This window comes from Cyclopterus lumpus, chromosome 11, assembly GCF_009769545.1.
Source record: "Cyclopterus lumpus isolate fCycLum1 chromosome 11, fCycLum1.pri, whole genome shotgun sequence".
NCBI classification, from domain to species: Eukaryota; Metazoa; Chordata; class Actinopteri; order Perciformes; family Cyclopteridae; genus Cyclopterus; species Cyclopterus lumpus.
In genome coordinates, this window is record NC_046976.1 from 6,792,435 (window position 1) to 6,853,970 (window position 61,536).

The 61,536-nt window shown below is 42.1% G+C and overlaps 8 protein-coding genes across 25 annotated transcripts in view; 4 read left to right on the plus strand and 4 right to left on the minus strand.

The window, feature by feature from the left end:
* The window catches only part of LOC117739539 (adhesion G protein-coupled receptor B1-like), a 22,568-nt gene extending 13,695 nt beyond the window's left edge, over window positions 1-8,873 (plus strand). The window contains exons 19-32 of the mRNA XM_034546002.1: window positions 3,090-3,193; window positions 3,323-3,425; window positions 3,570-3,720; window positions 3,842-3,911; window positions 4,026-4,092; window positions 4,205-4,290; window positions 4,480-4,651; window positions 4,790-4,885; window positions 5,002-5,041; window positions 5,235-5,857; window positions 5,979-6,014; window positions 6,125-6,229; window positions 6,463-6,513; window positions 6,740-8,873. Coding sequence (XP_034401893.1) covers window positions 3,090-3,193; window positions 3,323-3,425; window positions 3,570-3,720; window positions 3,842-3,911; window positions 4,026-4,092; window positions 4,205-4,290; window positions 4,480-4,651; window positions 4,790-4,885; window positions 5,002-5,041; window positions 5,235-5,857; window positions 5,979-6,014; window positions 6,125-6,229; window positions 6,463-6,513; window positions 6,740-6,937 — 1,902 coding nt within the window. The 3' untranslated portion in view covers window positions 6,938-8,873. The remainder of the gene's footprint in view (window positions 1-3,089; window positions 3,194-3,322; window positions 3,426-3,569; window positions 3,721-3,841; window positions 3,912-4,025; window positions 4,093-4,204; window positions 4,291-4,479; window positions 4,652-4,789; window positions 4,886-5,001; window positions 5,042-5,234; window positions 5,858-5,978; window positions 6,015-6,124; window positions 6,230-6,462; window positions 6,514-6,739) is intronic.
* Window positions 8,874-15,629: 6,756 nt separating this feature from the next.
* Window positions 15,630-18,185, plus strand: atp5if1a (ATP synthase inhibitory factor subunit 1a). Its single transcript, XM_034545232.1, has 3 exons — window positions 15,630-15,853; window positions 17,095-17,207; window positions 17,886-18,185. Exons 1-3 carry the CDS (start codon window positions 15,782-15,784, stop codon window positions 18,025-18,027), a joined length of 327 nt encoding a protein of 108 aa, XP_034401123.1. The 5' UTR covers window positions 15,630-15,781; the 3' UTR covers window positions 18,028-18,185.
* A 419-nt stretch (window positions 18,186-18,604) lies between these two features.
* On the plus strand, window positions 18,605-25,802 carry LOC117738999 (heterogeneous nuclear ribonucleoprotein R). 4 transcript variants are annotated; one of them, XR_004610149.1, is made up of 14 exons: window positions 18,605-18,795; window positions 19,328-19,488; window positions 19,576-19,694; window positions 19,796-19,903; window positions 20,014-20,127; window positions 20,310-20,486; window positions 20,710-20,845; window positions 20,963-21,168; window positions 21,298-21,447; window positions 21,531-21,652; window positions 21,740-22,278; window positions 24,256-24,316; window positions 25,276-25,336; window positions 25,639-25,772. XR_004610149.1 is itself a non-coding variant. In XM_034545230.1 (12 exons), exons 2-12 carry the CDS (start codon window positions 19,332-19,334, stop codon window positions 24,288-24,290), a joined length of 1,863 nt encoding a protein of 620 aa, XP_034401121.1. In that variant the 5' UTR covers window positions 18,605-18,795; window positions 19,328-19,331; the 3' UTR covers window positions 24,291-25,802. The 4 variants fall into 4 exon arrangements, 2 of the variants coding, with proteins under 2 accessions (XP_034401121.1, XP_034401120.1); XR_004610148.1 differs by having other exon boundaries at window positions 24,256-25,336; window positions 25,639-25,797; XM_034545230.1 differs by having other exon boundaries at window positions 24,256-25,802.
* A 768-nt stretch (window positions 25,803-26,570) lies between these two features.
* dnajc8 (DnaJ (Hsp40) homolog, subfamily C, member 8) lies at window positions 26,571-30,161 on the plus strand. Of its 2 annotated transcripts, none has more exons than XM_034545236.1 (9): window positions 26,571-26,692; window positions 27,248-27,349; window positions 27,863-27,919; window positions 28,072-28,138; window positions 28,352-28,446; window positions 28,559-28,630; window positions 28,825-28,916; window positions 29,539-29,614; window positions 29,710-30,161. In XM_034545236.1, the coding sequence occupies exons 1-9, from the start codon at window positions 26,621-26,623 to the stop codon at window positions 29,830-29,832; spliced, it is 756 nt and encodes a 251-aa protein (XP_034401127.1). In that variant the 5' UTR covers window positions 26,571-26,620; the 3' UTR covers window positions 29,833-30,161. The 2 variants fall into 2 exon arrangements, with proteins under 2 accessions (XP_034401127.1, XP_034401128.1); XM_034545237.1 differs by having other exon boundaries at window positions 26,602-26,708.
* Window positions 30,162-30,620: 459 nt separating this feature from the next.
* Window positions 30,621-33,605, minus strand: si:ch211-81a5.8 (uncharacterized protein LOC560648 homolog). 3 transcript variants are annotated; one of them, XM_034545239.1, is made up of 4 exons: window positions 31,955-33,605; window positions 31,404-31,686; window positions 31,087-31,171; window positions 30,621-30,999 (listed from the first exon to the last, which is right to left on the minus strand). In XM_034545239.1, exons 2-4 carry the CDS (start codon window positions 31,625-31,627, stop codon window positions 30,844-30,846), a joined length of 465 nt encoding a protein of 154 aa, XP_034401130.1. In that variant the 5' UTR covers window positions 31,628-31,686; window positions 31,955-33,605; the 3' UTR covers window positions 30,621-30,843. The 3 variants fall into 3 exon arrangements, with proteins under 3 accessions (XP_034401130.1, XP_034401131.1, XP_034401129.1); XM_034545240.1 differs by having other exon boundaries at window positions 30,621-30,996; window positions 31,404-33,605; XM_034545238.1 differs by having other exon boundaries at window positions 31,404-33,605.
* A 109-nt stretch (window positions 33,606-33,714) lies between these two features.
* clk2a (CDC-like kinase 2a) lies at window positions 33,715-43,727 on the minus strand. Of its 3 annotated transcripts, none has more exons than XM_034545233.1 (13): window positions 43,380-43,727; window positions 42,115-42,329; window positions 41,679-41,958; window positions 40,442-40,532; window positions 39,519-39,585; window positions 38,813-38,929; window positions 38,461-38,627; window positions 37,946-38,040; window positions 37,535-37,664; window positions 35,722-35,804; window positions 35,410-35,489; window positions 35,236-35,326; window positions 33,715-35,075 (listed from the first exon to the last, which is right to left on the minus strand). In XM_034545233.1, exons 2-13 carry the CDS (start codon window positions 42,324-42,326, stop codon window positions 34,887-34,889), a joined length of 1,602 nt encoding a protein of 533 aa, XP_034401124.1. In that variant the 5' UTR covers window positions 42,327-42,329; window positions 43,380-43,727; the 3' UTR covers window positions 33,715-34,886. The 3 variants fall into 3 exon arrangements, with proteins under 3 accessions (XP_034401124.1, XP_034401125.1, XP_034401126.1); XM_034545234.1 differs by having other exon boundaries at window positions 42,115-42,326; window positions 43,380-43,610; XM_034545235.1 differs by lacking the exon at window positions 40,442-40,532 and having other exon boundaries at window positions 43,380-43,609.
* A 220-nt stretch (window positions 43,728-43,947) lies between these two features.
* LOC117739486 (putative GPI-anchored protein pfl2) lies at window positions 43,948-49,894 on the minus strand. 8 transcript variants are annotated; one of them, XM_034545907.1, is made up of 12 exons: window positions 49,822-49,837; window positions 49,424-49,512; window positions 49,096-49,291; window positions 48,745-48,997; window positions 48,475-48,575; window positions 47,206-48,333; window positions 46,584-46,751; window positions 45,314-45,515; window positions 45,099-45,172; window positions 44,633-44,823; window positions 44,391-44,512; window positions 43,951-44,300 (listed from the first exon to the last, which is right to left on the minus strand). In XM_034545907.1, exons 4-11 carry the CDS (start codon window positions 48,936-48,938, stop codon window positions 44,393-44,395), a joined length of 2,178 nt encoding a protein of 725 aa, XP_034401798.1. In that variant the 5' UTR covers window positions 48,939-48,997; window positions 49,096-49,291; window positions 49,424-49,512; window positions 49,822-49,837; the 3' UTR covers window positions 43,951-44,300; window positions 44,391-44,392. The 8 variants fall into 8 exon arrangements, with proteins under 8 accessions (XP_034401800.1, XP_034401805.1, XP_034401804.1 ...); XM_034545909.1 differs by lacking the exons at window positions 49,096-49,291; window positions 49,424-49,512 and having other exon boundaries at window positions 43,948-44,300; window positions 47,206-47,910; window positions 47,965-48,333; window positions 49,822-49,892; XM_034545914.1 differs by lacking the exons at window positions 49,096-49,291; window positions 49,424-49,512 and having other exon boundaries at window positions 43,948-44,300; window positions 47,206-47,297; window positions 47,508-48,333; window positions 49,822-49,892.
* Window positions 49,895-53,030: 3,136 nt separating this feature from the next.
* LOC117738574 (histone-lysine N-methyltransferase SETDB1-B-like) lies at window positions 53,031-58,385 on the minus strand. 3 transcript variants are annotated; one of them, XM_034544456.1, is made up of 9 exons: window positions 58,342-58,383; window positions 58,040-58,203; window positions 57,241-57,315; window positions 56,571-56,915; window positions 56,213-56,380; window positions 55,596-55,797; window positions 55,423-55,496; window positions 54,225-54,415; window positions 53,031-54,135 (listed from the first exon to the last, which is right to left on the minus strand). In XM_034544456.1, exons 3-9 carry the CDS (start codon window positions 57,308-57,310, stop codon window positions 54,028-54,030), a joined length of 1,158 nt encoding a protein of 385 aa, XP_034400347.1. In that variant the 5' UTR covers window positions 57,311-57,315; window positions 58,040-58,203; window positions 58,342-58,383; the 3' UTR covers window positions 53,031-54,027. The 3 variants fall into 3 exon arrangements, with proteins under 3 accessions (XP_034400347.1, XP_034400345.1, XP_034400348.1); XM_034544454.1 differs by having other exon boundaries at window positions 58,040-58,385; XM_034544457.1 differs by having other exon boundaries at window positions 54,225-54,323; window positions 58,040-58,378.
* Window positions 58,386-61,536: the final 3,151 nt, after the last annotated feature.

Consider the following 61,536-nt stretch of genomic DNA (forward strand, 5'->3'; position numbering starts at 1 on the left):
AAAATCGAATTCGTATTCAATTCAATCACTCAAAATGACTTTTTGATTATTGTGTAATCTGATTTTGTATTTAATTTCCGATTATGCATGTTTTTTTGTATAATGCATGTCAGATTAAGTCAACAGTGTTAGTGCAGGGGGACTTGTTTGCTACGGATGCTTTGATTACCGACATTTGTCATTACGCATCGATGTATTTCATGCGCAAAGACAATGTGTAGTGTTCCCCGGTGTTGGCTCGAGAGCTGCTCGTTCTCCAGTTGCCGTGGCAACGGCTTCTGCAGCGCAAACTCGGCCTGTGTGGTTCTTGATAGCTGAGATTCTGATTAAAACACACACACGCATACACACACACACACACACACATGCACACACACACACACACACACACGCACGCATACAATCCCTGAACAGCCCCCCAGCACAGAAGAAATGGTCTGTCCATCTCCGCTGTGCATCTGACTCCTGCTGCACACACATAAAAACAATCAACAGCTGTCTATTAGTTTGATGAAATGTACATTTAGTCAATTTTCTCCTTTTATTTAGAGTGCTGTGAGTGGCCAAACAGCTCATGAATATGGACTGCAGTGTTTTTCTGCTGCTAAGCCCATTCTCCAGCTTTTCTTTCTCCCCAACCTGTTGTTTACATGTAAGATTTGATTTGTCTTGCTGTTGCCAGTCTGAACAGCGCCTCCCATAGTTGTCATAGACTGCACATTCCCCCTCCTTTCAACCTCCCACAACAGTAAAAAGGCAGCTGCGCCAATCACTCCAGTCTGCCAGTATCTCTGAATTCTCGATTACACCCCCACCCGCCCTTCCTCATCCCCCTGCTTCCTCTTCGGCCACAGCAGAGAGGCTGGAAATGCCAGAGGCGGACCAATGAGAGACAGACGTCTGGTAATGCATAGTTGGTAATTTCCACCTCTCCAGCCATCCTTTGATGTGTGCCATGGACATTTTCAATAACGTCTTTCTACAAGCCGTATAAAGAACACCATTGAGAGAGAGAGAGAGAGAGGGAGAGAGAGGAAGAGAGAGGGAGAGAGAGGTAGAGGGAGAGTGACAGTGAGGAGGTGTGAAAAACAGTCAGATACTGCAGTGTGTTAGCGCTCATTCGATATGGTCTGATAGCCTCATGTGTGTTGGAAGCATGATGGTCCAGTGGGAGCAGCCCACACAGTTACAACAGATGCCCTTGAACACTGGGTTAATCAATTAAATAAATAGAAACTGCACATTTGTTTAAAATGAGAACATGTGATTCGGTCAAGGACAGGCAGAAGACATGCTTCATATTTAGGTCAAACTGGCTGTCACTCAGAGGCCCATGGTGCAAGCATCAACCTAGATATAGAGATTGGGAAGAGAGGGAACAGAACATACTGTATCGTCCTTGTTATTTCTCTCCTCTCCCCAGACTCAGTAAAGGCTGAAGCAAAAAGACAGCTCACCACACTGCTATCTGCCATCTGTTTTGGGGCGCTTCTGATGTAGTTGGATAGATTTTTAAACAAATTTGCCACACTAAATTAGTCTTTGGCTGCCCGTCGGCCGGACTTCACCAGCTGTGCTTGGGTATCAGAAAAGCCTATTTGGAGCACGTATTGAGGTGGAGAGAAACAGTCATTTGAAGCTCAGTATTACGCCCTTTAAATCAACAATGGCAAATGCAGTTGAAGCCATGCTTCACATACGCTTGCAATATGAGAATCTATGGCCATCATAAATCAAACGAAGGCCAAAGCAGTGTCTGTTCCTTCCCCCTCTATCTGTGCTAATTGGATACCTGCAGATTTATTAGATTTATTATTATTAGACATTCTCACCTTCACCCTGAACGCATGATAAAAAATAATGACACATTTGTCAATTATCTAAAGCCTGAACCATTTTCATCCAGCTCGCACATTTTGCGGTGATGATAACTCAAAGGTGTTGGATTAACTCAAAATCGTAATGAAGCCACTAGAGTAGGTGTAAGACAGATAAGGATTACGGACGCAGTGAAACCACACAATTAGCTGCTGGGAGTTTGTAGGTGTGATAGCCAGGTAGCGAGGGCTTTGTGAAGTCTCAAGGAGCTGAGATTTGTGTGTGCAGCAGTGAAACCGTCGGCCCTCCAGGTGATCGAGCAGCGGGGAAGACAATCCCTCCGCGGTTTCCTCCACCAGAGATTCGGTGCAAGGGCTGTTTGAAAGATGGGACGGTCACCGCCGCTGGCAGTGGCAGGCGCTAAGCTGCTGTCAGAGATCAAAAGGCAAGGTGGTGGCAGATTAATGCTCAGGTGATAATGGTCCAGCTGTCCACTCCTGCAGAGACGGGCAAGGAGCTGCTGGTCGACCCAGAAACACCAGCCTAGTGGGAAAAGATTCTAAAACACAGCTAAAGGCGAGAGAAACCGAGTAGCTCAGGGTGTCCGTCAACCATCAGAAGGCTGCTGTAGCAGCTCATACTAATGACTAACCACAGCAACCCCCCTGAACTGCCCCCAGGGAATTGAACGACCCCCTTCTTTTCTTAGTGGAGAGAGATGTATGTGCAGTATCCTCCTCGCCTCATTTGCTGACTCAAAAGCTCACTGGAGAGACGCAGTGACCCTCACCATTTGTTTGGTTGGCCACTCCGTCTTTCTGACATGTTCACCTTGGGGTCACCTTGCCTCAGCCGTGGCCTGATTATGCCATTCAACTGCCTACAGGGAGCTGTCTGCTCTTCCAGATAGCCCACACCTAGAGGCTTTGAAAGTGCGTGCGTGCGTGCGTGCGTGCGTGCGTGCGTGCGTGCGTGCGTGCGTGCGTGCGTGCGTGCGTGCGTGCGTGCGTGCGTGCGTGCGTGCGTGCGTGCGTGCGTGCGTGCGTGCGTGCGTGCGTGCGTGCGTGCGTGCGTGCGTGCGTGCGTGCGTGCGTGCGTGCGTGCGTGCGTGCGTGCGTGCGTGCGTGTGTGTGTGTGTGTGTGTGTGTGTGTGTGTGTGTGTGTGTGTGTGTGTGTGTGTGTGTGTGTGTGTGGATCTCAGTGCTGGTTTCCCCTCTGTGTTTTTTAAATCAGCTCTAACAGGCATATTTGGTCTTGTCTCCTCTCTGCAGATCATGGACAAGTCACTGCTCCCGTCCGTGACTCTCATCGTTGGCTGTGGGGTCTCGTCTCTCACTCTGCTGCTCCTCATCATCATCTACGTCTCTGTGTGGAAGTAAGTAACCCCGCCAGCAAAGTCCGCCATGTTGGCCTCTAACGTTATATACTGCGCACTCTGGTTTCTCTCTCCACTCTGTGCTCATCCCTAAACTCGTTCTTTTCCTCTCCCTTTTAAAAACTCTAGGTACATCCGCTCCGAGCGCTCTGTTATCCTCATCAACTTCTGCCTCTCCATTATATGCTCCAATGCCCTCATTCTCATCGGACAAACTCAGGCTCGCAACAAGGTAAGGCGCTCTTCCAGCCAATCCTAACCTCTCTTATAAAACCTCTCTGAAACTCACTGCTTTGGGAATTTGGAAGCAGCAGCACCAATGACACAGATTTCTCATCTTTCCTCTCTATCCCTCGTTCACTCTGGGCTCTCACAGGTGGTGTGTACTCTCGTTGCTGCTCTCCTGCACTTCTTTTTCCTCTCCTCTTTCTGCTGGGTGCTGACAGAAGCTTGGCAGTCCTACATGGCTGTCACGGGTCGTCTGCGCAACCGCATCATCCGCAAGCGCTTCTTGTGCTTAGGCTGGGGTAAGAGCACCTGTCTTTCTGTTCAGCTCTCCTTTTTTTTCTCCACCTCTGTTGCATCATTTTTCTCGCAAGCTTTCTTCTCAGGCTCTAACTTGCCCTTTGCATCATTTCTATCTTTCAGGCCTTCCTGCACTGGTGGTGGCTGTGTCTGTGGGTTTCACCAAAGCCAAGGGATACGGCACTGTCAACTAGTGAGTTTACTCTCAACCTTTCCCTTTTTTTTGACTTTCTCTTTTCTCTGCATTTATTCTGAAAAGCTCTTCTTTTAGCTCAAGCATTAATATTCTTCTCCTTGTCTTTTGTAGCTGTTGGCTGTCTCTTGAGGGCGGACTCCTCTACTCCTTTGTTGGCCCTGCTGCAGCTGTTGTTTTGGTAAGTTTTCTGACTTTGGCGTCCCAATCCATCACAATACGTAGTCTGCTTGTATAAATGCATTACCTATTATTACATTGTCTCATCCAATTTGTTCCCCTTCCAATCACAGGTGAACATGGTCATTGGTATTCTGGTCTTCAACAAGCTGGTATCCAAGGACGGCATCACCGATGTGAAGCTGAAGGAGAGAGCAGGGTAGGTCTTATTGATCTGTTCACCAGAGTGTTGCGCTTATCACCCTCATCAGTGCCATTACAGGTATATTGATGATGTGCTTTGATATCAAGCCTCACAATCAAACAACAGGAGGGAATAGAACTCTGGCAGAGAAACAGAAGCCATTGCAGCATGTCTGATTCTAATCTGTTGTTTTTCTCCCTGCAGAGCATCACTGTGGAGCTCCTGCGTGGTTCTGCCCCTCTTGGCCCTCACCTGGATGTCTGCCGTCCTGGCCATCACCGACCGCCGCTCGGCCCTCTTCCAGATCCTCTTTGCCGTCTTCGACTCTCTGGAGGGTTTCATCATTGTCATGGTTCACTGCATCCTGCGTCGAGAGGTACGGAACAACATTTAGACAAAGATAAAGTAACAGAAATATAAAGGAATGTTGTTTCTAGTTGGTTGTTTTTCTTGATGAGGTCACATGAGCTGTGATCTGAATGCAATTTCCTGAAGTTTTCCCTTCATCCATTAGGTTCAAGAAGCTGTAAAGTGCAGAGTAGTCGACCGCAAGGACGACGGCAATGGAGATTCTGGCAGTTCCCATCACAATGGCCACACCCAGCATATGGTAAATTTCTTGGCTTATTGCCTTTTTAATGTCTTGAGTGCCTTTGCATTTTATCCCTAAACGAATATGTGCATACATTTCATGCACTGATAGAAAATGTGTTATTCTTTTATCAGCAGTCTGACAACGAAAAGGATGGAGATTCAAGCAGACAAGGTGAAGCCCCTTTTACATCAGTGTTTTTCTCATGCTCTTAACCATTTTTCCATTTGCATTTAAATTTCTGTGAGCCTTGCACTTAAAACATCTGATCATGCATAAAAAGAGAACATATTTATTTGACCAAATTTTCAAGCATGGCATGGTTCTTTATTGGTTTTTAACTCTCTTGTATCATTTCTCCCAAAAGGAATGAAGAGCTCCTCTGAAGAGAAAATGCCTCCTCCTCAGCTGCCTCTTCCCATGGGCTCCAACTTCCACACTCTGCCATCCAACCCGAGTAAAAGCCACATGCAGGCAGTTCCCGAATATTCCAGCCACACCCTCACCCTGAAGAGAGAGAAAAGCCGACTGGCGGGAGGAATCAACCCATCCTGCGGGAAACCCGTGTATGTCTGCGAGGGGGAGCTTTTCCAGCAGCTGGACGCCGATCTCGCTCGGGCTCAGGCCGAGGGAAGCATCTCCGATGGCAGCAGTTACGTCCTCATGCCCAACACCACCTCCACCCTGAGGTCCAAGCCCAAGGATGACCCCACGAAATATAACATCAGCGTGGAGCAGCTGCCACAGGCCAGACTGATGCACCTCAGCGGGCCCTTTGCCGAGCCCCAGGCTGCCTTCGGGATCAAGTCCATGCCCCATGACCAGGTTAGCGTGTCGTACTCCGAGAGAGACTCGCCCATCCAGAACATCCACAACATGTCCAGTGAGTCTCACATCACCCACAGCAGCCTGGAGAACACCTTTGAGTCCATGAACTCCATGATGTCCAAGAGTGAGACCATCTCCACACTGTCCATGAGCTCCCTGGAGGTAAGAGGAGATGGAATAGTGTGACCTCTTGCAGAATACTTGTTTTATGCATTATTGTGCAATGTATCTCACATCTATCTGAAACTAAACCAACTTTCTTTGTCTTTCCTTATCTTTGCAGAGACAGAAATCCCGTTATGCTGAGTTGGACTTTGAGGTAAATATTGTTTGGAATCTGGCTTTTAAAGACTTAATGAATGTATATTAAATGTTTTATAGTAAGCATTTATTTTGAGAGTAAACCTTTTTTTTCGTTGTCTTCCCCAGAAAATAATGCACACAAAGAAACGCCACCAGAACATGTTCCAGGACCTAAACAGGAAGCTCCATCATGCTGAGAAAGACAGGGAGTCACCTGCTTCTGACAGCAAGGTAACATATCATCATTATATGATGCTCATCATCCATGTGCATAGGCATTCATTTTCAGGAGATGCAGATCAAAATATGAGAGACATAACGGAGGCAATTCTAAAGTTAAACACGATTTCTTTAAATGTAATACTGACCTTATAAAACAACCAGTGATTTGTGTATTGAACTATGGTTGTCATTACTTTGAGGTCATTTGATTAAGGATGTATTCTCTTCCTTCCTCCTTGCAGTCTGTGAGATGGAGTGTGTCTTCAGGAGGAAGTGACAAAACGAACCACAGTGTGAGTGTTTATATACAAACTCACAATCTCAAATTTCACTGCCAGACAATCAGATATTACCCTTGCCTCAAGGAGGAATAATTTCCCCTAATGACAACATTACTTTCATTATTAGAAAAGCACCTCTGATGTCATGAAACCCATTTCATTTTGATTTAATCAGGAATTTGCTATGGGCTGATGGTTGACACCAGTGTTAATGTGCCTCCTCTTTGTACCTCAACAGGACAAACAGCAGGGTCCTCTGGAGAGGCCGTGGGAGGGAGTCCGGGTAATACAGCAGTCGCCTCCTGCATGGGTGCGTAAAGACTTGGAGCCCATTGCTGCCTCGCCTCTGGAGCTGCACTCTGTGGAGTGGGAGAAGGCCGGCACCACCATCCCTCTGGTGGGGCAGGACATCATCGACCTGCAGACAGAGGTCTGAGGGAGAGGAGGGGGGCTAGAGAAGCCACCTGATTTCACCTCGTTCACCTTTTTGGTTTAAATATCGGATCCTGTGTGAATAGAGTAATGGAAACCGAGGATGGGAGAAAGTAGGTCCCAGAATCAATGTCTTCAAACCCTCAACCAGAGCAGGAAGGAAGCGAGAGAAGGAGTGATGGAGGAGTGGATGTGGTGGTGGGATGTTTAATGCAGCTTCTCTATGAGGACTTAGAGCATCTTGTGTCAGAGTGCTCTGAATGCCAAAGGGTTAGTGGAGCGATCAGTGGTTTCCATTGACCAGGACTGGCTATGGTTCCATTAACGCTTCACTGGGAGTTTCCTGAACTCTTCAGCCTGGAAGATGTGGTCGACACGTCTGTGCTTCTTTTTTCCTTCAACTCAACTTTGGATGAAAACAAGTTGCTTCTCGGGAGGACAAACCGTAAACTCATGGCTGCTCCTCTTCCAACCAAGTTACCTTCCAAAATAGGACGAGGCAAGAGAGGATAAGGGACCCGTTTCATGCTTGGAGTCCAACACACTGCACTTTAGTAGAAGGGCACACATATTTAGTTTTTTGTGAGTTCTTTCATTTCTTCTATGGGTGTGTTTGTTTGTCCTTCTTCACACCTGGAACTGCTTCAAACAGCCTAAAATGAGCCTCTTTCATGAGACTCTCTGTACTGAGAAAATGACTCTTCTTCTAGAGAGCAGGCTTCATCATATTGGTGGAGCTTCTCATTGCTGTTTTCACCATGGTGGTTATTATTCCAATGATTATTTTCAGTGTTATGATTAGCATTGTTATTATCATTATTGAGTTTATAGCCTATATTTTTGATTTATCATCCCCCTCATGACTGTCGGACACAAATTATATTGTTTTTGTGCTACAGCATTAGGCTCTAAAATAAAAAAGAAATTCAACGCACCTTTTAATGTGCTGTGAGCCCATGTGGACTGCGTCGGGACAAACATGCAGAGTGTGATGGAGGTGACCCCAAATGTCTCCCAGCATTCTGCTTCAATACCAAAACACCAGCACCAGGACAAACACAGACTGTCACACAGGAAGAGCAGTGCACACTGGGGAAACGCTGGGTCAAAATGTGAGGAGGTGTGGGGGGGTGGGACACCCCCCCACACACACACCATCAGCTGGCACAAGATGCAGGCTCTTCCATGTCGTACATGTGGATTCAAGGGGTCAGCGAGACCTTTCATCAGTGCTCTTTTGTTTCTCAGCCTTGCAGGACTCCTGGAACCGAGCAGAGGCTCCTGGCGCTGATTTTGACTTCCAGTGCAGCGCCAGGTCCTCGAGACTTTAACACATTTGTGTTTTCAGCCATCAGTGTGAAATAGTGCAATATGATGGGCGCTTGATGATCAAGCAAGACTGATTTTGTGATTGAGGCAGAATTTTTTTCTTCACAATGTTTCCACACTTTTATACCATCTTCTCGTATTTACAGAGCATATAGATGCATTCTGAAAATATTGTATTACAAATCTGTATTAGTAATTCAAGGAATTTATTCACTAGAGATTTGTTAGCGCAAAACTCCATATTTGGAGTTCTTTGTGACAGGTAGATAATTGTACCTATATAGAATGAATGATAGCCTATGAATATAAACTGTGCTCCAGGATATTTGTTATTACTCTCCGCCTTGTAGCGATGGGTAATTTAACCTCATGTCTCTGTAACAGTATGTTTTTGATAACCTTGTCAGTAACTCGATATATGTATTACCAGTCAAATTCCCTTTCCAAAAAAGTCCTATGTCCTACCCTCGGCTCCAATCATACCTCGAGTTACTTCTACTGAATACCCATTTGTATGTTCTTGTTTGTATTATGTTTTACCTCCTGTTAATGCACAGTTTTCACAGCACAAAATGAATGTGACTTATTTCTAATAAAAACAAAACTATATTACATGAAGAATCAGATCCTTTATTATTGGCAGTCTGACACATTATAACGGTGAAATACAAGTTGCAGATGGAAAAGGAAAGAAAAACAGATCAGCACCTAAAAATGAAAGTAAAATCACTAACATACAAGCTGAAATTACTAGATGGACGATTTCTTTCATTCCGGTCCACCTCGCAAATAAACAGATTTTAATGGTGAAATACAACTCTTATGCAGAAAATGAACCCATGCCATTTTAAAGCCTCTGGCAAACATTTTACTGTCTAAATATAGTCGTGATTTGCAGGTACAAAAACAGCAATCTCTTAAGATGATAAAAGTGCAATTCTCCTCTGTTCTATTTTCATGCTTTGCAGGGAGGCGAATCATTAAAGAGGGAAAACACTGTGAAGTTGAGTAATGAGAAAACAAAGAAATTTGACAGGGGCCAGAATATGATTGTGGCCTCTTTAAAAATAGGACATGTTGTCGACAGTTTAAATTTAGTTTTGCCATCTTTGTCTGCAGTACTGCCACTCTGCTTTCTCTCTCCTCCATAGAATCAGCTCTTGTTCTTCATTTTAATTGAACCAGCTGTAATTCTGCTGCAAGGCATACGCAAAATGAGATTTACATTCTCCATTTGTTAAGCGCTGCTCATTTTGTGAAGTCAGCTGGAGAGCAGACTGGCTTGTGTGCAAATGATGCTTTACTGTAGATGCCATCTTTCCCTGCATTTCACTGCATACAGTATATAAAGTGCATTTAAAACAATCTTTATTCAGCCTTGCTCAATCATGACATACAACATCCCTTTAAGGTACAATTGGTTGCAACAGCTAATCATACTGTACGCCCACATAAACACACATATACAGTTTGTATGAAGCTTCAAAGAGGCCTAGACTATTGAATGTTTGATATCTACAAGGATGCAGTCTCTCTCTCCTCAACAGACATTAATAAATCAAATCCAATGCTAATAACATTCTAAAGCTGTTGATGACTAACCAACCCCCATTATCCGGCACACACACACGCACACACACGCACACACACACACACACACACACAACTCTTACTTCTCATCTCAACCCCCTACCCCTTCACAACGTGAAATCCAGTATCAATTAGCACCTTGCTGGCAGTAACAGCGAGGTCCTGGCTGTCTCTTAATTGAAGGCTGTTGCTATAGAAACAGCAGATGTTAATCCTAAAGACTGTCGAAGAAGAAAAGGTCTTTAAACTCCCAAAGAGAAGTGAGAATACAGACAGAGAAGGCGCCAATTCTTTCCACCAGCAGTAATGTCCTGATAATGATTGTCAGCAGTACATGACATTATTATAATCATCAAGTGTAGCAGCAAGGTTGAATTCTGAATTGTTTTCATCTCCTGTAGTTAAAATGATTATATATATACATATATTGAGGAAATGAAAAACAATGAAAAAGAGAAGGCTTAATTCACTTCATTATCGTTTTTGTTAACCCTGAATAACTATTTGAAATTGTATAGGTGGTAATTGAATGTATTTTTATTTCTAAAGAATGTATTTATTGTTGTTACAAGGAAAACAAGAAAAGGCTGAGGGAAAAATGAAAGTAAATATAGCTTTGGCTCTCTATGCATGAAACCATTAATACCTCTATTTGCATTTCACCTAAAAATTGTTTGACATTGTGAGTTTACATTTAATCTGTGACGTTGGACAGAAGCAATAATTAGAGAGACAATTAAGAATTGGTTTATGGATTATATCTCTGGAACCAGTCATGTCTTTTAGATTATCAATTGAAACTGTCGGCAAGCAAGTCACTAAAGTACCACCTGCTAACTCATGCCTTTATATGTTATGTAATTTACTATTATTTACATGGAGGTACCAACAAAACGTTACGCTGGAGGTGTGCACACAATAAAAGCATTACAAACCACAATTCCAGCAATAACACTATAATAATAATAATAATAATAATAATAATAATAATAATAATAATAATAATATTGTAAAACAGCAACAGGTTCTTGTCACAAGGTCCATTTAGGAGCTGTTTTGGAGCTGTCAATCACATGTCAGCAGATTGAGTTTGGCAGCATTGTCAATTGTATGTTCAGACATCATCAATTCTGATCCCTTATCATAAACACATTCGATTTTAAGATTTGTTTAGAGAGAAATAGAACGTTAAAATCCACAATAACTGAAGCTGAAGATGATCATGTGATATGAACTGCTACTAAATAGAAGAGTGAAATAGTTTTTTTTAACTCTTGTGTGGTTTGGTGTATTGAATTCTCTGATATTATAATAACTATCTTCTAATCCTACGAGTTTTTATATTCATATTATTAATATTGAAAGTATGAGTTTAAAATGTATAATATTCATAGTTAGACCCCAACAAAAACTGATTGCATTGTGTTCAGTCGAGGTACTGCATCGTGCTGGGTTTTGTTACATAACTGTGGGTTTCATATCCTTACTGGAAAACCAAACTCGAGCTCTGAAGATTAGCTACATGCATTGTTTTCAGCTGTGGCACAACATGTCCTTCAGCTCAAATGATACTCTTGTTTCCCAGAGCGTAACAGATCTGAAAGCTTGGCTTATCCGTTTCTCTTCACTGTCAATACATATTTAAAGCAATCACGGACACTCAGTAAATCAGCACAGGGAGGATGAATGATGAGGACTGTGGGATATTTTATGGTCGCTCACTAATCTGAAATAAGCACTTATACATATCTAACACTAGATTGGTGTGTCTCTCTCTATATTTCTCTCTTTCACACACACTCTCTTGTTCTCACACTTTCCGTCCTGCTGTGGCTCCTTTACCTCTGAATGACATGGTGTCCGTGCGTCATAGCTAAATGCCAGCAGTCTCTTGAGAGTGTTTTTTTCCTGGAGGGTATTGCCACCAGTCTTACCTTCAGACCATATGCTAGCCCCAGGGGTTGACTTGACTGGGGGCGGCTAATGACCAGCTTTGGTAGGCCTACTGGTGGAATGCAAACTGCTTTGATATTGAATTGTGGCCTTTTGTCCCATAAAATCTGCTGGAACAAAGAGGCGCAATGTGGTCACACGTCTGCAAAAGCAGTCTGCTGGTAATTACAGTTAATCCACACATAATTCATGCCCCCTTCAGGATGTTTGTAGGCCTATCACTTTTAGCACTGACTGTTGACATCAGCCCCAATTGCAGCCTGCTTTATGTTTAGTGCTATTTAGCAATTGAGTTAGCCGAGTGAGATTACCATTTAGCTCAAAATAGCATTGCTGTAGAATATTGTTCATATACATGTTTGTCTCAACTCTGTAATGTAATGAGACTCCAAGCTTTAACTGTATAATGCAGCTATTAGTGAATGCTACAAGCACCAGGTGAATTTGTGTTTAGTGCTAATCAGCCAATATTAGCATGCTGAGCTAACACGCACAATTAAGAGGGTGAAGACGGTATACATTATACCTGCTATAAGCATGTTAAACAGAGCAGCTTGTGTCTCACTATTACAGACAATTATGTGATTGTACAAGGTGGCCAATTATCAATGATATGGAATGCAAAGTTAAATCTGTTAGTGAATGCTACAGCAGCACTTTTAGAGAGCAGTCTGATTCTGTGTTGCCCGCTTGAGGAAAAGGTGATTAGACCACATTAACTCTTCCAAAAGAACTGATTGTCTTTTTGAGGACACACTCCCATTAAACACCTTGCAATCATCCATCCATCCATCCATTTTCAATACCGCTTATCCTCATTAGGGTCGCGGGGGCGCTGGAGCCTATCCCAGCTGACATAGGGCGAAGGCAGGGGACACCCTGGACAGGCCGCCAGACCTTGCAATCAGTTTGCTAAATTAGTAAATTCTCTGTTAATTATTGCAAGGCTGCCTGTGAATCCGCTAAATAGCCTAATGCCCGTCAATGCTCCTTGGCAAAAAGACCCTGTATGTACACAACACAAATAATCTGGACCCTATATCAAATCTGATAGTCGCCATGGCAACAGTAGCAACATCCAGGCTGCTCATGAAGGCTATTAGGAACAAGGAGTTTCAGCACTAGCAGGTTATAAGAATTAGATGAGCTGAATGCACATAGAGGAAACCAAGAAGTCTGAACACATTAAAATACCAATAAGGGTTTATGCTTACAAAATATCAGTTTCCTGCATTGCAATTCCAATTATTACATTTTTCATAAATGTGCTCCACAGGCTTCAAGGAAATTAATGTATTTGTCATTTCAGTACCTTTCTAAAGTGACTCAAAACTAACACAGTGCTATTACCTCAGAAATATGTAACCCTAACCCTAATCCTTACATCCCCAGGGGTATCAGCATGCTTTTATTCCAGAGGTATGAATGGATTTCAGATTTATTCAAATTATTGATAGTGCACTGGTAGAAGAAGGCACATTGTGAGCATTATGCATGACATCTAAACATGTGGATTTAACAAAAGACTGAACCAAAAAGTTTCTTAAATGGAGCATGCAAGAATAATGTGTGTTCACACTAAATGTCATACCGAATAATAATGCAAAATGGCTGAAAGCAAAGTTACAGTGAATTTCTTGCAAGCAGCGGTTATAAAATGAGTTGTTCATACAGGAACATCCAATTCTTGTTGTCTGCATGACCTTACTTTGTCTTTGCTCAGGTTAGTGCTGTTGCCAGGATACTATTTCCTATGGCAACACTTGAGCCTGCGAGGTGAGCAGCTCTGAAAGGATCCAGTAAACGGGCTGCTCTGTATCCAGTGGACCGGAAGTCCATACATGACCATAGAAAAACATGCACGGTTCGTGCACGGCCACACACACAAAAAGTCCCTTAAAAGTTTAGTTGTTCTTAATGTGTTCGCTGATATTTTCTCGCACACAACAAATTGACTTCCGGTTCTATTCAACAAGGATTCATTTCATACTCAGATGTAATTTTATATTAAAATGTATTCAAATGGAAATAAAATATGTGTCAATCGGTTTAGGATCAAAGATGCTGCCGTCATTACTCTGCTGTTATGCAACACAACCAGCAACCTCTGATACACACATATATATATATATATATATATATATATATATATATATATATATATATATTCAATGTTTTATATGAAACTCAATTTCTACGCTCATTTGAAGCTAAATGAGTGCAGCACATCCCTTACAAGCAAAGAGGGAATTGTTATACATGAATGCCATATGAAGCCATCACGTATTCACTGCAAAAGCGGAAGGTCTCAATCTGTACGAGAGTATACTGCCACCATTTGTTGCAACGGTGTCACTACCTCCCTGGTGCAGTATGCTCTTACTGAGGTAATGTCCAAAATGTATCTTTAAGTGTTCAAATCAAACCTGGAAAGGCAAAGGACCTCATTTATTTCAGAGAAACACTGTGCAAGAGTTTTCTCATTGACCCTGTTTTTACTCTGTTACAGTCTCCAAGTTGTGTTGACGCTTTTATACATCCCTCGTCTTTGTTTCCATTTTATAGACCAAGGATGTTGCATGGCAGAACACAGGGGCTCAACAAGTATGCTTCTCTTTTCAATAACGCTTCCGGATCATCAAGGTCATTGCTGAACTTGAACAGCTTTGACAGGATGCAACACGTCATCACAACAGCATCCCCCTCCTACATTTGAGCATCAACTCTGCAGGATTCAGACGATGAAAGGGGAGTGTCAGGCACTAAAGGTGAGCTCGTACCACATTGTGCTGGCCTGTGCTTTGTCGGGCAGGGAGGACTCTTTATCAGTGGGACTCCATTATGACTCATCTGTACTAAACAGTGCACCTCCTTTTACTGGGCAAAGCTTCCCTTTGTGCTGCTGAGTGTGTCTCATCCAGCACTTCACAAATGATGTCAGAGGTCTTCAGACAGTGCTTACAAAATATGAGCATGACATTAATTAGATTCTGTGCAGATTTTCAGAAGTGATCAATAGATAAAAATGACTGAAAACAAAAGAGGGGGAATCTGTGTATGTTGTATTGTTGAAGGCGTATCTTTATAGCCAATCAGTGAAATATAATGTGCTTGTTATCCTACTGTTTGCATGGCGCCACACTTATCTGTCTTGGACTTGAGACCTGTTTTGAGGATCTGTGTATGCTGCAAGGTTTTTAAACAGGAATCATTGGTTGAAAAGATGGGTGGATGAACAGTTCTTGAGCTTTACGTTGTGCTTCTTTAGTTCCGTACAAGTGCTGTGGGAGACACAATATAGGACCAAAATATTCATAAATCCCACCATGAAATATATGAAACATTCATACCATCAACAAAAAAATGAAGTTTCCTGGAAAGACCCATTTCCTTTATTGCTAATCACAGGGGAAATGGCAATGCTAAATGACCGATATATATTACAAATGAATAATTATAGCGAATTGCTTGTGATATCCAGAGAGCATTTCAGTCCGAGAAGAGCAGGTCAGTTACACATGTACAAATTTGATTTGTATTCTTTGGGCAAGCCTATTTAAAATAATAAATGTTCCAACAATAACTGAGTAAGTTGGGTATGAATGTTGCATTTCAAAGAAAATATATATATATAGTGACCTGTGACAACAGAACAAAGTAAATTACCAAACACAATTGTATCAAATCTTTATGCGCGCGTGGTTTAACATAACGGTCAACTGGTTTGTTGCGTGTTGACACACTTGAAGTGTACATTTCAAGCGGCCATTGCACATAACTCCTGCAGTTCTCACCCCTCGCCGCCTGGCGGCAGCAACGCATGCACGGAAGGACCGGGTTTCCACCAATACATCCATGGTTTCCACACCCACACGGGAGAGACATTTATTTAAGATTTCCGCATTTCGAGTTGGGCAGAAGAAACACCGAAGTGGCCTCTGCCCCGTTGCAGCTGCCCCCTAATAATACCAGCGTCATGGCACGGCTTCTTCTTAGAGCAGATTTAAGGAGATGCGTCGCCTCTCAGATTAGAATGGCGTCTGATCAGGTAACGCAACGTCCGAAATGCGGTAGACTGATGACTTCTTGAACGTTAGCATTAGCTTGCTAATATCAGTAAAGTTGTTGATATGGCGGATTATCCCGGGTAGCTAGTCGTTAGCTCGTGCGGTCAGGGCTCCACTTTTTGTGCGCGTGCACTGATGACCTTTCTGCGTGTCGCGTGTCACAACTGTAGCGTGAGGCTTATGGCTCCGATGTTGCGTCAGAAATGTTGCTAATCATCCTTTGTTGAACGCAAAAACGTCTGTGTTACTGGTAACTTTGTGTTTTTAAAGTTACTCGAGTAGTTAACGCAGGAGTCTGCGATAATACTTAAATGCCCTCTTGTGAAACGCTCGCTGTGTTCATACGCAGCCATATAGGAAGCAAACGAAGTGGCTGCGACCAACCGGTGTTGCGGTTTAACAGGCGACCCTGTTAACTGGCGACTTACAGCCGAACGCGTCCGTTGTTGTCGTAGTTACGCCAGCGGTTTGGAAAAAGGGACGAGAACACTATTTATTTTGTATATGACATTTATATATACGTTTTATATGAGAGGGTTTGACACTGTATTGAAAAATGTAACAATGCGGCATTCACGAGAACAGCTAAGTTACGTGTTCTCATCCTATTTTCAATAGCTGTATTAACTACGTCGCGAGTTAACACGGTCGCTTGTTAAACCGTAACACATTTTAATGGGTTAAGGAACAGTTGGAGAGTGCAGACTAACAATGACGTAAATAAATAAGACATTAAATGCGCTTCACCATGTCGTCCCAGAAGAGCGATGGAGTTGTTTTTCTGTTGCTGTTGCCGAGCTTGTTTCAAAGATTGCATAATAAAGAGTTAACGCTTAGGACGACGTTGTGGTGTTTTTGATTCGTAGATGTATTTCCCTAAAGAAGTTCAAAGACATTTGTTATATTGGAAACAATACCATGTGTCCAGCTTGATGAATTAGTTTACTGGCGCCACTAACAAAGAGTCTGTGCAACATTCGTTTGAGTACCAACAATAAATGCATTGATTTTATTTTAGGTTTGCTCAATGAGCAAAAAAGGAGAAGTAACTTTTTACGTGTCCTAATTTGTTAAATAATTATGGTTAATGCACTGCATTTATGTGACACCGTTGCACGTTATTCGACAAAGTGCTTCACCTATTCAATCGCGCACTCATACATACACCTGCTAGCGGGCGGTGACTTGTGAGAATTGTGAGGCTTCATTCTGCTTATTCCAGCTTGGCGAGTTGGGCAAGGGCGCAGGCAAAGGTGGAGGCGGAGGAGGCTCTGTGAGGGCGGCAGGGGGCGCATTTGGAAAACGAGAAGTGGCAGAGGAGGAGCGGTACTTCAGGTGAGAAAACGGGCGCACAGTCAGGCAAGGCAAACCACGGTAAATGACCCTGTGGAAAGGGTCCCCGATGGCCACTCATTGGCATGTTTCTTTAATGACAATTATGAACCTCCTTAAACCTCTCAAAGGCACTACTCAATGCTCCAGCACCCCCCCCCCCCCCCCCTAAAAAAACTGCACCTGTACTGTGTATGACAGCTAGATGTATACCTTTTAAGTCTGATAGCTACTTGTAACTGTCATACATACAACCTCCTCATATATGTTCATGGCTGTGGCTCAGCAAGTCGATTAGGTTGTTTACTAATCTTCAAATCGGCAGTTCAATCCCTGGCTCCTCCAGTCCCCATGTGGAAGTGTACTTGGGCCAGACACTGAACTCCCAATTGCTCCAAGTGTTGTTCTGCGCCATCGGTGTGTTGATGATGATGAGATTATAATCTGATGTGCAGGTGGCCCCTTGTATGGTAGCCTCGGCTATGCGAATCAAGTGGTCAGAAGATTAGAAATTCGCTCTATAAATGCAAGTTGATTTACCATTCAAAAACCACTGGCCTCGACGGAGCCCTGCCAGAGTCTAAAATTGCCACTATGGAAAAGCATGCCATTATATTAGTCGTAGCCTGGTAATCACACGTTTTGATCCCAATTCTTCCATCACTGTGTTTGCACCTGCAGGCAGAAGGAGAAGGAGCAGATGCAGGCACTGAGGAAGCATCACATGGAGGAGATTGAGCATCACAAAAAGGAGATTGAGCGCCTACAAAAGGAGATTGACCGTCACAATGGGAAAATCAGAAAGCTGAACCATGATGACTAAAGCTTTTGTAATTTCTCCTTCCGACCATCTGATTGCCAAGTTAATCATGATCCAATATTGATTTATTCACTGCTTGTCAAGGCAGGTCCTGCATGACACTTCATACTGGCATCATAAATACCAATAAACCAATAAAGCCCTTAATTTTTGACATTTCATGAACGCGTTTGAACATGTCTGTGCATCCTTGTATACCTCTTGATTATTGTCAAATGTCAGTTGTGTATTGGGATTTAAGTAACTCTAGTCGTTAGAATAATTAGTCTGGACCTGTACAAAGACTACATTATGTAGTTGGATAGGTGAGGAAGCGTTCGCTTTGATTCACCGCGCTTCCCAGTTAGATTGATTGTGGAAGGCATTTAACTGGGATGCAGCTCTCCTCTAGCATTGTTCAAAGAAATCAAAGCCGCTTCCCTACCTCGTGTAAAGTAAGCGTGTATCCCATATGAATATCGGGGTTGTATTGTATTTGGATTGTCTACGTGCTCAACATAAAGGCACATAAGTCAGACTCAAGCGGTTGTGAGTGAAAAGAAGCCAAAACGAGCACACCCGCCCCTCGGCGCGTTGTTGGTCACATCTCGCGATGATTGCGGCGCAGTTGCGTTGTTCGGGCGAGCCGACGACGAGACTATAGCTGTCTGGAAATTTGTCTCGTGGTTTAGACTAAAACATATTATTCATATTGGACAATTTTTGTACCCGCGACCAGATACTCGTTCCGCATTTTAACACGCGCCACTGTTCGTGTACCGAATCAGAGCGGTGAGTTTCGCTAGCTATCTGTTTGCACCTTGTAGGAGCGTGTGTTTGTGTGTGTGTGTGTCCGAACGCTGTCTCTGCAGGGAGAGGCCTAAGTACAAGCTCGTCAGCCAGCCTGCTCACCAATATTATTCTTAGGTCGGAGATTTTAAAAAAAAAATGCTCGAGGTCGATTTTGCTCTGACATCTGTAAAAAAACCGCATCCGACTGTTGAAAGCTGCGCGCGCCAAGTAAGCGCGTGCACGTAAATGTGGAAATAAAATGTGTCAACCTCGTTAGCTCGCTGCATGTGAAGGGGGCGGGACGGTAACGTTAGCTGTCGGTGGTGTCTCTAACGTGTTATGTTACCTAAAAGTCAGATCGCATCCATGCGTTTGAAAACTATTTGCAGAAAGATTAATTTAAGCAAATGTTCATTTTTGGAGAGTGACAATAAAAATGTCTGTATTTGTGGATCCGTCCTAATCAAGAACAATACAACCTTATGTTTAACTTTTACTGAATACAGTGTGTTTCTTCGTTGCTGTTGTACAGGACGATGGCTGATGCCGAGGTGAACGGTAGCTCCGCTCCTGTTAAGGAGGAAGAGGAGCCCATGGATGTGTCCACAACGCACACAGAGAACTACCAGACGCTGGTGGACGCTGGGCTGCCCCAAAAAGTAGCTGAAAGTCTAGATAACATCTTCCAGACAGGTGGGCAATAGTTGTTTTTGACTCAAAGAGCTATGAGATGTCACTACTGTAGCTGAGCCTGGTAAGAAACACGCTTTTTAATTGTAGGCTTGGTGGAGTATGTTGACCTGGACGAAAGAGCCATTGATGCACTGCGTGAATTCAATGAGGAGGGGGCGCTTACTGTGCTGCAACAATTCAAGGAGAGTGACCTGTCTCACGTACAGGTAACCAAGTGGATCGATTGAATCCCTGTTTGTCTTTGATTGCCTTTTTATATCAGTGTACACTATAAGTAACCTGTTTTTTTAAATGTATTATTATGTAGAATAAAAGCGCTTTCCTTTGTGGAGTGATGAAGACTTACAGACAGAGAGAAAAACAAGGAAGTAAAGTACAAGAGTCCACTAAGGGCCCAGATGAAGCAAAAATAAAGGTAAACAAAGTCATGTGACTGAGCTTTTTTTTGTGCAGAAGGTCAGAATTAATGTCATGTCTGCAGACATTCAACCCAGTTAACGTTGGGATTTTTTTGGTGCTTTTCAGGCTCTGTTGGAGCGGACTAGATATACCCTGGATGTCACCACAGGGCAGAGAAAATATGGAGGTCCCCCGCCTGATGATGTGTTCAAAGGAATACAACCAGGGATTGGAACTGAGGTAGATCAATTATATATATATATATATATATATATATATATATATATATATATATATATATATATATATATATATATATATATAGCTAGCTAGCTGCTGCAGTATTATTCAGAATCCTGCAGAACATGCATGCTGCATATCAGACTTAACAAATCCTTACACTTCACTTTTCTCTTCATCAGGTGTTTGTTGGAAAAATCCCAAGGGATTTGTATGAAGATGAGCTGGTGCCTCTCTTTGAGTCTGCTGGTCCCATCTGGGACCTCAGGCTAATGATGGACCCTCTCTCTGGTCAGAATAGAGGCTATGCCTTCATTACCTACTGCAATAAGGATGATGCACAAAAGGCTGTAAAGCTTGTAAGTAGAATAGCACAACTTTGGAAGAAGCATCTCAAACCACTTAACAACAGACTTCATTTTAAAGGAATACTCTAGACATTTAGAAATTAGTCTGAATTGATCTCTGGAGTGTAACTTTAAAAACAAGACAATAATTCAAGCTTCAAATTGCTTAGTGCTTTACTTTATTGTTCATGTACAATGAATTTCACCGTTTTTGGCTCCCCCGTTTTATTTTCAGTGTGATAACCATGAAATCCGCTCTGGCAAGTACTTGGGAGTGTGTATATCTGTTGCAAACAATCGCCTGTTTGTTGGATCAATTCCAAAGAACAAGACAAGGGAAAGTATATTGGAAGACTTTGGAAAAGTTACAGGTTAGTTAAAAATAATAGAAAGCCAAATTTGTCTCAGAAAACCATTAAAACAAATCCTCAGTCATTAAGGATGACAACTGTTTTGGAAGTTAGAGATAATATTGTTTTATTGCACAGAGGGTCTCCAAGAGGTGATATTGTACCATCAGCCAGATGACAAGAAGAAAAACCGTGGCTTCTGCTTCCTGGAGTACGAGGATCACAAGTCCGCAGCACAGGCTCGCCGTCGCCTCATGAGTGGCAAGGTTAAGGTGTGGGGGAACCCCGTCACTGTAGAGTGGGCTGACCCTGTTGCTGAGCCAGACCCCGAGGTCATGGCCAAGGTTAGTCTTCTGTCTTTCTCTTTAAAATTAGCTGTATTTATGTCAGCTGAGCAGAATTGTTCTCGCTCTGCCTGTGTTGTAATCCAAGCTTTCCTTGTCAGCACTTACACCGTTTTTTGTCTTTTATAGGTCAAGGTGCTCTTTGTAAGGAAACTGGCCACAGCAGTGACTGAAGAGCTCCTTGAAAAAACCTTCTCTCAGTTTGGAAAGCTGGAGCGAGTGAAAAAATTGAAAGACTACGCTTTTGTCCATTTTGAAGAAAGGGATGCGGCCGTGAAGGTGGGTTTTTCATGCTTCGGACAAGATATTTTGTGCGTCTGTTGATTCTGTTTATGTTACACTTATGGATTGTTTTATGTTAGGCAATGGATGAGATGAACGGGAAAGAGCTAGGAGGAGAGGAAATTGAGATAGTCCTGGCAAAGCCCCCAGACAAGAAGAGGAAAGAGCGCCAAGCAGCTCGGCAGACCACCAGGAATTCAGGGTGAGAGACAGAGACATGTGGCTCGTCAACTGCCCGACCTCTCACAAGGAACGCATTAAATGTAAGTCTATCCCCCGACCTCTGCAGGTATGATGACTACTACTACTACCCACCTCCACGCATGCCGCCACCTGGCCGAGGCAGGGGTCGTGGTGGCCGAGGGGGCTATGCCTATCCACCAGATTACTATGGCTATGATGACTACTATGATGACTACTATGGCTATGACTATCATGACTACCGTGGTGGCTATGAAGACCCTTACTATGGCTACGAAGAAGTGTACACCATGAGGGGCCGTGGCACTCGTCCCAGCAGGGGCGGGCCTCCTCCACCTAGAGCTCGTGGAGCACCCCCGGTACGAGGTCGGGGTGGCTACGCCCAAAGAGGGCCCCCCCTTGGTGGTCCAAGGGGTGGCCGAGGAGGGCGTGGAGCCCCTTTCCAGCAGCAGAGGGGTCGCGGTCCTCGCGGGGCCAGGGGCAATCGTGGTGGTAACGTCGGCGGAAAGAGGAAGGCAGACGTGTTTAACCAGCCTGACTCCAAGCGCCGCCAGACCAACAACCAACAGAACTGGGGGTCCCAGCCCATCGCCCAGCAGCCCCTGCAGCAAGGGGCCGACTATTCCGGTAACTATGGTTACAGTAATGACGTGGAGTTTTCACAGGATTCTTATGGGCAGCAGTGGAAGTAGATGCACCCAAAGGTATTTGGCAAAGTGGCAACAACAACAAAAAAAAGAGAAAAACAACAGTAAAAAAAAAAAAAAAAAAAAAAAAGGTGATTGGCCACAATTTTTTGATTGACTTTTTATTCTTCACCCCTCATGAAAAAAAAATCTGTATATATCTCTGAAAAAACGGACAGACCCCAGAATTGGCTCAAGATGATTGGCTGCAAAGCCTTTTGGCTGAAGAACGGAACGTAACCGTTGTGGTGAATCATTTCTTACTCCTACGGTTACATTGGGACATGTGTCTTTAAAAAAAACAAACACAAAACACTTTTATTGTTACGTTTTGTTCCTGATTCTTTTAAAGCCAACAATGAACATTTACTAAAAAAAGTGGACATTCATTCTCAAAAGTCTGAGAGGACGTTAAATAGTGATATTGCCTAGCAGGAAGTTTTTGCCCATGCCCCTTTCCTCCTTCCCCTTCTTGTACTCCCTTTATTTGTGGTTTCTCATAGTTGCTTAGAGACTTGCTTGTAAATAAATGCATATGGTTAGAGCTTCATACTTCATTTTTTGCAATGGTGGAGAAAAGAATCCACAGGAAGGAAGAAATCAAAGTTTTGTAATGTTCAAAGTGTATGCCTAGCATTTCTAGAGATAGACAAATTGTGTTTTTTTTTTAACTGATACCATAACTTCCTATGTTTTCTTTGAACTTGCCCAATAGAATTTGGTTTGGCTTACCTTAAGAGCCATAGCAGTTTGTCCTGATGTTCTTTGTATTTATAACTTTTACGTTTGTTTCGTTTCAATAAAACTAAGCTGAGCATCAGTCAATTGTCAGATACTCAAATTCAGTGTTGTCATTCGGTATTTGATTATCAATTCCCGTATCTGGATGAAGATCTTCTTTTCCAAGTCAAATTTCTTTTGTCTCAAAGGATAATTACTAAAGACTGACATTGCACAAGAGAATTTGAATGGTGTTTGGATGAACACAGGATTTTAACCCTTTTTAATTTTCAGTGCATGTTACATCAGACTACAGTCATCTCCTGCACTCAGAATTTAAATTGTGAACATTAAAGCAATACAAATGACTGTTAAAGGACCAAACGTTTGGCAATTTTGACTTTCAATTACTCAAGATTGTACCTGTCTTTCAAAATGTGTGTGCACAGGTAAACAGTGTATGCTTTAGTAGATTTGAGCTTTCCCTCACTAAATGCTGTTCATGAAGAAAAGGAAAACACAGAGAGCTCCCTCTAGGTGATTTATTTTTATTTATATATTTCAAAAAGCTGTTTCTAAAATGCCAGCCAGAGAAACATTATCGGGACACAGCCAAGCAAACTAATTTGTTGTGCAGAAGCATAGAAATGTGTTTAACAGATTTTACGCAGATGATTATGGGATGCCGTATGCGCAGTAGGAGTAATTCAGTAGAAGAAACCATGGATTCTTTTCACAGGTGTGAATTTGCTGTGCCTTGCAACTCCAGACTCTGTTGTTTCACACCGCTTTAACCTGAATGGTGTTTATTAAGGCAGGCTGACATTTACTGAAGCATATACTTTGTTTACCTGTTAACACAAACTGTACAGGCATGGACAGTCCTGTATAATTGGTGAAATGTAACTGGTGTGGTCCTGGTATTGACACCCTAACAACAGTTCGAACACATTTGACTTTGAATGGATTTGTACTTGTGTGCTGAGTTGTTCCCAATTCTTTTTTTTTTTTCTAAAACAATCTGCACATCATCTCAACCATCTGCGCTCCTTTTCGAGGATACCAAGGATCTGACCATCCAAGGGGTTAAAATTCTAAAATGTGCCATAGCAAACGACCACCTGTCAGAATCTGTTAACTGTAATGGTATCATTGCATTTTGTTTCATGTGTCTGTCCTCTTATTCCAACCTGCCTAGGTGGAGAAGCATTGAGAGCGGCACCACTAGAATGAGGAACTCACCTGAACGGTACTCGAGGGTGAGCTAGCCTTGCACAGAGTACTGTCTCCTCTCCTGTAGCCATTTGTAATCACTGGAGAAACACTAGCCATAATTCTACTTTGTTCTTTAAATTGTTTCCTTACTAATGTATTGCACTACGAATCAAGTTTAGCAGTGGGAGTGTGATTTCTTTCTTTTTTTTCCAGGCTATGAAGAACACAGGTCACTAAAGTTGACTCTAGAATCATTGGAAATGTTCAAATTCATTGTTCCCAGCATGTTTCTAGGTTTTAGAGAACACAGGAGATGTGATTATTTCCTTCACAGCAGTGCATATTTTTCCCTGTATGCCGATTTGAAAAGTCGTATGCAAATTTAGAGCCAAATGGCTGTTTCTTTAGACTGCATTAAAACGGCCAGGGGGCATACAGTTTGGTAAGCGCTATAAACCCCAAAATCCTGCAAACATCTGTTGCCCGTCTTTGCTCAATGCACCAAAGCCACACCTCAGCTGTCTGCACATATTCTGTGAATGGAGGGTGGTGGTGGGCATTTCCCCTCCAATGCCACTAGAGGTAGCAATCTCACACCAGCACGGCTAGAGAGCCATTGTTCCTTTTATGCAACGCTGCTTTATCTGTCCATTTTCTGAGCTGCAACTGTGCTAATTAATACACATGCATCAAGTAGATGAGCTGCTATTATAATGTATTCAAATAGCCGGAGGGATGCTCACTGAAAAATTATTTAGATTGGCTTATGAACAATGGCTGTGCCTCAAAACAGATGCCTGTACCCTTGAACGCCACATGATGGCAGTAGTAGTCCTCCAGTGTTCATAATGCACAGGTAAGACTGAAATGGGAAGCAGTGTTGTGTAAGAAAGCTTATTGTATCACATTTTGGTATGTATTGCAGTGCCGTCAAATGCTGGCGTTTTCCTTTCCAGTTTCTCATGTCAGAACTATGTCTTTATATGTTGCCTCTTGTCACCAGGCAGTAAAGCAGCTGCCCCCATCCATGTGAATGAGTTCACACAAATGGAAGGGACTGATTGGTAAGATTGTTCATTATCTGTACTAATGCTCAGAAGGTCTCAACATGTTTCTACTTTTACATTTGGATATAATTTGGAACGTAATATTCAATGTTCTGACCTTTTACTTCCCAGAGCCAATTTGTCCTGTAAGGTCTAGGGTTAGTTTTCAGAATATTAACTCTGCATCAGGTCACATTTTCAGTTGCATGATGCATTGCATTATGTTAGAGATCATACAGTCTGTCTCTCTGGTCATGTTGATGCTTAACTGATTGACCAAGATTTGTCAACATGTCCTCATCTGTGTGGCCCTCTTCTAGCTCAGAGTCATGAGACCGTCCTCAACAAACTGCGAGTCGGCGTCGTCGCAGGGTTTCCCGGGGTCGCGGGAACACAAACCGGCTTCCCTGTTCCCAGCTCGGCAGACTGCACAGGTGAGGAATACTTTTGGATTAGTGCAGCTACTCTTGTATAGGAGAACGTTTGGGCTTGTATTTGTGTTGCTTTGATCAACTTAAGTCTCAATTGATGTAAATGTCACATTAAAATGTTTTTTTTTTTGTGGGATTTTTCAACAAAAGTTGTCACCGCCATAACTGGGATTCATAAGAGGTGTGAAGAGGAGTGCATTAGACGTGGACGTCTTATTCTTATGGTTAATGTCTTTCCACTCGCTCCAGAAGTGTAGGAGCTACAGTTGATGGACATTTCATAATCAATGATCGGTTGCTCTTGATTGTTCAATACATGTTAATACCCAAGTAAACGTGTGTTTGTGTATGTATGTTTATTCTGTTTCTATATTCACACAACTTTTACCAGGGTCTTCACAATGGAAGTCATTTTGGATTTGGTGTCCAGTAGTGGTTCCTATAGTAAATGATCAACATGTTGCTTATTGCAAACTGCACCAGTCTAACCTAATGGGTGGACTACTGTAACTGTCAGGGGTCTCCTGTACCGTTCACTGCGTGTCCCATATGCACAATCCTGGTTTAAAATTCGGATTTTATTTTGAAAAACGCAGCAGTGAATGTATTTCTCCCGACAAGTTAAGTTGATAAGAGATGCACCCTTTATGTGCACGAGAGCTCTTATTGTTCTCCGTTTAACACCATGAAACGGACATCGAGTCATTCTAACGTCACCTCGAGTTGTTATGAACTCTTCTTGACGTAACGATAACGTTCAACGCATTCATAAAGCTCGTCTTCCCTTCAGCGGCACCGTGAAGCGATTTGCATGAAGTAGACCGCATGGTCACGTGACGCTACGACGTCACATGTAAATCGGGGGGGGAAGATGGCGGCCGCCGGCGGAGAACCTTCTACCGAAAATGTGTCGGATGAATTATTTCAAAACTTTTACACGGAGGTACGATACACCTTATGTGAGTTTGTGTGTTTCTACGGTGTCGGTCGCGCGCCGTGCGTCAGCTGAAGTTTCGCAACAGCTCTCGCGCTGGTCCCCCACAGGCCTCGCAGACATTACCGTCGGCTAACATTAAGAAGCTAACGTCCAGCGAGATGTTCTGTGGGCAGACGCGTCTGTCGGGTGCTTTTAAGGACACCGCCGAAGAGCGCCTGTGTCTTTTTTTAGTGTTCCTTTCCTCGACTCCCACAAGTCACTTAATCCCCACCGGTTCTCGGGGCCGGTGGGTAGCCCGTGTAGCGCTAGCTGCTCCTGCCCATCGCTGGTCTGGTGCTCGCTTCGCTCAGGCGGTCTCATGCTTATCGAATGAATGAGGTCGGACTCCCAGAAGAGATGCAGAGCCGCCTCCTGTTTCATCAAATGTGTCTCCTGAATGCTGGCTGAACTAGGACGTCGCCAGAAGAACTAGTAAAAAACCCACCAGACAGCGCAGCTTCAGGTGGACTCTGCATGTAGACTTCGGTTGTGTTTTGAGAGTTGCCATTGTCTGTCTAACAGGTGAAGCAGATCGAGAAGAGAGACTCTGTGCTGACCTCCAAGCAGCAGATCGATAGGCTGCTCAGACCCGGCGCGTCCTACTTCAATCTCAATCCTTTTGAGGCAAGTGTCCCACCAATACAGTGTTTCCCTCATTACTGTTTGTGTTTATCAATATGTCAGTTTATGAATGTCATTAATCATGTTGGATGCAAATCACAAAGTGGTTGGTCCCAATGGTAAGTGTGATTAATGGGCGAATAGCCCTAAGTAATTTATAATGACATTAAATGTGTCTATCTCAAAAGTAGTAATGTAAATGAATCGTTACTTAATAAACGGCTAGCATGATTGAATGCAGTAGAGACCATGTAGATTTCCAAAAACGCTATCAAAGTAAAAGAACTCCACCCATCAAAAGCAGCAAAACAAATACTGTGTGTTGATCTTTTTGGATGAATTTTATTTATAATAGGCCAACAAATATGCTGTCGGCAAGCACTCATAAAAGTATGAGCCACCATTGCTCTCATAACAATTTTATTCCCTAATAATAATTATCGTAGCTTCTCTTTGGATAAACATCCCAACAAACCTATGTTGAATAAACATCCCAATGTTCCACCTCATTTCTAGGTGCTGCAAATTGATGCTGAGGCAACAGATGATGAATTGAAGAAAAGATTTCGGGCGGTGAGCGGAAAAAATAAATGATTACATTTGACCAGTTTCCCCCGTGAAGACGTGACTTGCCTGCTGTTTTGGGGATGGTGCCATAATGATGTTCGTTTGCTAATTCCTAATATTTGGTCCCTTTTTTTTTTTTTTTTTTTTTAACTGTGCAGTTGTCCATTTTGGTGCATCCAGACAAAAATCAGGATGATCAAATCAGATCACAGAAAGCCTTTGAAGGTACATTCCATACATCCCGGACTACTTTTATGTTGTTAATATACATCTACTGTCTTTAAACTCGTGTACATGTTTTTTCATGATGCCCAATTTGTGTTTTGGCTGATGTTAATAGACACCGTAAAATAGGACGTCCAGCTTCTTCCCTTTGCGTATGCTGTCGGTAGGTGGAAAGCAAAACTTTAGTTTCACCCGACTGTCTCACTGTTCTAGCGGTGGACAAGGCATACAAACTCCTACTGGAACCGGATCAGAGGAAGAGGGCCCTAGATGTGGTCCATGCGGGGCAGGAATACGTGGAGCACAACGTGAGACTCACCGCTCAAATGTTCAAGGCATTTTGCCTCCATGTTACTCGTCTCGCTTGAGTAACTGTTTGTCTTAACATTTTATATTCTGCCAACATGTGCTCCCAAACAGGTAAAGGAGAAAAAGAAACAGTTAAAGAAGGATGGGAAGCCATTGGATATGGAGGAGGACGACCCTGAAATGGTGAGTCAAAGTTATAGAAAGACATACCTGGACATTAGTGGTTTAAAAAAAAAAATTATTATAGTTCCAGTCAAGATAGTAATTGGTGATAGCTGTAAAAACATTAAAGCATCGTGTCTATTTTTAGACTGTCTATATAGCGAATATTTTTCATGCTACCAGTTAAGGGTTATAAAAGACTTGTACTTTTCCAGTTTAAGCAAGCCGTGTACAAACAGACCATGAAGCTGTTCGCAGAGCTTGAAATCAAGAGGAAGGAAAGGGAAGCAAAGGACATGCACGAAAGGTAAATGACTCACACGGTATGTTTACAACGGAATTTAAAAGATTGTAACCCTTTCTTGTCTTTTCTTTTTTTACATCTGAATCATGTAAATCGGGACTCTAATATTTGAAAAGCAGTTCATTCATATTTATGCCGTACAGCTGTGGTAGGAAGCATTATGTTTTTGAGTTGTCCGTCTCTACGTACGCACAATTCTCGCGAACGCGATACCTCCGGGATGCCTGGAGGAAATTTCTTCAAGTTTGCCGCAAACATCTGCCTGGAGTCGAGAATGATCGATTTGATTCTGCCGTCAAAAGTCAAGGTCACTGTGACCTCATACATCCCAGGCTCAAGACTTTCTTCAAATGTGGTGCAAACGTCCACTTGCGTTCAAGGATGAACTGATTCAATTTGTGGTCAACAGACAAGATCACTAATGTTGTGAAACACGTTTTTGGCCATAATTCAACAATGTCTATGTTTTAAATATGGGAATTTAACACGTCTACCTAATACGTGAACGATGAAGTCATTTTGGACAGATGAATGTAAACTGCAACTTGACTGGTTGGAGGCGGCATACATACAACTGAGGTGGTAACTCTAGTTTATTCTGTTTCTTTTCCACTTAATTTACCAGGAAAAGGGCAAGAGAGGAAGAGATTGAGACGGCAGAGAAAGCAAAGCGGGAGAGAGAATGGCAGAAAAACTTTGAGGTGTGTTCCTCCACAACTGCGGTGACCTTTAAATTGAGACATGATTGCCTTGTCATTTTCTTAAATGACCATGCTTTGGTAACACATTTTGCCAGGAAACAAGAGATGGGCGTGTGGACAGTTGGAGGACCTTCCAGGCCAAAGGCAAAAAGAGCAAGGAAAAAAAGAACCGATCCTTCCTCAAGCCCCCGAAAGTCAAGATGGAACAGAGGGAATGATGCCGCAAAACGGGACTTTTAGATTAAACCCACCGTTATAAAACACCCAGTTCTGTGTCCTCACCACCTCGTCTGCAATCAACTGTGAAGTCGTCATCACAGTCATTGGGATACTTGTCGTACGAAAACGTCCACATCCTGACAAACGTAGTTTTGTACTTGGTTTTCTAATGTACATATCTGTGATCTGGACCCAGAGATCATACCTGCCTCATGTAAGAAAGAAATTATGGATCTTCCTCTTCCATAACTGAAAAATGTGGTTTGTCATTGTTTTTGTTTATTTTTTTTTTAACTAAATAAAGCTTGGTGTTAAAAAGCCTACCTTACATTGGTCTTCAAAACTGAGTCTAAAATGTGGAGGAGTTAAACAGGTAGGTATGTATTTGGGAGTTGATACCCAAAAGGTATGTAGCATTGGTTTTGAGTATCTGGTTGTCATTATAGATGCTACCACATAGATACAATACCGACCAGTTTACACACAACCGTGGAAATATGCTGTCGGATCTGAGCAGAACAGGAAATATATTTCTGGACCATCGTGCAGTTAAAATTAAAGTCTACAGTACAAATGCAGGTTTTGCATTTTGTGTCTTAGTTCTGCATGTCTTGAATGTATTTTCAATACTGTCAATGAAAACATCGGACTGGTATTTGTTGCACATTTCTTATTTATGTTGAATAAAATCAAATTACCTGTTTAGTTTCTGCTTTGGATTTCAAATTGCAATACATAATGGAAGCGCTCAGGAGTGAACACTAGATCAATGAAATTCAAGGCCAACATGTCAGATTTGCTCAATTTTATGTATTCGAGGAGACAAACTTTACAGAGTTAAATGCAAAACAACCATCAAGGAATCGAGAACAAAAAACAATATCGACTGTTGTAAAAAAATGTCTTCATATTCTCAACTCCAAACATCTTCCCTTTATGGGCCCTGTCCTTTGTCCTTCAAGTCTCTTGAGCATTAGGACCATTTGAACAATGTCTTAATATGTTTGGGCTCACATAACTTTGCACTGATCTCCACTAGCAGCCGGCATCGAGACCGAGGAAGACCCATTGCCGTCTCCCAGCAGTCCATCCAGACTGAGGCCTTTGAAGGCCCCGAAGAAGGATTCGTCCTTCACTGAGGCCGGTTTTCTGGCAGCGGTGGTCTGCTGCATGTGGAGGAGAAGGTGATGAATGTAAGATTTGATATATGGGCAAACATGTCTTAGTCATTCTTGATTGTATTGTCCCCTTACCCTTGGGAGGCAGTGGTGGCTCCTGAAGTGGGTTCTGACCGACCGCTCTGCGCTCTTCTTGGCCAGTACGTCTTGCTGACGTTTCCTTTGGCAAACGGCACAGAGCAACATTAGGAACGGCACATGGGCAAGCAGCTTATTCATGTGAGGAACAGCCTTATCCTCATTAATCCAAATGTGCACATGCCAAAAGCTCAGCTGGTTAAAAACGTCTTTAACAATTATCAGTGCAAGAATGGATAAATCACTGGATGGCAACAAATTGTTTACTATTGTTTTCAAGCTCATAGTTGCCATGAATAAATACGTTGCCCTACCTCTCTCTCTTCAGGTCATCCTGGTACAGTCTGAGCCAGGAGTCGGGGACTTTCTGGTTGCTGCAGGGAAGGCTTCTCCTCCGACTGACGCTCTTCCTGCGGGTGAAGCTGCTTCTGCGGACAGACTGGCCCCTCTTGGCCCCTCTCTTGGTGGCGGTGTGTTTCCCTGACACGCAGCTGGTGAACTGCTTCAGAGGGGCACCCAGCGACATGAGGGAATCCATTCCAACAGTCGTCTCGTGCGGATGTTTGTGTGGAGCGGCAGGTGGGGTTTTCCCAAGCTCTGTAAAAAGGTCACAGGATTATACACTGATAGGAATGAGGGGTTTTTTTTCTTTTTTTTTTAATCTGCAACAAAGAATAACAATTAGGATCACAGACAGCAATATTTTCTCATGTTGCTTCCATTTCTTTTTCTAAATGTCAATGAATGTCGTCTACCAACATTTACAGTTGTCACCTTAAATCAACTTAGTCTTCTACCAAACTGTCTTGTTTCTGTACAAATGAACACAATTCACTGGACATGCCAACAAGAAACACGGACTCACCTGCGAGCGGTATCTCCTGTAGACACAATCAGCTGACAGTATCCATTCGTGGCAGTGCTTCCAGTACATGTGGGCGAAACACCGGTCAGCGGCTTGGTTTTATGGGGATTTGACTGCCGACTCCCTGATCCTCAAACAAGATTAGCTGAAGCCGTAAGAGTTTATCTCATTAGCAACGGTCCAGTTTGTTTCAATTTGACCATTGAAGTAGTTCATAGAAACTTGTGTTTACAGTTTGGCTTGTCTTAGTTCAAAATTCACTCAACTTCAGGAAAGTCTAAATTCATAGTACAGTATTAAAGAGGAAAAGTTCAAACCTCTACTCGTTGGCAGGTGCATAATATAATATATCCTTTGACAAACAGTTTAAAAGCTGTCAATGACAGCTGTACAAGCATAGTCTGTTTTTATTAAAAGTATTTCACAATGAAATAGCCCTCTGTTTAAATCCTTTCACGCGTTGCTATACTATCACTTTTTGCCAGAAAGGAGATTGTTTAGTATGTCACTAAAAGATCAAGTCATAAAAAAAACCACACTAGTTTGTCCAATAGCATGCCATTAAAAGTCAGTTATGACAGAAAAGTCCTCATGAAATTGTCATTAAAATGTCAGTGTAGTATGTCATTAAAGAAAAGTCAGTCGAGTATGTCGAAGTATAGTACGCCATAGAAATGCCACAAAGGTATTGTATGTCAAGAGCCATGCCAATGTCCTAAAGTCATGAAAAAATGTGAAAAAATACCAAAAAAGTGCAAGTGGATGTTAAACTCGAAAGAGATGTCCTTCAGGCGTTCCCGAGATATCACGTTCACAAAATGGGATGAGTACCGATAACTTGAACACAGAATGCCTCCAGCCAGTAGAGTATGTTATAATATAGTATTCCATACATATAGTGTAGTTTGCCATAGAAAAGTATAGTATATAATATATAGTATGTCATAAGTCTGACCCAGAACAATAAACCTCAAGGAGCCCAGCATTACAGTGTCTTTTTAAGAACACTTTTGACCAAGTGTCCTTTGCCAATATCTGGTCTTAATGTCTACAGCCGCAGACAATATTTAGGGTATTCCTTCACAGGACAGCGGCAGGAGAAAGAAGGGAGTGACGTGAACATAGCGACAGATGGGAACGCTTACGTGACGACGATACACCTGTTGCAGATCTTGTTTTTTGGTTTTCACTCTTCCTGTCCCGTGACAGCTTAACTTAAGTTTTGGAGGTAAGTAAGAGAGAGAGAGATTAGTTCCCAACCGTAATTAACTCTCAATAAATGAAGTTTAAGATGAAGCATACAATACCTGTACGTGGGACCAGCAAGGGGACTATAATAAATAGTTTCACAAATAAAAAAAATAATTGTAAGACCCGTCAAGAGGGGGGAAAAAAACACCAAATAGACATGAACGCCGTAACCGAACTGTCTGCACGCATGAGCGACAGTGAAGGGAACAATGACAACTTGTAAGCTCTTTTTTGTCAATACAAGTTAAGTAATGTTCATTTTCTTCAAGCAATATATTTCTCTGTATTCATTTTAAAGACCGATGAATGAGTTCACTTTAAATAGAACAATGAAGAGACCACCGTTACACATTTTTGAGCCAGTGAGATCAGAGATGGACTCGGACACAGTGATGTATGTAAAGACAGAGCGCCTCCCTTTAGCTACCAGAGGCCAAACCCGATACTGAGAGCACCATAAGCCTTTGGTCAGGAGGACTTAACTTTAATTCTACACAATCGTACATATATACAGTTTTATACGCTTTAATTTCATACAAAAAAAACAAACAAGTCATGTACAGGTGGGGGTCGGGGATTATGACCTATTATAACTCAAATAAATACCGTCAAACAGGAGTTGTGTGTGTGGCTCATTGTCTACAACCAGGAGCTGTGTGCTTCACCTAAATAAGAGACATCAGGTCTGACCAAATCACACGCGGAAAAGGCAGTTTATGTTTTGAGTGTTTAAAAGTACGCAAGAATATCCCCATGACTAAAGCTGAGCCATTCAATGAGCAAAACATTAACGTCTCACTCACTCAAAGCATTGCATAACGTAAGAAACATAACTATCAATAAGACAGACCACAAAGGCCTGTGTGTGCGTGTGTGTGTGTCACCATTATCATCTCATTGGCAAAAATAACAGACCTAGCGACCCAAGATTAAGGGCAAGACTCCATATAAGGGAGAATCCTTTTCGACATACAAACAGAAACATGAAAAATGATATGCAAAGCAAGTGTTCACTGAACAAAACATAAACAAAAGAACATGAGACGATTGTCTCTGCTGGGGATACTTGCAAATTCCAAGGAAATAGGACATTCAATTTGATGTTAGCATAATAGAATATCGTGCATGTCTCCATGTTTAGAATAATGTGAGTGAGGACTTGCGCTGCATACAGCTCCATCTCCTTTTTACCCTTTTCTTAGACTTCAGAACAGGAAGACTTCTCCAAAACTGAGTTTGTGTGTGACCGGTTTTGTAGTGCTTATTTCCTTATGAATGTGAATTATTTTTCTTCATGCTGATGAAAGTAATAGTCGGACAGACGGACGGAAGGTAGTTCGGAAGTCAAAAGGAAGACAGGAGCTGCATAGAGGGCTACTTTGGGTACAAACAATCTTCCATATAATTGTCCTCTATTCAGGCTGTGACGGCTATAAAATACTTATTCTTTTCAACTCTTCCAGTCTTTCGGGTTATTTTTGGTCTCTCTGCTGCAAAAGCCTCTTGTGGCCGCAGAGGTGGACGTCAGAGGAGCAGGGTGGAGGAGCGAGAAGTTAAGGTGTCCATGCTTTAATGACAAACGACAGAAAACACCAGAAGCTCCGTTTAATTTAACAGTTCACCTGCTCCATATATAAAAGACTTGCTCTCCCCTGTCATTCAGTCTTTGGAGGCTCATGGGTCACCGGCTGATATCCCGGTTGCCTTCCCAGTTTTTGCTGCTTCCCGCCTCGCTAATCGCCCTGTTCTCAAAGAAAGGGTGTTTGAGTGAGTCGGCCAGCACCAGCCTCTTGGAGGGCTCATACTCCAGCATGCTTTCAATGAGGTCAAACAGCTGGTGGTGGTCCTCCGCCTCCGACAGCAAGTACCGCTGACAGCGGAAAGAAGGAAGAAACAGAGTGTAAGAGGAATACTGAGATACTCTGATAAAAAGAACTGCAGGACAACTTTTTTAAAAAGCTTTCGTTCCTACAGTACAAAGCACTATTTTCTTATTTCATCCTTTTCCACTCTACATCCATCACTCTTACCCGCAAGGGTTTGCAGTTTTCTCTGACGTATTTCCCGGCTGAGGAGCTCTCGTCCCAGTCCAGGCGGCCTCGGTAAAAATACTTCTGCTTTCTGAGAAGGTTCGGAGTAAAAAAAGTTGTATTAATGTGTTACAGGCTCTTTTATTACTTTGCCGAGTTTGTATGTTCTCTCACCTTGTCTTACGAATCATCCTCGAGGGCACTGGTCCCAGGATTCTCTCCATCATGGCCAAATGCTCCCTGTTGTCATGAGTCTGAAAGAAATATGAAATGCACAACCATGATTCAGCCGGATAGAGGCCCAGACAGAAATGTAAAGATTGATTCAGAAGATAATCAGGGTTTAACTCCTGCTGGTTCTGCTGCTACATATAGCTCCTAAGACGGAGCTAACAAATATCCAAGTTGTAAAGTGGCCTTAGCTAACCAAAATATTATCATTTGAATGAGGTCTGACTGAGGCCAAAGTCTCAGCTGCATTAGTACCTGAAACAAGGTGAAGCCCAGGTAGTACTCAAACAGGATACAGCCAATGCTCCACACGTCACAGGGATGGCTCCAACCCAGCTCTGAGGGACGACCACATGCATTGAATAAATGACAACATCTACAACAACCACCTTGAGGAGTTGCAGTTTGCATCCATGTCTGTCCAAAACATCATCACTTCATTTTATCCTATTGCACATTTGTGTTAAATTGTCATCACGACTATCTTTTTTCCCAATCCTCCCAGAACCATCCCGAAATGAATGCGGACCGCCCAACATTTTAAATCTGTTTTTCTAAATTGTTTCTAAAAAATTATACATCAATCGTCATTGTAAGTAGTAACATGAATTTGCTGTTGATAGTTAACGCAACGTTGTGGTCAGTTCAATCCTGTAAATGCATGCGTCAGCTGCTGACTGGTTAGCTTGCGTTAGCTGTAATGTTACCGTTATTCAAACAGGCTAACATTAGCTAACTGGTAACATCACCATTAATACTAGCAAGCTTGTCCCATTGACTTGGTGTGGTTGTGTGTGTTCATGCTGTCAAAGAACGTTAATAAAAATAGTGTGCTACATCCAACGTAACTTTTCAACTCAAAATTGAGTTGTATCCTTCCGATCCTTTTCTTTGGGACCACAGGAGGTCCTTAAGCCGAGCCCGGATTGTCATAAATAGCACATCAGTTCCTGAGTTATGACCAAAAAGGTTTTTTGAAGGACGGGCGGACAACCTGAAAACATAATGTGTCTGGGACCGGAGTCGATGCGTGCAAACAGCATAGACAATTGTTCAAATAACTCAGCCTTTGAGCTACATAAGGCCAAGAAAAGATTAGAACCTAGAGGGAATTACTTCATAGGCTAAAGTGGTGTTGTGTCAATTGGTATGCCTTTCATTAACTGGGACAAATATTTTACAGTTTAACAATAAACATTGCCCAACAGAAAGAAAGAAAATATTTTAATTACCTACTTAATGTGCACTCAATTTATTTTTAGCTCATTGTGAGTCTTTACTGTCACGCTAGTTTCTCTCTTCTGTGTCTCACTGAGGGCCGAGCTTTGTGCACAAAGTGAGAGCACAGCAACAGCATTCAAACGTTTGGTAATCCCTGAACTTGCTGCCCTCGCTTCCAATATGAGCTGGTCTTTTTCAATAAAGCTCAAATTCAACTGTGGTGTTCTGTCAGTAAGAGTAGAAAAGCTACGAGTAAGGAAAAGTCTGCTTGCCACTAGGCTAAATAAAGCAGTGCAAAATGACATGATGATGATGATGATGATAGTGGAACGACCCACATTTCCCATCATGCCCGTCTAATGCCTCGTGCTGGACTGAGTGGTTGGTTAGGTTTGTGGTTTTCCGTTGGCATTTGTAATGTGCAGCCTGTCACTGTATTGTGAGGGGTACTGCTCTCTGCTGGAGAAACCATGTGATGACATCATTTCTGAATTCCTCAAGCAGCACTTTATAAATGCGATTCTTTAAAATCAGAAGACCTAATGATCGACGCAAAGAGGCAACATCGACTTGCAGAAATGCTTTTCAGCAGAGAAATACTCAACTGTGCTTGTTTCAACTTGTGGAGCGCAGCCCGTTTCTACAAGAACCTGCAAGTAAATCTTTGGTCGACGGAGCAAACTAGGAACGACAACGGACTTAAGCCGACTAAAATAAATCGATTTTCCCATTGAATGTCTGGGACTATTTTAATTGGATCTGAGATAGGTTGAAATAATCATAAAATTCATTCTAAAAATGTGTGTTTACAATTATTTCACGGCCCAAGGCCTATGGACACCCTTACCTAGAATGACCTCAGGGGCCCGGTAATGCCGCGTGGACACAATGGTGCTGTGGTGCTCATGGTCAAAAGTAGCACTGCCAAAGTCCACCACACGTACTGCCGTGCTCTTAACCGTCCGCTCTTCTCGCTTCTGCAAGGAAGAACACAGTGTTTCTCAGAACAGTTGAGTTTTGATGGACATTCTGACAAAGTATTATGTAAACAGCGTCTGCAAGTAGCACCGTTTCATGGTAATGTTTGGACACCTGCATGCCGCTGGGTTAGAAGAGACCTCTAAGCCATTTATATTAGCAACATTTGCACAACGGTTCAACAAAGTTCAGTATCATTGTTCAGTTTTCAACCGACCTGCCATGCCCCAACACAAGAAATGTTTTTTACTTTTTCCCTTTGTTATCTATCGTTTCTTACCTTCTCGACATTGAAGGACATTGTAAAGTCTGAGTTGACGAATAGGATGTTCTCAGGCTTTAAGTCTGTGTGCGTCAGCTTATTATCGTGGAGAACTAAAGAGAAGAAGCATGAGTGGTTATTCATGCAGTGAGCTGATCTTAATTTCATTCAGATTAGACAATGTATAATGATAATAATAATAATAAGAATAAGAATAAGAATATAGATATGGTGTAATAAATAAAAATCCACATCATATTTGTGACGTTAATTCTTAAGACACCCACTCTAGCCATGCAATGTGTATGTAACTGATCAAGACGCATCATTTGAGTAATGGTGTGTTTGTTGCAAAACTAAACTTATTTTAGTAATATTAAGACAAAAATCTGTGAATGCAAAAACACACAAGTTCAAGTCTCTTTGTCTACACTGAACAATACAGTACATGTGTTGCATCCCTAACTCTCTGATCATAAAAGTTTTCTTTGTACTAAAAAAACAGTAAAGGACATTAAAAAGAAAAAACTTACACTTCACAGCAAGACAGATTTGGTAGGCCATATGTCGGACCTGGCCAATTGAATAGGGCAGGTAGTTGTTTTCCTTTAGAAAGTCGAAGGTGCTGAGCGCTAGCAGCTCAAAGGAGATACACATGTGACCGTGGTAGTCAAACCAGTCATACATCTGTACACACAGGCTGCAAGATAAAAACAATACAGGAGGTTATACAGTGATGTAGTGGATCATTTGGTTTCAGCTAAATCAAATATTGTTACAGAGACTAATTTAGCATAATATTCATTTGTAACTGATGAAAGCTGCCAGGAAAGTTAAAGGGTTGAAAGTTAATTTAATTGCAGTGCCACAATGGTCAGAACTCACAATTTGTTATCGGGGTCCTTTTCATTGATCTTCTCTAGTACATTTATCTCCAGGCGAGCTGCTTCCTTGTACTTCTCCACATTTTTGATAATTTTCAGAGCAACAGAGGCTCCTCCCCTGTGAAACACATAATAGTATGAAGACAAAAACAGGGAAAAACTAAACTTGCAATACATTTGTATTTATACCTCACTTTATATCCTAGAAAAGGGCCTTACTGAATTACAGACACAAAAAAGACATGATTCAACTTTACAGTAAACGCATAAAACTTAACATGACCCGTGACAGCAAAGTGTCTGATATTATAGTTACAGTATGTGATGGGAACATGAGAAGTCCCTGCTTGCAAAAAGCATCTTGATAATGCAGCTTCAGTTGGTGACCAGTCATGAACAAAGTATCTAAAAGTGTCACTTTCTTAAGGCCCTTACTGTACTTTTCTAGCACGATCACAAGACAATACAGCTTCCATAATGAATCTAACAGTCACATGAGGCTAAGAAACAACAGAGCTGTAGAAAATCTGTTGTAGCTATGTTCACATGTAAAACCACCACTGTAAAGGTGAAAAATAATAGTTAAATATTATTTTCCTGATCTCATTAGGCTAGATTCTTACTCACAAGGCACGACACAAATAAATATGTTTCTAAAAATCAATCAGTGAGCAGATGACAGCTTTTCAGTGTCAACTGATGCATACCTGCGATGGTCTATGCACTGCATCACCCTTCCGAAGGTGCCTTCCCCCAAAGTGCTGACAATCTCATCTGCAACACAACATAGAGACAAAAGGAAGAGAAGGAGGGCGGGGAAAGAAAGAACCAAAGCATTAGACATGTGGGCTTAAGCGGAAATACATACGGCCAAAATGCAGACAGGCGTATCAATTCTAGCGCCCGTCCCTTTTTCAAATGGCTGCCTGTCCAATCTGGCAGGCTAGAGACAATTTGAGGTAATCTAGGATAAGTATGTGCATCGCACTATGATACATGTGGAGAAATTAAGGGAGCAAATGTAAATATGACCAATTTGCAGTCATCGAAAATAAGATGTGGCTGTTTTTGCCCCAACGGACAAAGGGGTGTTGTGCAAAACAGAAAAAATGATTAGTCTTTCTACTGAACATTGCATGATACTGAAAATGACAAACGTGTTACATCCACTGTCTAGATGTGCGCTTGTTGTACGAGGAAGTTATTAAAAGTGATGTGCATGTTAGATGTCTAAAAAAAAAAAGAAAAAAAAGAAAGAAGTAAATCCCTGAAACCCTTGTAGTGGAAAATAGCTATTTTACGTCACAGATATAGAACTGTAACTGAGTTTTAATCTGCAACGCAACAGAGACAATGTCTGGAAATGGGATTCTATGTTTGGGAGAGTCGAGTAACCTGTGAAACACAGAAAATGCTCCACAGCGTAAAATCCTAGAACAAAAAGAAGAAGGTATCTAGTCCCTCTCAAAATCTTCAACATTCTTGCAATCCACCCTGCTATGTCAGCTAGAGCGAAGAGCATTCTAGCAAGGCATCATCATCATCATCAGGCACTCCCATGTCATGTAAATGCTCTATGCTTTAAAACTCATATGGAGAATGGTTACGATAGAGTAGTGGCAGTGAGTACATCTCTCTTGCAGGACGTCCCCACTCCGACAGATCAGGTGCCCTTCCTCGTCGTCCCTCACACTCAGTGCCCGCGTCTGGCTGTCGCTCCGCTGTTTTCACACCCAAACCGCCATCAGCAGGCCATGACACGACCGGAGGGAACAGGGGATTTTCAGGGGCAGCCGCAGCAATGGCGTCAGGCCGCACAGGTAGACGAGGAGGGAAGAGGAGGGTGGTGTTGGTGGTAGTAGTTGTAGGTGGGTTTGGTGGTCATGGGGCGATTCACGCATGACACCACGTGAAGGAAATATATAACGATAGGGATATAGTGCAAGGGAACAAGTCAAAGATTACATGTTGTCCTCTGCTCCCTCTATCTTAAACCACAGCTGCTTACAAACAAGGAAGCAACTGGCATATCCATTCATCAACGCAAAAACCAATAAAAACAGTAATATACCTAATGCAAACTTATGAGGTTGACTTTTCAGAGCAAACAAGATGGAAAAAAATGAGAACCATATGTAATCAAGCAGGTACTATTTAAAGATAACCCCCAGCAAATAGACTACATCAAATTCCCTTGTTTCCCTTGCTCACTTGAATTTATATTACTTAATACACGTGTGGTAAAATATAACCCACACAAAGAATGCAACAAATCTCAGACATGTTAAATGTCAATAGATTCTTAAAAAAACCTGCATTTGATGTCAACCTAAATGTTGCAGTGTTTGGTAGAACATTTTCACTTTTTTCAGCCTATCTGCACTAAAGTTCACAAGTGGCTAACCAACTGTTACCACAGGCATTTAGGCCTTTTACAAAAGAAGTGACAACATACACTATCTTATGAAAGGTAGGGCCACTGACACGAATGAAGTGTGACCAGGTGTAACTAGGCTTTCAAAGAAAAAGTTAGAAAAAATGGGATGAGCATGTATCTGAAGAGCATCAAGAATTAGTGCTTGATCATCAATGAACTACTGAAAAGTATCTATAAAAATGAAAATGCTCTGCCAAAAAGAAATGCCAATTTCAGCAAAACCCACCTATACAAAAAAACAAAAAAATAAAACCCATCTGAAAGGATGAAAACAAATCATAAAGATTTTACTACTTACCAATTCCTGGGGCTGTGGGGAGGAAATGGTTAGAGAAAGACAGAGACAGAAAGAGCTGATTGGAAGAGACAGAGATGGAAGGAGAGAGGATGAGGAGAGTTAAAGCACAATCTAAGGACTGGCTGTACTCACCGAGGAGGATGGGCTATAGGACCTGGTTCTACGCCGCCTTCGTTTGTGCTTACGCCTGCTGCCTTTCCGCCGGTACGACTCGTCCCGTTCCCTCTCACGGCCACGTCGGTAGTCGTACATGTTTGGGGAGAAGTCACGTGGATAGTAACTTTCAGTGGCTCCATGTGGCTCCCTTTCTCTTTCGCGGTCTGGATCTCGGTTCTGATCCAAGCGCCTGTATCCCTCGCAGTATCTTCGGTCAAATGGCCGGTGCTCCGTTGAGCGATTATCATAGCTACGACTGCATGATTGGAAAGAGGCCTACATTGTAAGACTGGCAACCAACAAACCAAAAATATCTGCAGTTGGTACTTGTGGAAGAAAATTATTGTCATGGTATGTCAAAGTATAGTGTATCAGTTAAACTAAATGTGTCTCACTATCCACAGAAACATACCTCCTTGAGCGCACAAAGCTTCCTTCCTGTCTGTGTCCCCGTCCCCTTCGATCCCGGTCCCGGTCCCGATCCCGGTCCCGGTCTCGGTCACTGCTGGAGGAGTAAGAAGGCGATCTTCTGTGCCGGTGCCTTCGCCCTCTGTCTCTGTAACGGTCTTGGTAGCTGGTGCGACTGTCTCTGTCCGAAGACGAGTACCGTCTAGTGTGAGGCATCTGCTGTATTATTGTGACAAACAAAACATTATCGACATTTTTTTTTAAACTGCCCTTTAAAGTTAATAAAAATGCTTGTAGAATTAAAAACTCTAAACAATTAAGATCCCATTTAGTATTTACATTCCATTTTGCTTCCTCAGAAATATTGACATCAGTGGGACAGCTGTCCACTGTCAGACACCAAGTGATTTGTGTCGGAAACAAGAACGGATTTAACTCAAAATGAACTGCATAAGCAGCCTGAAACACACCTTTTTAGCATACGCATTCATTCGTATGAGAAGCGTTACCGACATTGTCCATGACAGCTAAAGTCAGATCCATTGTGCTGACAGACGACACTAGCTTGGTGAACACATTTGGTGTAAACCCTGTTTGTGTAACGTTACGTTTGAATACGGCCAACCACAGAAACACAACACCAACTTTTACGAGCGTACAGACGCAGCCGACAAAACTGTGCACGAATAGCTGCAGCAAGAGGCCTCGAAGTATGTGCAAAGAGAGATGCATTTTAATAACCCTGTTGCATGATCACATTGAACGTTAGCTGTTAAACAACCCACCGCGGGTTGGCGTGAATACAGCGTTGCGTCAAACAAGTGTTCGCATCACTCGACTACTTTTACCGTCATGACACCACCAGCTCAGCTTAACTAAGCTGGACCCAGAACTAAACATCATCGTTTGCGGTTCATAATATGCGTCTACTAGTTGCTAACGTTGAAAGCGAGTCTCCTACCGTGTAGCGCGGAGACGTTGAAGACACTAACGCCGTTAATGTCCGTGAACACGGAGACACGAAGTCCCAAGTCACGTCCCCGTTTTAAACACAAACAAACTCCCAACTAACTGGCAAACGAGCCGCTCGCTGGCTTGTTAGCTCGCTCCGCTAACGTGAGCTAACGTAAATACTTTGACCGCCATCTTAGCTTAGCTGCGTTCATCCGCTAGCAAAACAAGAGGCACTTTCGCTCGCCGTCGCACTGGCCGCGCGCTCGCGATGCGGCTCGCGTTAACGGCTCGTGACGGCTCGCGGGTCGTGTTTACCGTCTTAGCAGCGAGGCCTGTGCGTTTGTCCCACAAGAAATCCGTGATTGCGTTCCAGTTGTTCTCTTTTATGTTGTCGCGGCTCGGTGCTGAGAGCTCGAGCAGGCAGCCAGTGGTTCGCTGTTCGCTCGTTCTGGTTCAGACTGGTGGGAACGCCTCCGTGCGGCCGACATGTCATTCAGCGCCACATGACCGGCGAGCGCCACACGCAGAGCCCGCAGGGAGCCGACGTTCATTCACATGCGAAACGATCAAAATGGAAAGTGTGCACTAAGGTTTGAGCGATGTGAAACGTGACGGGTATATTGAGCCAGACTTTGCTTCAATCAGTTTCGACTCATCCAAGACGTTTCCATAACAACATCATGTTGACTAACGCTATACTGTTAACTTATGTTTTACTTATCTAACATTTTTACTAACTTATTTGATTCACTATTTTTCATAATGTTGACGGATTGATTTCATCCAATTATTTCTTCCATGGTTTGGATTTTTTGTTATACTCATGTATCATACATCTGCATCTGGAGATGTTGTTTGTCTTAGATAGATCAAATAAACTTGATGAAAATTCGACAATTCATTTTTATTCAAGAACACAAAACACAACAATAAAAATACACGTATAAAATGCATTCTTCTTGCGTTGCACAGGAACAGCACAGCTGTTGACCATGGCAGGTGGCAACAAGTCAGATTACTAATATTAATAGCCCCTCTGGAATTGCAAAACTAGCCATATTGACTAATGAGAGACCTGAAGTGTAAATACTACTGAGGACAACTGAAGTGTGGATTCTCTCTGGGCCTAAAAGACATTTTCAGTGTATTCTTGGTGAGCAACTTTGAATGCATGAGACACCATCTTGGAACACAGCATCCGCTTCTCATCCCATCAGTGTACCGACTTGGATGACTCTGATGTATACAAGACAGGAAATACAGCGATGAATAAGATTGTAGGAGTAACTTAAATAATGATTTTATTAGTGTTAGAATTTAATTTACCATCAACTTGGAGATGTATTCTTCTGTCCCTTATTCTTGTTCATCTCCACATGTTCAATCATAGTATTCATCTGTTCCAAGCATGTGGACCCTCGGTAGATCCACTCCTTATGTTCATCTGTCTAAGAATGATGACACAAACACTATCATGAGTCACGCAGTCCTAATAAATATAACCAAGAAAAATAACACCAATAATCCAGTTGGAAAGAATTTAAAGAATGATTTTCTTGTATACTGACCAAAGTAACAACCTGTATAAGGCTGCAGTCGATGAATCGCACCACACAACTCTGCACGACTCCTCCAAGTTCCACATTAATTATCTGTCCAGCCTTGAACTGGGTCTGGGGTGGGTAAGGCCAGGCCTTCATATACCCCATGAGGAAATTCTTGTGGAAGCCATCTGGAATATCGTCCAAAGGGTCATTCACTGCGGGAGGGAAAAGTTAAAAAAAGGTCAGTCACTCCGCTTACTTGCGTTATAATAGTACTTATTGTTTGACAGGTGCAAGAATTTTGAGCTCTGATTCCATTCAGGGTCACTTGTCTAAAATGTCCAAAGTTGATCATTTCTATCACAGCAGAGACAAACTGAGCAGACCCAACACCTTTCAAAATGAATCAAACCTTCAGATCAGACCACCTTGTGTCTGTAATAAACCTTCCAAACAGTCAGTGTCTGTGAATGAAGACACCCACACTTACATGGTCGGCACACCAGGCGGAGTAAAGGTAAGCCAACATAGACCGACTTGTGATCATCAATAAAGACCAGGAACCTGGAAAAAGGAAACATTTTAATGAATGTTTTGACACAAAACCATACTTGGACGAAAGCGACTGCATTTTATCTCAGAGACTGTGACTTTATGTTAAACTGACTTTGTCTTCAAAAGGTGGTCCATTATACACACACAAACCTCATGCGGTTTTTTCTGCTGGGGAGCTCTCCCAGGACACCAGGGAAGAACTCGCACTGGTCTGTTGAAAACTTGACCACCACACGAGCACCGACAAACAGCTGATCCACCTTTGGCATGCAGTCAAAGGCGATGTGGTGACCAGAGACAAGACTCTTCCCCTTCTTCTCAAACCTGATCTTGTATTTAAACTTTCCATCTTCTGCAAAAAAAACAACACTTCTAATAAGCAAAGCCCTCTTTAAACTTCGTCATATCTCTGCACCCGTAATTTGTGGTGGGTACATTTTATGGAGGCAACTCCTCATCTTTGTTGTGGTGCTGAAGCCCTCTGCAAAAGAAAAGTGATGTTCAAACTTTTACATCTAGGCTGGGAGTTTCAACTCATTTTATACAGGGTTGCTGTGTTCTGAGGCAGATCGAAGGGGGCAAAGCCGGCTCCCTCGATGACACGGTGTGGTGCAGCCATTGCCCCGCAGCTTGTTTTTGGTGAACAAACAGCTCAATGTGAATGGACGGACAAAATCAAAAAAGGAAACCAGTCACATTGCAGTTTACAACATTGTCTGTCTAAGATGTCATCGCGTCATCATTTTATATCCTATCAGACACGTGTGTGAAATTGCGATAATTAGCATATGACTTCTTTGAGTTATGGCCCAAAAACATGTTTTGTGAGGTCACAGAGACCTGTTACCACCAAATTCTAATCAAAACATCCCAAAGTCCAAGTGGACGTTTGTGCCAAATTTGAAGGAACGTGCCCCAGGTGTTCCTGATATATTAAATCCCGAGAACACAACGCCACCGGCTGTTTAACAGATGTGTTTGTACTGGTGTGGACATGACCTAAATCGCAGGTTACACACGCATGGCAGGCAGTGTGTCATTTGTTGGTTGGTGGCAGTCTGTGCATGAACTGTAGGTATGCGCCATGTTATTTTGTATTTTCTACAGCAGATACTGTACGTGTCCAGGACAAAGTTACACATATAATTAGATGATCACAGAAGCTAGAGCACTGCTCTAATACTTAAAGGAGTTTTTATACATTTTATATGGTTGTAGTGTGATCAATTTCCCTTTACCAGATATTCTTGAAGCTTGTTCTGTTTGAGCTATGAACTATATTTAACGGAATCCACAGATTTACTACTTTGACAATGTGTTGCTAGCTGAGGCACAACTGCATAACACATCCCTTTAACAGACAACCTGTCAAGTTGACGAGGAATGTTGCAGAACAGATGTTTTTGTATATTTTTCTTACCCTTTGTTACTTGTTCCAGGATTTCCCCCTGTATCCAGCTCATGGCCTTCCTTCTGGCTAGAACAGTCATGTTGGCCTTGAGCTCTACTTGTCGCACACAAGGAGGGGTCTTGGTAGCTTTGGCAGAGTTTTGGCTTAAAGAAGTTATTATGTTCACGGTGTTTACCCCTGTCATTGAAAAAGGAACACACTATGTTAATATCAACATTGATTAACATAAGTTCAATACATTCTACCTATATACTTATTTTTAAATATAAGAATAAGTCTGTCAAACAAACAAACTGACATGGTAGGCATTGGAAATTCAGTTCAATAAGATGTAACAGTCTTCCAATTGAGGTTACAAAACCCGTTATAGAAAACTGCCATGTCATTGTTAAAGTTTTCCTATTGTGTGTTTGATAGGAAAACATCAGTTCCCTCTAAATTAGAGAAATAAGCCAAAGATTAAAAGCTAAGGAACTCCACTTACATCGGCTGTCAAATTAAAGCTATGTTGACCAGATATTTATTTAGGCGTGATGTGAAGCAATAAAGTGTAATTCTTAGGACCATGAAAAAGGAATTCATGTAATAAAAGTATTGTTTTTTGAGTGGTAGGGGTGTTCATGGTCCTTACTCTTAGTGGTTGCTGGTGGTTTTGATGTTTTCATTAAGTTGCTCTTTGCATTGTTATTAGGTTTGCTGTTTTTACCGGCTTGGGGTGTTGATGTTGAGGTTGCGTTGCTTTTGGCTCCAGTATTTGTGCTAGCTAGGGGTGTTGATGTTGAGGTTGCGTTGCTTTTGGCTCCAGTATTTGTGCTAGCTAGGGGTGTTGATGTTGAGGTTGCGCTGCGTTTGGCTCCAGTATTCGTGCTAGCTAGGGGTGTTGAGGTTGCGTTGCGTTTGGCTCCAGTATTTGCGCTAGCTAGGGGTGTTGATGTTGAGGTTGCGTTGCTTTTGGCTCCAGTATTTGTGCTAGCTAGGGGTGTTGATGTTGAGGTTGCGTTGCTTTTGGCTCCAGTATTTGTGCTAGCTAGGGGTGTTGAGGTTGAGGTTGCGTTGCTTTTGGCTCCAGTATTTGTGCTAGCTAGGGGTGTTGATGTTGAGGTTGCGTTGCATTTGGCTCCAGTATTAGTGCTAGCTAGGGGTGTTGATGTTGAGGTTGCGTTGCGTTTGGCTCCAGTATTTGTGCTAGCTCGGGGTGTTGATGTTGCGTTGCGTTTGGCTCCAGTATTTGTGCTAGCTCGGGGTGTTGATGTTGAGGTTGCGCTGCGTTTGGCTCCAGTATTTGTGCTAGCTCGGGGTGTTGATGTTGAGGTTGCGCTGCGTTTGGCTCCAGTATTTGTGCTAGCTCGGGGTGTTGATGTTGAGGTTGTGCTGCGTTTGGCTCCAGTATTTGTGCTAGCTAGGGGTGTTGCATTACTCTGAGCACGCGTTTTCTTCTTTGGATTTATTCTTCTCCTCTTGTTTGGCACAGTCATTTTATTTGAGACAGAAAATTCAGAACCACTTGAGTCCTCTTGTGGTTGCCACTGCATATCAGAGTTGATTGAGGATTCTTCTTCATTGTCGTGATTCTCAGGCATCCGATGACAAAGCATTCGGATCTCGTATGCAGAAAGCCTGGTCAAGACCACAACTGGTTCTCCCTTTCGACTGATAGAGTTATTTTTGCCCTTAATTCCATGGATATTCTCACTGTCGTGTCGCTTTGGTAACAGAGAAGTGAGGCCATTAGGAGTTGGAGAGTTGGGAACAGTATTTCCTACAAAAAGGGGGAAAAAGAACAGGTCAAACCAGTGTGCATGGTTAAAACAAGTGAGCAATGAGCAATGAGCAATGAGCAAGAGACACAGACATACGGAGAGTGCTCTTTTTTTTGTTAAGCAAACGATTAGCATCTTACCACAGCCCGTTATATTATCGTCATCAGAATCAGTGCCTCGGTATTCCCACCCCAGCGAAGAGTATTGTTTCTTCACAACCACTTCACATTTTGACACAGACCTGAAAGACAACGACCACAAAGACAACACGGATCAAGCGAAGAACATAGAGAAACACTGTACTTCAAATATACGGATCCAGTAACCGAATAGGGCAACATGGATGGTTATTGTCCAAAGGAAGGACACAAGAGGTGAAAACAAGAGCAGAGAGTAGAAGCAACACTCACTTGTAGAGCCTCAGGAGGTGGCCAGCCTGTTTCTCTCTCCTCTCCAGCAGAGATTGCAGCAGGTTGAATTTCTCCAGCACATCGGAGGACATCAGCTTGTTCGTCTTTACCTTCTCTCCGAACCACACTTGGAGCTCCTCTGGGCTCATCTCAATCTCATCCCCTTCCATAAATTCCACAACGTTCAAAACCATATGCCAAGGGTACGGCGTACAGCCGGGGAGTTTGCTGAGGGGCTGGCAGTTCCTAAATTCTTATTACAAAAGGAAATGTTGTTGCTCACGATGCACATTGCCAACTAAACACTCAAAGTTGAACTAAAAAAGAAAGAAAAGAACAGCCTATATTTACTATGACAGTTAGGGCTCCAAGTGCAGGGAGATGGACTTCACCCACTCTTGGACAAGGTCACATGCCATTACGCCTTATGGCATCCACATGAGCAGCTTATGCTTCTGGGCAAAGTTTAACTCATCGTCGATTTATAAAAGTATTCCTTTGTCACAATGCGTGTAGGGGTCTGTGAGGTGGTTAATATGGCAGTAGCCTTGAGAAGAAGAAGGAAAATTGATAAGTATGTTGATGAATATATTCAGATAAACAATTGGTTAGCTCAAACTAACCAATTGTTTAAAATATATATCTTATTTCGTATGTGGCTGTGATGTAAAGTGCTCACTGAGAATCATATTCGTCGCAGTTGATGAGGCAGCTTCTTGAACATGCTGATGGCTCAAGCAGTGAACAAATCAATCGGATGTATTCAATCTATTGATTGAAGATAACAAGATAAATTGCCTAACGGTAGTTAAACAATATTAGTTTGCTCTTGAGGAATGATACACTTCTTACAAGTCCAGATGTGAGGAGTGAAACCGTTAGATGTTTAGCCTGAACGTAGTAGCTATAGCATCAGCTTTAACACACACCAAGGTGTGTAACGGTTAACCTACGTGAATACTTTACGTTAACGCCAACGCCACGTCAGACCGACGGCGGCCGCTGACCGTCACTCGCTGGCTGGCTCGTGGTTTTCTGTTGTAAAGTGACTCTTTTAATTGTGTTGCTCGGTCTTACCTGATGGGTAGCGATGCACAAATAAGTTGGGAGAGCGTCGTCTACCTCATTTCATGCTGCTTCGCCAATCCGTAAACTCACTGCTGCCCCCTGCGTCCGTACACAGGTACAACAGGTCTTTCGACTTTGGCTTTTTGTTTCTCACTTTATTTAAAACCCCAAGCAAATTAATATAACAGTGACAACTATATGTATTACATAAAATATGTATCAGATAATTAAAAAATGTAAAAAAGTAATCCCACAATGTAGAGAAAGGTAAGGTCCACCACATGATGTTCCAAGGAAGCCCCGACTGTTTTCTACTCCTATGTCTGTGTAACTGACATCATCCTCTGTGCTCCCTTTTCCAGACTTGTGACTCTGTATTACGGTGCCTCTTCTCTACAGAGAATAAAGATATTAAAGACAAGTTTTGGGTTGATGATATTTGTTATTTCAGCTATGTCAACAGTGGGTAAAATCAATTTTGCCAGGGCAGTACTCTTGAGTAGTTCAATATAAAACACTGCAACATATCTTATAAACGTATCATATGTTTTGTAAGTAAATCCGTAATCTGAAAAGTAGCTAACTCTAGCTGTGAAATAAATGTTGGAGTAAAAGGTACAATAGGTATAGGTACAATCTTAAATGTAGTGTAATAATAACAAATACCTAACATTTTTAATGAAGAACAGTATTCTAGTAAATATACATTACAATCCACACCTCTCTTGAACAGTTTCAGAACTGAACATTATAACTCATGTCAAGTAGAGTTGGGGTCTCAGTGAAAAGCATACACACTGGACTATAAGATCAGGCCAAGTAACAAAATTTTTCCTCGGCATAACGAACGCACATCAAACCCACGGAACCGCACCGCCCCGGACCAACAACACTGTTCCCACTGGAACGGTTTCTTTACTTTTTAGTTATTGGCTTTCACTTGTCATTTATATTGGTTCACACAAACACTCTCCATCCATCTGCCTGGCCCGTCTGTCACATAAAAGTCCCCTGAGCCAAAAAGTTTACCAATTTAAAAGTAACGTACATCTCTCTTCTCTTAACAGATACTGTTATTAAAGAATGTCCACAGACGAGTGCCTCGGACGCGTCATCCGGCCAAAGTGTAACAATGATGCACTTCAGCCAAAGAAAAACTACATCATATGGATCCTGTTTGCGGTTCAATGTTTGATGGTTCATTGTTGTGTTCTGTTTAGTTATACATGTAGAATTTAAGTCAATAAAGTGATTTTGATTACTATCTGGGAAGTTCATTCAGCCTTTAGGATACTGGTAATACATTTATAATACTGTAATGGACAATGGTATGTAGTGTACAAAGTAATATAGCATAGTAATAACAAAGTGTGCTTTCTTAGTACTTTGAATAAGCCAAAAGTATAACTTTTAGTATACTATTGCCACAATATTATATTTATAATGTCCTGAAGGGATGTTTTGAGTTCAGCGCACAAGTGAAGGAATTCATGGAAGATGGCAGAATGGATGTTTCTGAACTTGATGATCCAAGATGGGTTATGGACGTTGCATTACTAGTGAACATAACTCAGGAGCTGGACATCCCTAACCTGACACTCCAGGGCCCTGGTCTCATCCATTTCACAACATGCAGACCTCTTGTGGAAGAGGGCGCAGCCTTCAGTGGGGATGAATATGCCTCTGCTGTTGGAAACCTACTGCAGGAGTTTGATCAGCGTCTTGCTGACTTCAAGGCACGCTGTGGCACTTTCCAGCTGTTTGCAGACCCCTACTCAGCTGATGTGGAGAGTGTCCCAAGGATGTTGCAAATATAACTTATTGACTTGCAGTGTGACCGTGATTTAAAAGCTAAACTCAGAGATGCACAAGGACAACCAGACATGACAATTTATGAGAGAATGACCTCCATCCTTCCCTGAGCTGACTGAAGTGTCCCGTCGGGTAATGTGCCTTACTGGAAGCACATATCTGTGTGAGAAACCTTTCTCGACTATGAACTTTAATAAATGCAATTTGTTGCAATTAAATATTTGAACCACAACACTCCTCCTGATCAAACATAGAAATCTTCCACCACACCCATTAATCGTGAAAACCCAGTTTTCTGTATAACTATTCCAAATTTGGAATATCTCAAAATAGAAACAGCTCACACGATTTATTTTGTGAACCCAATCGGTTCGGTGGATCTCAGTGGAGACGATCTGGAACCTTCGAGTTCGGCCCTCATGATGATGAAAGCTCTCCAGATGATCAGGCACCAAGAGATCCTGTTCGTGGCGTTCGTGGCATTATTTGTAACTCCTATTCACAAGCTTTGGATGAGATGTTTAAAATAATGAGATCCAACAATAAACCTTTAAGCTTCTGAGTATTTATTCATGTGCAGGAAGGAACAAGTCTGCAGTATATGTATATACGGATTTGGGCTCAGTTATATACTCTTCCTTCCGAGGGGTAACACACGAACATGCACAGAAAGTGACTATAGTATGTAAGGGAGGGGGAGACACTTCATTGTATTATGGTATGTATTAATTAGAGAAGGCTGTCTTTTTTTTCGGATCCAACATAACCTTCAGGAGGAGACAATGTGTTGCAGGGACTATGTAGGGCGCATTCATTGAAGCTGTGTGCTTAATAGAATAGCCATATACCTCTAAAACAATACATATATTTAAATGAATTCCTTTATTTGTTAAAGGCCAACACTTAGATGCTAAAACAAACCTTCATTTACAAATCCCTAGTATTTAAGTCTAGAAGATTCAAGGGGTTCATACGTTCATCATGTTTACCCGTCTATGGAGATGTCGGTGCACGATGTGTGAATTGTAAGCTTTTTATGAAATTAAATCCTTATTAGAGGCAGCTTTAATTGCATAAATCATTTACAAAATTGGATAGAATTGATCTGGTCTGTAAAAGAGTTGCCAAATGTTCTATCCATCTTGTGTTTTTCGGATGTGATTACATTTTCTTTTGTGTTTCTTGCTTACAAACTTGTATTCATTCTTATTTAGTTTCATCATGTGTAAGTCTGGGTGAAGTGGCATTATGACAATGTAATAGTGGTCATTACAGATCATGGTGGCTTTACAATAACCTGCATGTTCTCATCTAAAATCCTCATTGCATCAACAGTCTGTTGAGTCTCAGACAGAGCAGGATCAGGACACAGACGGTTTGCGAAGCATTCATGAATATATACAAACGGCTTTCCAACAGTTCATGTTTATTATGCCCGTTTTGACTCAACATTATAAACAGGTACACGGTATTGTATGTATTAAGAACGTGGCCCAGAACTAAACGATTTGAGACTTTGAAAAGAATTGCTGCTGAAAAAGGTCAAAATGTTTTGCCGTCTTGGCTCCACATGGCGGAACAAGCTCCCCATCTCCATCACAGAATGAGAAGTTCATTGGCCATAAAATAAAAACATGTAAACTTTTCTTCATCTTTTGTTTCCAAATGTAGCATATTTGAGGAAGTTGATTAACCTGCATATTTTCAGCACCTTTCGTTGATGTCCCCACATGGGGGAATGCACCACTAACATAATTTTGATGTAATGTAATTAGGACATATCCAAATAAAATTAAACAACTGAAGAATATGTTGCAAAAATATTTACTGTGACATCCAACTTGGTCTTTCCAGCTTCCCAGAACACATCAACAAAGCAAATATCACTACAATTATTTGCATTAAATGCACAATTTAAGAAAAGTTAAATAAAGACTAAACAAGAAGCTAATATGCATGTCTGCGACATGCAAAGTTGCTTGTTTAAACTTCAAGGTGCAGTGTGTAGGATGTGGCCTCATCTGATCTCCTGTGTGCCAAACATGGAGGAGAACTATGCTGGATAGTCCTCCCCTAAATATTACAAACTGGTCTTAAGATGCATTCACATTTCTGGAAAAAACTTGCTCACCATGTTTTAATGGTGCACAACTTCAGTTAGAAGCGCAACAATCCACCAAATACCTGTATCTTGACAATTCTTTTAAAAACAAAGCAAAGCATATTGGATTAAATAATTCATGTGCGCTTAACTCATTATTTGACCATCTTATTATGAGCTGACATTGTATATATTAACCTTTCCTAAAAAAGTCCTATGGCACATATTATGGAAAATGTATTACATTTTTCTATTTATAATTTATATTCCAAAGTCCCTCTATTATACGATTCTGTTGGCTTTCAGTCCGAATCATTCTCGTGCTCTTCCGCTCCTTTCATTTGCAAAAATCTTGCCATGTGTTCAAGTCGCATGGAGCCTCGATGGATCCACTCCTTATGTTGATTATTCTGAGAGAGACAAAAACAACTACATTTTACCACAGAAGTTGAAACAAATATAACATCAATAGTTTAAACAAGTGCTATATTATACTGACCTGAAAAACAACCTGCATCAAGCTGCAGTCGAGCATTTGCACCTGACACCTCTGCTGGGCTCCATTTAATTCGGCATTGAGGCTCTGTCCAGCCCTGTACTGGGTCAAATGAGGGTACGGCCAGTCCTTCAGGTATTGCGTCATGAAGGACTTGTGAGGACTATCGGGAATGTCGTCTAGAACAACTTCCACTGTCGAAAATAAACAAACAAAGAAAGAGTCTGATGCTCTTCTTAAACCCTGTTGCCACTGTCCAACATAAACACCAACACTGGCAAAGGTTACAATCTGCATTCAGTCAGACAGGTGACTCTGCTGTAGTCGGAAGTGAGAGAAAAATGACACGCAGTCTCTTAAAGAGCTTGAAGAGACCGAATGAGAAACAGATATTAAAAGAAGTAACCCCCTGATTTTTTTTCACTGGCCTCGATGCTGCTTTTTTACTGATTAGTAACTGGCAAGGTTAAAGGAGGCTATTGCCCTTCTTTTGTAACCCCCAAGTTAAAAATATATATTATACTTATTATAATAATATTATTATATATATATATATATATATATATATATATATATATATTCTTGAAATGTCTAAAAAGGATCCATCTGCAGTCTTGCAGGCTACTACACTAACACGCCCACTTTGCTACATGACACGCCTCCTGAGATCTTTCAGGATTAACACCTTTATTTGGACCTAAACCATCATTTTCACCAAATTAATTTATTGCTTCAACCTAACAAAGTAGTTTTGTCGTCTAAAGGTTTTGGTGCCTAAACATAACCGAACTGAAAACCGCTTTGAAGGCGTGTCATGAAGTAGATGTGTGCCGTCGTACTATGAAGGCCTCCTCTTTGCAACGCAGCAGACATTGCAGTTTGTTTTCATTTTGCTCCGCTCCTCTTAAAACCCCCACCAAAATTAGCATCAGTACCAATTTTAAATGTCATTAGATTCAGCAGGCACCTGCACCATAATGCTACTAAAGATCAAAACATCTTATATAAATAATGAATAAGTGAAACAAAATAAGGAAAGGAAAGGAAAGTCAGTCTCTAATCAGTTTTAAATAAAGTCTTGTTCTCTCTGCGGTAGATAAAAATAAAGGCCCTGGACAGGATATGAGAATGTACAGTATCGCACAGGACAGGCGTATTTGGGTGTGAACAAAAGAGTGAGTGTGAAAACAGCCAAACTTACGTGGTCTGCACACCAGGTGAAATAAAGGTAAGCCAACATAGACCGGCATGTGACCATCCAAAAAGACCAAGAACCTAGAAAATGTAAGTCAACTACATTCAATCAAATCTTACTTAAAGCATTTGGAGGTATTAGTTTCTTCCGATATGATGAACACTCATTCAAACACACACCGTAAGCGGTTCTTTCTGCTGGGGAGTTCTGCCAAAACACCCGGCCGGAACTGGAACTTGTTATCTTGACACCTGACGACCACACGAGCACCGACAAACAGCTGCTCCAGCTTCGGGGTGGTGTCAAAGGCGATGTGGTGGCCAGACACCAGGCTTTTCCCCTTTTCTTCAAAACTAACTTTGTACTTCAACCGTCCATCTTCTGCAAATAAACAAAATGTCGATGAGTTAAATTACCATTGTTTCATTCTTTACTTCAAGGAGCTTCAAATGATTTACCCAAGTGAACACTGTTCTCCCTGATCATCTGAAAAATATGTGGTCGCTACATTTGTGTGTACTTTTTATTTTTTTTTAAAGACCCCACCACATTTTCCCAAATCTCCTTTTCATGTCCAAAACAAATAATCAAAATTCTGTCAATTAACCAGTTAACTACTTATTTCAGCACAAATAATTATACATAAAGTCTTCACAAAGCAAAGTTTCTTTGTAATAAGTTCAACCAACAGTAAGTATATCTAACAATATTTAAGTAAAAACTCAGATGTTACATACGTAAATACTGAATAAAAAAGGCACAATTTCCTGCCAAAAAGATGCATATTCTTTCTTACCCTTTGTTACTATATCTAATATTTTCCCACGTTGCCATCTCATGGATCTCTTCCTGCCCAGGACCACCATGTCCACTTTGACCTCTTCTTCTGGCAAATTGGGTCGGCTCTTCGTGGTTTCATTGGAGCAATGGGCAAAAGCCGATGATATTATTACAGGGGGCGGTTCTGACAATGTGGAAAAACACAAAATATGCATCTTGAAATGTATTCACTTGAGCGATTGTAACATATGAATGACTGGTCGTGAGAATCTTTAAGAAATAAATATGACCTCAAAATTGTGTTGTGGTGGTGATTGATTTTATATGTTCCTTTGTGAGTGATAGTGATGTTCATGTTCAGATCATAGCATTACCATTGAGGTTGTTGTTGTTGATGTTCATCCTGCCCGTGTGTGATGCAGCAATGTGTTTTACAGTTCTCTTTTTATTTTGTGAAAGCGAGAATTCTGAATCACAAGAATCATCTTCTGGTTCCCACTGCATATCAGAATCAGAGCTGCTCAGGGAGTCGTCTTCACTGTAGAACTGCTGAGGCGTTGGTGGTCGCAGAGCGCTGATCTTATATTCAGGGAGTCGGGTCAAGACCACCACTGCTCTCTTTACATTGAGCACGTCTGAACCGTCCTTCAAGTGTGTCTCCTTGCTGGGAGTTTCATTTGTGGAGGCAACAGATTTGCATGGGAAATCTGACATTTTTTCTGCAAAGAAAAAAGCATTTGTGAAATTATGGCTTGCAAAAAAAACTAAACAAAGAAGCTACAGGCAACTATCTTAAAAAATGATTAATTGCTTGAATCATTTTTCAAGCAAAAACGGCAAATATTTAGTTTTCAGCTTCTCAAATATGAGAATTTGGAGCTTGTTTCAATCTCAGATATATTGTTTAAACCTTTTTCATTACAATTTAAGGACAACACTTTTTCATAAATGAGACAAATAATTACCAACAATGTCCTTTTTGGACAACAAGGTTGAAGTTGAGGCTACCAAGTTCATATTTCAATTAAAACCATTATGTTTTACCTTCGTCTCTCTTTGTCTTGTCTGAGATCTGGAGCTCCGGTATTCTCGTCTCCATTTCGTCAACTTCCATAATCACTGCAACACACATGGTTAAAATAAGAGTTTGAACTTGAGCATATACTTCAGGTGTAAGGACACAAATTGCACAATATATCCCTACAATTATATTGGCATGGACAGTAAGCGGTCTGATATCGTATATCTCTTCAGTCAATATGTGCTTTTGTTGCTTCATCAGTCCTGCTGTCATCAGCACCTAATCACAGTGTTGTACTGGAGGGTACACACCCTTATAGTACAATCAACCAAAAATATATTGAAATACATAGTACACCCACTTTCTCATGAGCAATACATTAATCCATCCAATAGAATAATATCACTACACCACTGCCTTTACATATAAATTTGCAATCCAGTTTCACCGAAATAAATCACAAAACAACAAATACCAAGTATTAGCTGACATTTCCTGACACTTCAACTTGTATTAAGTAAAACCAAAATTCGTTTGTTTTGGACGTAAATTAACAGCATTAAGAGGTAATTGACAGTAGACGTGAGGTCAGGCACGATGAGGACAGGTTGACTGTTTTGTTGGAGGCAGTCAGTGGATCGGAGAGGACTGACATGACAGGAGCTTTGGTGTGTTCCGCCTTCTTTATTTTGACATGCATGTCACCAGGTGATTAGATGACCAGATATTAGAAGATCAGTTATTCAACGCTACTAAGTCTTGTTTCATTCTAAAGGTTAAACGTTAGTCAATACTAAACTAAAAACTATCACCGTAACCTACCTGACGTTGTGTCCTTCCTGCCACAGTGCAGGGAAGCCAGCTTGTGGTGTGCGTCGGTGATCTTCGGCAATACCGGAAGCTAGTTTAGCTGTCAGACTAGCAACGATAGGAAACACCGCTAGCTACCGCTGGAAACACAACAGCTTTATCCGAGACGCGCACAGCTACACCGTCACGTTGGGTTTGCGTCACGCATATAAAACAAAAGAAAAGAATCGAACATTACTTCAAAAAATGATTATTCTAATACACTGAACGACACAGCTTTCTCCTTCTTGTACTGTTATCTAACGTTAGCTTACATCCGCTACGTGGTTCGACGCGCTCGTGCCGCTTCTTCTTCTAGTGCTTTTAAAGTGGTAGCAAACATGGCGCAATGCCGCCACAAGCTGGTAGGAAGTGGATGGATGGCTTCGGATTATATACCAAAGGGTGTCTTTCTGATTGTTAATGGACGGTCAAAAATAATATCTCAAAAATTCAGAGGTGACATGACATGCAAACAGTTTATTATAAAAACATAACAAATGTCATTTCCTTCAATTTCCTTTCAGACAAAAGGATTTGTGAGATTTGCCGGATAGCTGCACAGACGGGCCTACTGAAGAGGATGGTTCAGGTCTCTTCAGAGAAGCACATGAAGTAGTCGCTGCTATTCTATGCACAGATTTACAGGGAGTGGTCACAGACATGTACATTGTGTAACTTATTTTAGGAATACTGGCTTATTGCCTACCTATGTATCTGTTTTACATATTCTTTTAAAAATAAAAAAATGTGTAATAAAAAAAAACTGCTCTTAAGATTGGCTTGGTATTAACAGATCAGGAACAAACAAACGGATAAGGACACTGTTGTTTTGACGGACCTCTTTGAATTTCTGGCTGGTTCAGGTCTCGGTCCCCTGGGAGGTCCATTGAGTAATCCACCCATTGGTTATTTGAAATGTATTTAAGACAGAAATGACAACTCCTTTTTGTTCAAAAGTGGCCCGTCTCATGTGTGTGATGTCGACTTCAAATCCATTCAAAACTACAAGGTCCAAAACTATAATACAGCAGTGAGTGTGAGTCCTGCATAGTTACTGACTGATGATGACCCCCCCTCTTCTCTCTCTCTCTCTCTCTCTCTCTCTCTCTCTCAGGTGATCTGCTCCTCCTGGTAGGTGGAGGTGGAGATGGAGCCGTAGGGATCCACCACAGTCTGGGCACAGCGCACCACCGTCACCAGCAGAAAGAAACACAGCAGGAAGAGGAAGAAGAGAGCGAAGCCCAGGTCCACATCGACCTCAAACTGTGGTGCGGGGCGAGGAGCCTGGTCCATGTGGGCGATGAGGATCCTCCTTTCACTGTTTTCCATGGAAGCTCAGCACCACCACTCTCGGAGAAGGACAGGTGTGTGCATGGCTGCTCTCGAGATGATGGGGATTAGGCCACCTGATGCCAGAAACACAAATCAGATTATTTAAAGCATGGCGTATGTCAATGTTTCTTGTTTGATTCTGGGATATTTGTTGCATGTCATCATTCTCTTCTTCTTTTGTTGTTGTTGTTGTTGAGGCCTGTAATTATATTAATTACAGATAATTTTGTCTGTAAAATGACCATCACAATATCCCGCAAAGATAGTCTCTAAATTGCTTGTTTGTTCAATCAACAGTCCAAAACCCAAATATATTTGGTTCACCGTTACATTAAACAAAGAACAATTCAAATGTTCAATTTTATAGGATCTGGAACCGGAGAAATACGATATGTTAACTTTAAAAATTACGCGTAATCGATTAGCAAAATATGTATTTGTCAGTTTACGCTTCCATTAATCCACTAATCTTTTTTAATGCTTTTATATTGGACAAGTTAACACACTTGTAACATAATGTTCTGGGATATTTAGTCAGTGTTGATCCTTTTTGTGTCTTGTTGCCGTTTAGTGGAATACAGCGAAGACTTTCAGGGTTCAATAAAACCGATAGATTAGGTCACACCATTAATTATGGAAACTTCATGGCATAAGAAACAACTATCGCGTATACTTTTTAAACGTTTTCCAAAGACACATGCAGCATCGCCACAAGGTCACGAAGTTGTAATCAGTGTAAAATCTGACAGCAGCACGTGATTTTAAAGAGAAACACGATTATCAAAAACCCGATGAAACACTTTCTCATTTCAAACTCACCACGCTGCGTCGTCATCAGGTGTTTGTTGCTGCAGTCGCTCGCCCAAAGCTTTTTAACGCGTTCATAGCATCTCCGCCTCGGCTCCCTCCGAGGTTCCTCTTTACTCCAGTTACATACGACGGGCATCCGTTACCGAAGACTTTACTGCCCCGCTCCTCTCATGATCATCACATGAAAAATGAGCAGCCCACACATGCACGCGCACGCGCGCACGAGACACCCAAGCATGCAGTTGGGCCTTGCGACCTCCCCCTGGCATGTAAAGCCTTTATTAATACTTAAGCAGGAATTGAATAACAGTCGGCAAAGCTCACAAGTGAATCAAACACCGCGGCGCCTTTGTTCTCCCGTCACGAGGACCTCCACACCTGTCGCCAATTAGACTTCACACCACTAGAACTCAAGCACCTTAGGTGACACTGAGCGTCATCTTTTTTTCTCCATTGAAGGCAACGGAGGAAGGAGGGGAAAGGTAATGTGAAAGCAAAAGATTTACAGAGGAGTAGTAAGAGCGGACCCACGAGGGGGGAGGTGGGGGACATGTTAAGGAAAGCCCAGACGCCGGAACAGGAGAAACAGGAGACGCATTTGCAATTAAATGGCGGAGCCAAATGGAAATGGACCCCGCCGCTTTAAAGCGCAGATTGTTACAGTGAGGCCGCCATGTGACAAAGAACAGCGCGGAGGCACCGCGGTAAAGTGATCCCGCGCCATGTGCAATTAGCCAAGAAGGCCAAACACACTGGAGGGGAAAGTGGCAGAGGAAGGAGGAAGAAACGAGGACCGGTTGCAGATGGACAACAAGAAGTTGATCGGCAACACTTTCGAGCTGGATGAAGACCAACGCTTCCACTCGGGGTTATTATGAAAACATTCGAGACGTGTTTTGGCAACAGTGGGACTCCCCAAAGTGTGCCAGCCAGGTGCCGCCACCGTGTCATCCGATATTGTCGCTCCGCGGCGGAAGCTGACTGATGGATGGCGCTCAGGCCGGAGCACGTCTGCTGCACTTTGAACAGTTCCTTCCACTTGGAAGGTTTACTACACGTTAGACACCCAACAGACACAACTAGTGCTACTAAATAGATAAAGAAAAGAAAATAAAAAGCCTACTTTATAACTGCTTTATGACCTTTTCTGATTTTAAAAGGTTGTACTGCTACTGAATCAGTTTTTTAATTGACATACAACTTGTGGGAAATAACTTTGACACTCAATTCACGATTTTTCATCCAAATAAAGTTATTCTGGTTCCAGGTTTTTTTTTCATTTTTCTTTCCTTTCTTTTAAATCAGTTTTTTTAATACCATTGTGA

Excerpts from the sequence above, each read along its gene's own strand:
- dnajc8 (XM_034545236.1), top strand. The coding sequence starts at position 26,621 with ATGGCGGCCGCCGGCGGAGAACCTTCTACCGAAAATGTGTCGGATGAA. Across the intron at positions 28,139-28,351 it reads ATCACAGAAAGCCTTTGAAG|CGGTGGACAAGGCATACAAA; the intron begins GTACATTCCATA and ends TCACTGTTCTAG. Across the intron at positions 29,615-29,709 it reads AATGGCAGAAAAACTTTGAG|GAAACAAGAGATGGGCGTGT; the intron begins GTGTGTTCCTCC and ends ACATTTTGCCAG.
- LOC117739486 (XM_034545906.1), bottom strand. The coding sequence starts at position 48,938 with ATGGTTTTGAACGTTGTGGAATTTATGGAAGGGGATGAGATTGAGATG. Across the intron at positions 46,752-47,205 it reads ACCACCAGCAACCACTAAGA|GGGTAAACACCGTGAACATA; the intron begins GTAAGGACCATG and ends TTTCAATGACAG. Across the intron at positions 45,516-46,583 it reads CCTGGAACAAGTAACAAAGG|AAGATGGAAAGTTTAAATAC; the intron begins GTAAGAAAAATA and ends TTTTTTTTGCAG.
- atp5if1a (XM_034545232.1), top strand. The coding sequence starts at position 15,782 with ATGGCACGGCTTCTTCTTAGAGCAGATTTAAGGAGATGCGTCGCCTCT. Across the intron at positions 15,854-17,094 it reads TTAGAATGGCGTCTGATCAG|CTTGGCGAGTTGGGCAAGGG; the intron begins GTAACGCAACGT and ends TGCTTATTCCAG. Across the intron at positions 17,208-17,885 it reads GAGGAGGAGCGGTACTTCAG|GCAGAAGGAGAAGGAGCAGA; the intron begins GTGAGAAAACGG and ends TTGCACCTGCAG.
- clk2a (XM_034545233.1), bottom strand. The coding sequence starts at position 42,326 with ATGCCTCACACTAGACGGTACTCGTCTTCGGACAGAGACAGTCGCACC. Across the intron at positions 40,533-41,678 it reads CCTATAGCCCATCCTCCTCG|CGGAGCGACAGCCAGACGCG; the intron begins GTGAGTACAGCC and ends GTGTGAAAACAG. Across the intron at positions 35,490-35,721 it reads TGGGCTTCACCTTGTTTCAG|ACTCATGACAACAGGGAGCA; the intron begins GTACTAATGCAG and ends TATTTCTTTCAG.
- si:ch211-81a5.8 (XM_034545239.1), bottom strand. The coding sequence starts at position 31,627 with ATGGATTCCCTCATGTCGCTGGGTGCCCCTCTGAAGCAGTTCACCAGC. Across the intron at positions 31,172-31,403 it reads GATGACCTGAAGAGAGAGAG|GAAACGTCAGCAAGACGTAC; the intron begins GTAGGGCAACGT and ends CGTTTGCCAAAG. Across the intron at positions 31,000-31,086 it reads GCCACCACTGCCTCCCAAGG|CAGACCACCGCTGCCAGAAA; the intron begins GTAAGGGGACAA and ends CTCCACATGCAG.
- LOC117738574 (XM_034544454.1), bottom strand. The coding sequence starts at position 57,310 with ATGGAAGTTGACGAAATGGAGACGAGAATACCGGAGCTCCAGATCTCA. Across the intron at positions 55,798-56,212 it reads ATTAGATATAGTAACAAAGG|AAGATGGACGGTTGAAGTAC; the intron begins GTAAGAAAGAAT and ends GTTTATTTGCAG. Across the intron at positions 54,416-55,422 it reads TCACCTGGTGTGCAGACCAC|TGGAAGTTGTTCTAGACGAC; the intron begins GTAAGTTTGGCT and ends TATTTTCGACAG.
- LOC117738999 (XM_034545229.1), top strand. The coding sequence starts at position 19,332 with ATGGCTGATGCCGAGGTGAACGGTAGCTCCGCTCCTGTTAAGGAGGAA. Across the intron at positions 20,128-20,309 it reads AACCAGGGATTGGAACTGAG|GTGTTTGTTGGAAAAATCCC; the intron begins GTAGATCAATTA and ends TCTCTTCATCAG. Across the intron at positions 21,653-21,739 it reads CAGACCACCAGGAATTCAGG|GTATGATGACTACTACTACT; the intron begins GTGAGAGACAGA and ends CGACCTCTGCAG.